Below are 64,949 nucleotides of genomic sequence, written 5' to 3'. Positions count from 1 at the left end.
AGGAGCAGGAACCAGCGGCAGCAGCCAATAAGGATGAATTTGGGAGCTGCGCATGGGGCTGAACTCTCCCCGGGGCCAAGGCTGGCGACGCCGGGCTGATCAGAGAGGGTGCTGAGGGTCCTGTCCCTGGGGGCTGGTGTCCTGCAGCTCAGCCCCGCCCTCTGGAGCTGAAATTGGTGCAGTGTGACGCAAAGCCCCCACGGCCTGGGGCACTGTTAGCACAGAGGTCCCTGTGCCGTGGCTCCCATGTCCTCCTGGTGTGGAGGAGCTCCCCAGGGCCTCCATGTGGTCCTCCTGGGCCGGTCGGGCCGTCTCTAGCCAGCTTTGGTGCTGGGGGTGCAGCACGGAGCTGAGGGAGGGAGCCCAGCCCAGGCACCTCTCCCAGCGTGGTGATCGGGGACTCCACAGAGAGGGACCTGGGGTGGTTACCCAGGCGGCCAGCATCGGGCAGGAGAGTCTCACTCTCCCATATGTTCCTTCAAAGCTGTCCCCTGGCCTCGGGGACCAGGCTGGGGCTGGTGATGGTGGCGTCACAGCTTCCACAGCCGACGCCTGTGCCTTGCTCCTGTCTCCCTCCTCCTCTCTCCTGTTCCTGACCCCACCTGGCCCCCGTCTCCACATCTGTCTTTCTCTGCCTCCATTGCCAATTCTCCCTCTCTCCCTGTCTGTTCTGCCTTTTTTTTTTTTTTAAGATTCTATGTGCAAGACAGAGAAAGAGGTTTTCCATCCACTGGTTCACTCCCCAACTTTTATCAATGGCCAGAGCTGAGCCGATCTGGAGCCAGGAGCTTCTTCCAGGTCGCCCATGTGGGTACAGGGACCCAAGGACTTGGGCCATCTTCCATTGCCGGGGTCTGGGCTCTGCCGCTGTTCTCCACCCTTGCCGTACCTTCTCTGTGGGTCTGGCAATCACGCCCATTTTACAGACGAGTAAACTGAGGCTGAGAGAGGCTAAGGAGCTCCCCCTTGCCACAGGCCACACCCCTGTCTTCCGAGACAGAAGCGCTGTACTCACGGGGAAGCTGAAGTTCAGAAGGGGGTTGGGGGCGGGTCCTCCTGAGGTCTCACAGCCTGAGGTGCCCCTGCTCTCCCGCCTGCTCCTGGGAGCCAAGCGGGCAGGATGGCAGGCAGAGGCTGCAGTGCATCCGGGAGAGGATCTGTGGCTTAGCTGCTTCCTGGAGCAGTTAGACGCCCCTCCCACCTCAGCCCCAATCAATCTCCCTCCCCCTCTCCCAGTCACACGATTAACTCCTTGTGTGCCCCGTACCCTGCAGGTTCAGTGAGAGAGGCCTGGGATGGGCTGCCACCATCCCTGCCCCTCTCAGGTCACCGCAGGGGGCGTGGGAGGGTCCATGTCCGTGCTTGGCCCCTTGAGCCCTGGAGCTGGCCGCCAGCTTTGCATCTCAGCCCTGGCCCCTCGCAGGCCAGTGGTGTCCCCAGCGCCAGCATCATCTACAGGAGGACCCGCAGGGCTGTGAGATGGAGCTGAGGTCCTGCTGATCCCACCCCCAGCCTGGAGTGGTGCTGCAACAGCAGCTTGGGGCTCAGGGCAGGGCGGGGACCCCTAGTCCCCAGCCAGGCTCCCACCACCCCGCCCCGTCCAAAGCACAGCGTAGCTCCTCCATGTGCAGCCGCCATTGTGGTCCCACCAAATGCGACAGGTGCAGGATGGGGGGAGGGGGTTGGCGAGGCAGGTGCTGGGGTCTGAATGTTTGCATCACCCCACACCCCAAATTCCCATTGTGAAAACTCGGCCCAGGGGTGATGGGGTTTGAAGGTGGGGCTTCCATGGGCGGGGGTGGGGGATCAAGTTCTCTGCATCTGTGTCCCATGGCCACGCAGGAGAAGCCGCCGTCCAGGAGCCAGGAGGCACTCTCCCTACCGCCCCAAGACTCGGCACCTGTTGGCACCTCGGCCTCGGAGCCCCAGCCCCCAGACCCAGCAAGGGCACGCTTCTGTTGGCCCAGCCCGATGGACTCCGCCGAAGTCCTTGGGACAGCCGCGGACGCTCTCATCCACAGGTGGAATCCCTTAAGGAATACTCATTTATGATGTGCAAGGCACAGCGACAGAGATCTTCCATCCACTGGGTCACTCCCCGATGCTGCTGCAGGCGGGGAAGCCAGCAGCTGGGACCTCCGTCCGGGTCTCCCCTCCCGGGGTCTCCCCTCCCGGGCGCACCATCAGGAAGCTGGATGGGAAGTGGAAGCCGAGGGGCTCGGGGGGGTCCCCAGCCACCGCGCCACAACCCCCTGCTCTGGAGGGGGCTCCCTTCTGCTCCTGGGGCCTTGGAGCTGGTGAGGTGAGGCAGGCACTCCTCGGCTGTTGAAGGCAATCCTCACTCCAAGCCGGCTGATTAAGACAACAGAGCGAGGCGGGGCGGGGGCTGTGCTAATTTGTTTGAAGCAATCACATAAACTGGACTGATCACTGGCAGGCTCCCTCCGCGGGCACCGCCTCCCTCCCTGGGGACTCCAGCTTGGCCCGTGCGCGCGCACACACACACACACACACAGCCTCCCCGAGGCCCTGCACGCCCTACAGAGAGGGACAAGGAGAGGCCAGGAGGCTGCTCAGGCTCTCCAGGGATGGGACGCGACTGAGGACCATCCCAAAGCGGGCGACCACGCCTGGCCTCGTCCAGGGGAAGTGGCCGCGGGGGAGGGAAGTCTTTGGAGACCCGGGGAGTTTGGCTGGGAAAGGGGCGGGCCCCGAGGACCCAGCTCTGAAGGAGACAGACAGGGACCCTGCCCGCAGGGAGCTTAGAGCCCACAAGGGAGAAAGACGGCAAAGCAAGTGCAAAGACCACCGGAAAACCTACAACCCACAGCAGGCGCACGCACCACAAGGCAGGCAGAGGAGGCAGAGGAGCAAGGGCACGGCGGATCCTCTGAGGAGACAGGCTCCCGGGGGTGTGGGGGGTCCAAGCAGAGGGCAGAGGGGAGCAGAGACCCAGAGGAGCCGAGTCCAGGGGGCCAGGGAAGAACTTTCTGGAAGGAATCTGCAGGCCTCGGGGGACCCCACTGATGGATGCTAAGAGCTCATCAGCGCCGCTTCTGACATCAGCTACCGTTACTTTAACTCCTAGCTTGGGTGCAATGAGCTATTTGGGGGGCATGAGCTAATTTATGAAAGTGAGTAAGACGAGACACAAAAGTCCTGCCTCGGTCCCCTTCCCCCGGACACACACACGGTTCCTTCTGGAACAGTGGCTCCCAATGGTTGGCAAGGAAGCCCCTCCCCGGGGACATTTGTGGGGGGAAGGATGCCAGGGCCCCCACCATAGAGGGCCGTCTGCCTTATCTCCATGCTGTGTGCCGAGCTGCACTCCAGAGAAGGGACGCCAAGTTCACTGTCACCGCCAGCCAGCGTCTAGCAGGTGCTTTTTATTTTTATTTTTTAGATTTTATTTATTTGAGAGGTAGAGTTACAGACAGTGAGAGGGAGTCTTCCATCCGCTGGTTCACTCCCCAGATGGCCACAACGGCCGGAGCTGTGCCGACCCGAAGCCAGGAGCCAGGAGTTTCTTCCTGGTCTCCCACGCGGGTGCAGGGGCCCAAGGACCTGGGCCATCTTCCACTGCTATCAGGGAATTAACCCGCTGTGCCACAACTCCAGCCTCTAATCATATTTTTTAAATAAAAAAAATAAAAAATCGTCACCCGGATCCCAGGGTGTCGCACGCGCCAGGGGCGCTCTCCCTGCAGGACGCTCTTGGCTGTTCAAAGCCGCCACCCCCCCCCCCCCAGCTCTGACCCTGCTTTCCCTCCGCGGCGTGCGCCTGCTGGGCTCCGTCAGCAGGGGGCGCTGTGGCAGGAGGGCCAGGGCCTCCCTCTGCGGGCCAGGCAGAGACGGGGCTGAGTCAGGTGGGGCTTTCTACAAGGATCAGCGGCCCAAGCCATTCAAATCAGGTGGGAGCCCCAGGAGACCCAGACACCTGCCCGCCCAGGGGCAGGCGCCAGGTCGGGGATTCCCCTAAAGAACCCCTATGAAAGACAAATCAGTGTGTGGATTCCTCACCTGCTGCTCCCTGGCTGGGGGTCCCTCGTGCCGGGTCACCCCAGCTCGGAAGCAGGCATAGGGCCCAGGGCTCCCGGCATACCTTGACCGAGTAGTCAGCACACACCCGACCAAGGCAGCTACCAACACAGAGGGGCAGTTCAGGGTGGCAATGACGACCAGGGCCCCGAGGCAGGTGGGGGGCTCTGTAGACAGCAGCGGGTCAGCTGGGACCGGGCACTTCTTTTCTTTGTATTGAGGTTCAAAATAGATGCAGTCAAGGGCTCCTATGTTAACTGTGGCAGCTGGGTGGGAGTATGTATCCAAATAGAAGCAAAGAGGCAAACACACAGACACACACACATACACACACACACACACTGGTCCCTTGGTATTTACCGAATAGCCACAGAACCCACGCCCAGCCTCCCAGGCCCTGCCATCAACCTGATGCAATGTAACGGGTCGGAACACGTTGGGTTCGGTTGCACGGTTCTTTGCTTTCTGACCTGCGGTTGGCTGAAGCCGCCAACGTGGAAGCCGTGGTTGTGAAAGGCCAGCAGCGTGCATTTCTATAGGACACACTGGTGTCTGTGAGGAGCACACGACACACACGCAGCCCCAACGTGACTCCTGCCGCTCACCTGTTCTGCACCACACAAGCCCTGCCCCCGGAGACCACACGTGCGAACCGGCAAAGGCCACACACAGATCGCCTTGTGTTCCAGAAAGGACTCGTCCTGTTTTCTGTCTTTTGCAGAAGGTCCAGAGGTGTTAAGTCGCCCGCGTGAAGCCAGCGTCAACAGATGCCAGAGCTGGGGTCGAGTCCCCTTCAACCGGCCCCAGAGCGCCCCCTGCTGGCCGCAGCCCCCTGGCCTCTCAGTGTCTGCTGGGAATGACCTTGAAAGCCCCAGGGATGTTGCCTTTGGGGTTAAAAATACGTTTTAGTGGGCAGGGGAACTTGTAGATACAGATCGAACCTCCATGTTGAGTTCCTCTCCATCCGATCAGCCGCCATTCGGATCAGAAGCAAAGCAAGCCCACCACCCGAGGCTCCTCCCTGCTGGCCCTGGCCACTCCCTCCAACCGGAATGAGCTGCTTTTGCCTGCTACCGGACTTCCTGCAGGTGGAATCACACCGTGCCTGCTCTCCCATACCTGTTACCTCCCACTCTCTCTCTGATCGGTCCACAGCTCAGCACCTCTCACTAACACCCCTAGTGGTGGTGCAAGGCACAGTCACCCTCGCTGGTTTCCGGTTTGGAGCTGTCTTTGTAAAGCTCATTGGAAACTATGTAGCCACACAGTTTTCATTTCTCACTGATAAACACCTAGAGGGGACATTGCTGGCTCATGAGAGAAATGCGGCTTCCATAAAGGCTGACAAACCGTCACCCAAAGCCATAGTGCTGTTGGGGTGCTCACCGATGGCCCAGACGGTTCCAGGTGCTCCCCATCCTCGCCATCACTTGCTGCTGTCAACCCCTCTCATCTCAGCCACTCTGCTGGGGGAGTTGCCATAGCCCACTGTGGTTTTATTTCAGTTCCCTGAGGAAGCACCATGTTGGGTACCTTTTTCATGTGGTTATTGGAATCCCTCTTTTTGTTGGAATATTGCTTGTTCCAAGACTTTCACCCATTTAAAAAAAAAAAAAAAACACAGGGGCCGGCACCGTGGCTCACTAGGCTAATCCTCCGCCTTGAGGCACCGGCACCCCGGGTTCTAGTCCCAGTCGGGGCACTGGATTCTGTCCTGGTTGCCCCTCTTCCAGGCCAGCTCTCTGCTGTGGCCCAGGAGTGCAGTGGAGGATGGCCCAAGTGCTTGGGCCCTGCACCCCATGGGAGACCAGGATAAGCACCTGGCTCCTGCCTTTGGATCGGTGCGGTGCGCCGGCAGCAGCGCACTGGCCGCGGTGGCCATTAGAGGGTGAACCGATGGCAAAGGAAGACCTTTCTCTCTGTCTCTCTCTCTCACTGTCCACTCTGCCTGTCAAAAAATTTTTAAAAATTAAAAAAAAAGAAATAATTAAAAAAAACAGTTGTTTCATTTTTGTTGATTTGCAGGCACTCTTTATATATTCAGGACATAAGTTTGTTGTTAGATAAACATAAGTGACTGATAACTTCTGCCATGTCTATGGTTTTGGGCAATGCTGAAAATTCTTTTTGCCAGGGCCAGCACTGTGGCATAGTGCACTAAGCCTCTGCCTGCAGTGCCAGCATCCCATATGAGTGCCAGTTCAAGTCCCAGCTGCTCCACTTCCGATTCAGCTCTGTGCTATGGTCTGGGAAATCAATGGAAGATGGCCAGGTGGGGCCGGCGCTGTGGAACAGCGGGTTAACGCCCTGGCCTGAAGTGCTGGCATCCCATATGGGCACCAGTTCTAGTCCCGGCTGCTCCCTTCTGATCCAGCTCTCTGCTGTGGCCTGGGATAGCAGTGGAAGATGGGCCAGGTCTTTGGGCTCCTGCACCCATGGACTTCTGGCTCCTGGCTTCGGATCAGTGCAGCTCCGGCCATTGCAGCCATCTGGGGAGTGAGCCAGCGGATGGAAGACCTCTCTCTCTGTCTCTACCTCTCTCTGTAACTCTTTCAAATAAATAAAATAAATATTTAAAGGAAAAAAAAAAAGATGAAGATGGCCCAAGTCCTTGGGCCCCTGCACCCACGTGGGAGACCTGGAAGAGGCTCCTGGGTCCTGGCTTCCGATCGGCGCAGCTCCAGCCATTGCAGCCATCTGGGAAGTGAACCAGCGGATGGAAGGCCTCTGTCTTTGTCTCCCCCTCCCTTTCTGTAACTCTACCTCTCAAACAAATAAATAAAATCTTTTTTAAAAAATTCCCTTTGCCTCTGCTTCGGCATCTGTGAATGACGGGATGAAGATAAGACGCCGAGGAGAGAGTACGCAAAGTGGTGAGCACTCATTGCCATGGGGCCTGGGTCCCGGAAGAGGGGCCCCCGTCCTCATCCCGTGTCTGAGGGGCCCTGAATTCAGAGGGGAGTGATACTCAGCTTTGGCCAGGGTCAAGCCTCCAGGGTCTAGCCCCAGCCCCCTCCCTCAGACACAGGGGTCCAGCCCCAGCCTCCTCCCTCAGACCCAGGGGTCCAGCCACAGCCCTCCTCCCTCAGACCCAGGGGTCCAGCCCCAGCCCCTGCTCCCTCAGACCCAGGGGTCCAGCCCCAGCCCCCTCCCTCAGACCCAGGGGTCCAGCCCAGCCCCCTCCCTCAGACACAGGGGTCCAGCCCCAGCCTCCTCCCTCAGACCCAGGGGTCCAGCCACAGCCCTCCTCCCTCAGACCCAGGGGTCCAGCCCCAGCCCCTGCTCCCTCAGACCCAGGGGTCCAGCCCCAGCCCCTCCTCCCTCAGACCCAGGGGTCCAGCCCAGCCCCTCCTCCCTCAGACCCAGGGGTCCAGCCCCAGCCCTCCTCCCCCCAGACCCAGGGGTCCAGCCACAGCCCTCCTCCCTCAGACCCAGGAGTCCAGCCCCAGCCCCTGCTCCCTCAGACCCAGGGGTCCAGCCCCAGCCCCTGCTCCCTCAGACCCAGGGGTCCAGCCCCAGCCCCCTCCTCCCTCAGACCCAGGGGTCCAGCCCCAGCCCCTCCTCCCTCAGACCCAGGGGTCCAGCCCAGCCCCTCCTCCCTCAGACCCAGGGGTCCAGCCCCAGCCCTCCTCCCCCAGACCCAGGGGTCCAGCCCCAGCCCCTCCTCCCTTGGACCCACAAGACCCTTGACCGACTGGCTGGTGCAGAGTGCTATGCTGCTAAGCTGCTTCTCCAGGGCTAAGAGGCACTGAGTCGTGGGTTTGCCATTTGCCTTGGTGTAAAGACTCCTGCGGGGGCCGATCTCAGGTGAATAACGGTTCAACACCCGGACAATTTAGCGATCAGCCTTCCTGAGCCAGCACGAGCCGACTCCAGTGAGTGGTCAGCGCGTGTGCGAATCTGGGCGGGCCTCTTGCCGGCCCTGGGTGTTGCCTCTGCCTGGCCAGTGCACTAGGAAGTCGCCCCCTAAGGAGAATGTGTCAGCCGCTGGACAGAAGCAACCTGGCAAAGCGTGCCTTCTGGAGGTGGGAGGAGAGGAAGACGTGAATGAGTTAAACCATGAACCATGGGAGCTAGGAAGGCAGAGGGCTAGGACAGAGAGTCGGGCTGCTTGCTTTGTTTTTTCAAAGGTTTATTTATGTGTTTGAAAGAGAGAGCTCGATCTTCCATCTGCTGGGTCACTCCCCAAATGGCCGCAATGGCCAGGGCTGGGCCAGGCTGAAGCCAGGAGCCAGGAGCTTCATCTGGGTCTCCCACGCAGGTGCAGGGGCCCAAGCACTTGGGCCATCTTCTACTGCTTTCCCAGGCCACAGCAGAGAGCTGGATCGGAAGAGGAGCAGCCAGGACATGAACTGGCGCCCATTTGGGATCCCTGGCGTCGCAGGCAGCTTGATCTGCTATGCCAGCCGCAAAGCCCGCCGCCCCCGGAGTAGCTTCTAAGGTGAGACCTGGATAAAAGGGATAAAAAAAAAAGCCGGGGCGGCAGAGGGGTCAGCCAGCACAAAAGTCCCGAGTTTGCTCAAGAAGTAAAGAAGGCCGGGGCACGGGGACCCCACGGCGGGCGGGCGCGGGAGCCAGGCGCTGGCCAGCTGGTTCCCGCATTAAGTGATGGCAGATCTGAGGCGGAGGAGGAGACGGGGCGGGGAGGGGAGCCGCGTGGGGCCAGGGGCAGCCTCTCTGCCTGCCGGGGGCGGGGGAGCACCTGAACGTGGATGAACCGCCCCCACTGAGCGGCTTCAAAAGCTCCTGCCTGGAAGATCCTGAAACAGGCAGCCCAGCTGTGGTCCACCTGCGGCCCTCGGCGGGGCGGGCAGGAGGACGCTGTCCAGGGAGGGAGGCACAGTGGGGGTGGGGGAGGAGGGGGCAGGCTGGGGTGCTGGGCAGAGCCCCTGGGGGTCCTTGTCCTGGAGTCCGGGAAAGGGGCCAGTGCACAGCACGGGGAGGCACCCAGGCCCTGGGAAGCCAAGGGGCATGCCCAAGGTCACACCTCCAAGCCCCAGGAGGAGCCTGAAGATCAGACTCTCTACCCCGCGCCCACCCCAAAATCAGGCCCTCCAGCCCCCCCCCCCACACACACACACACTCCCCTACCATCCCCGGGGCGAGAGCTGGGCTGCAGAACAAGGAAACTTCACCCCCAGGTGTTGTAACCATGACAGTCGATGGAGGAGGACAAATGTGGCGGAGGAGGGGCTGGGGCTGGACCCTGGGTCTGAGGGAGGAGGGGCTGGGGCTGGACCCCTGGGTCTGAGGGAGGAGGGGCTGGGCTGGACCCCTGGGTCTGAGGGAAGAGGCTGGGGTCTTGGACCCCTGGGTCTGAGGGAGGAGGGGCTGGGAGCTGGACCCCCTGGGTCTGAGGGAGGAGGGGCTGGGGCTGGACCCCTGGGTCTGAGAGAGGAGGGCTGGGGCTGGACCCCTGGGTCTGAGGGAGGAGGGGCTGAGACTGGATTCCTGAATCTGAGGGAGGAGGGGCTGGGGCTGGACCCCTGGGTCTGAGGGAGGAGGGGCTGGGAGCCTGATCCTCTGGGTCTGAGGAAGGAGGCTGGGGACTTGGACTCCTGGGTCTGAGGCAGGAGGGGCTGGGGGTCTGGACCCCTGGGTCTGAGGGAGGAGGGGCTGGGCTGGACCCCTGGGTCTGAGGGAGGAGGAGCTGGGGCTGGACCCCTGGGTCTGAGGGAGGAGGGGCTGGGGCTGGACCCCTGGGTCGGAGGGAGCAGGGGCTGGGGCTGGACCCCTGGGTCTGAGGGAAGAGGCTGGGGTCTTGGACCCCTGGGTCTGAGGAGGAGGGGCTGGGAGCTGGACCCCTGGGTCTGAGGGAGGAGGGGCTGAGACTGGATTCCTGAATCTGAGGGAGGAGGGCTGGGGCTGGACCCCTGGGTCTGAGGGAGGAGGGGCTGGGGCTGGACCCCTGGGTCTGAGGGAGGAGGGGCTGGGAGCCTGGTCCTCTGGGTCTGAGGCAGGAGGGGCTGGGGGCCTGGACCCCCAGGTCTGAGGGAGGAGGGCCATGGCTGGACCCCTAGGTCCGAGGGAGGAGGGGCCAGACTGGACCCCTGGGTCTGAGGGAGGAGGACTGGGGTCTTGGACCCCTGGGTCTGAGGGAGGAGGGGCTGGGGCTGGACCCCTGGGTCTGAGGGAGGAGGGGCTGAGACTGGATTCCTGAATCTGAGGGAGGAGGGGCTGGGGCTGGACCCCTGGGTCTGAGGGAGGAGGGGCTGGGAGCCTGATCCTCTGGGTCTGAGGGAGGAGGCTGGGGACTTGGACTCCTGGGTCTGAGGCAGGAGGGGCTGGGGCTGGACCCCTGGGTCTGAGGGAGGAGGCTGGGGGCTTGGACTCCTGGGTCTGAGGGAGGAGGGGTTGAGACTGATTCCTGAATCTGAGGGAGGAGGGGTTGGGGCTGGACCCCTGAGTCTGAGGGAGGAGGGGCTGGGAGCTGGACCCCTGGGTCTGAGGGAGGAGGGGCTGGGAGCCTGGTCCTCTGGGTCTGAGGGAGGAGGGGCTGGGGGCCTGGACCCCCAGGTCTGAGGGAGGAGGGCCATGGCTGGACCCCTGGGTCCGAGGGAGGAGGGGCCAGACTGGACCCCTGGGTCTGAGGGAGGAGGCTGGGGGCTGGACTCCTGGGTCTGAGGGAGGAGAGGCTGGGGGCCTGGACCCCCAGGTCTGAGGGAGGAGGGGCCAGACTGGACCCCTGGGTCCGAGGGAGGCGGAGAGGGGCGCTGACGCCTGCGTCTTGGGCCGGCCCAGAGTGGGAGCCGAAGGAGGAGGAGCTGGCGTTTCAGAAGCGTCCCGACCCCGGGTGTTAGCCGGGGTGGGGAGACACGGGCCGTCCGCGGCGGGCGGGGCGGGGGCCGGGCCGCAGTAACAAAGGCCTCTCCCTCCAACAAGCAACCCCCCCGGCCCCGCCTCCCCGGCCCCCCGCCTCCCCTGATTGGCCGGTCTCCCTGCCCGTCAGCGCCGCCCCCCTCCCCGGGTCTGCAGCATCTCCGGCCGCCTCGTCGCGCCCCCCCAGCCCCCTCCCCCCGCCCCCGCCGCCCCCCGGGCCGGTGCAGCCGCAGGCGGGGTCCCCCTCCCCCTCCCCCTCTCCCCCCAGGCCTTGCGCGCCCCGGACCGGCCCCCCCCTCCCCTCCCCCTCCGCGCCGCCGCCGCCGCGATGCCCCCCCCTGCGCCCGCGGCCCGGCTCCGGCTTCTCGCCGCCGCCGCCCTGGCCGGCCTGGCCGTCATCAGCCGAGGTACCGCAGCGCCGGGGGCGGGAGGGCTCGGCCGGGAAGCCGGGGTCCCGGGCTGGGTGGGGGTGGGGGTGCGGGGCTGGGTCCCGGGGCCGGGGAGGGGAGGCCCCCGGACGCCCAAGTCTGGGCCCGGGGACGGGGTGGGGGGGCTGCATGCCCCGACCGGGGCTGGGGTCCTCGGCCGTTGGGATGCGCGCCTGGGGGCAGGGGTCGGCGTCCTGGGGCCGCAGCCCGGGCCTAGGGGCGGAGGTCTGCCTGGGTGTGCGGGCGGGCAGAGGGTCGCGGGCGCCCGGGGCAGACAGAGGGCGGGAGTCTGCGGCTCGGGATCCCGCAGGGGCTCAGAGGCCAGGGTGAGGGTCCCAGAGCTGGATTGCCAAACTGAGTTGGGATGGGGGGTGGGAGGGTCGGGGTTGACGCCGGGTCAGGGGGCTTGGCCTCTGCGGAGGTGGGGGGAGGGTCCCCCAGGAAGTCCTTGCCTGGGGGCTGGGGTGTGCAGAGCTGGGGAGGAGGGTGTCCACAGGCCCAGAAAGCAGGGGAGGGGGCTGTCGGCCCCCAGCTGGGTGACCTGGGTTGAGAGCGAGTGTTGGCACTGGGGGGGGGGGGGGGCCCTGTGGCCGTGTTGGGGAATGGAGCCGGGGATTCCCAAAGTTGGGGTGCTGTGCTGGGGACCCGGATTCTGAAGGTCTCATGGGAAATCGGGGCTCCGGGGGCAGAGGGGGTGAGGGATGGACACAGAGGACCTTGGAGGGGGGCAGGGAAGGGTTAAGGCAGGATTACAGGGTTAAAGTCAGTCCCACGGGTGAGGGCGGGTGGTCTCCAGTGGAGCAGGCAGGGCTGCACAGTGTGTGTCTGGCTGGGGTCTCCTCACCCCTCCCTAGGCCGGGAGGGGTGGTCAAGGAGGTGCCCCGCACCCCCCGCCCAGCACAGGGAGGCGAGAGGAAGACCATGGCGGGCAGCGGGCAGGTGCTGAGGGGGCAGGGAACCAGGACTCAGTGCTGCTTCTGCTCGGCTCCCGCAGGCCCTGCCTCCATCCAAGAGTCGGGGACATTCGGCCGGGGACCCTGGGCCGGACACCCCAGTAGTTTTGGGGAGGCAGCCACTGTGGGCCTGGCGCCCACCCAGACGGAGCTGCGATAGCCACACTAGCACGGTCACAGAGCCTGAGCCCACGCTGGCCCTGCAGACACCCACGGCCACGCATGCAGATCTGCCCGATCGGGCGGGGAGTGGCGTGGACCAGAGCGTCAGCTCCCCCGTCCTCCTCCACCCAGCCTGCCCCATTTGTCTGGGCCAGCGCTGGACATGCTGGCCGCCGTGTCTCGCTGTCTCTGGTCTCAGGAGGTCTCCATCTCGGCCATTCCAGGGGCTCCCCGCTCTGTCTCCGCCTCCCCACCCCTGCTGCTGTCGGCACCCGGTCACCTCCATCTCCCTGCCTCGCCCACCTGTCAGTCTCTTCCCACCTGGGCTCCTTCCTCCTTGGTACCTCAGCCACTGCCACCTCTTACTTCTCGCCTGTCCTTGTCTCTCGCCTTCCCCCCTCCACTTCCTTCTCCCTGCCCTTCCTCCTCAAAGCTAACTCCCCACTTGGCTTCTTGAAGACCCCCGATGTCACAACAGGACCCACATCCTGGGGTCGGAGCCGCAGCGGAGCCAGCAGGTGCTCTGTGACCTTGCCCTGGTCCTTCCCCACCTCTGGTCTTGGGGTCCCCATCTGAGAGCTGAGGGTGGGCTGAGGCAGCACAGGGTACCAGCACCACAGCCCCAGCCACGTGCGCCCGGGACAGTTCAGGCTGTCTGCGCAAGCGCCCATGGCAACACAGCCTCACCTCTCATCTCCCCTCCTGCTCAAGACGCTCCCCAAGTTCCCAGAGGCCTTCTCGGAGAGACGGGGAAGTCTCCCAGGGATCAGAGCGAATCCCAGCAGGCCCCCACCTGCCCTCAGCTGCCCCGGGCTCTTGAGAGAAGGGGTCAAGAAGCAGGTGCACCTGCCGATCTCTCTCTCCCGCAGGGAGGCAGGCGCCCCACGCGCAAAGGTCAGGGCTGCTCCGTTTGTTGATGCTTTTCCAAAACAGAAACAAAATAAGTGAGTTCCTCTGCAACTGGCATTCCCCCCGCCCCCCGCTTAACAAAACCCCTGCGGCATCGTAAATATTAATCTACCTTTAATTTTTTTATGACAACGCACACGTCCACACTCATTCACAAAAGCGGCCACGTCGTCCTACTATAAAACAACTCAACAAAACCAAGCAGCAGCCTCCTGTGTGCGGATGAGGCGGGGGCTCTGCCTCGGGCAGCTGGGGTTGGGGGGGGCGGCAAGCCCAGGAGCCCCGGATTGGAGCCCTGGCATGGCCGGACCCGCTGTCCCCCAGACGGCTGCTGATCCGGGCTGTGGGCTGTGCCTCACAGGCGCGCTCTCCCGGATCTGTCGGCATAGTGGGAAGGAGAGAGACATGAAAAGCAAAGGTAGAAAACCACAAGAGAGCAGGCGGCTCTGCAGTAGCAGGAACATAAAGCGAGGGTGTGGGAGGGATCTCGCAGGGGAGAGAAAAAGCCAGCCTTTCGGAGGTCTCTGGGGGCACAGCAGAGACAAGGGCCCTGGGGTCGGGACGGCGGAAGGAGACAGCCCACGGGCAGCTCTCAGGTCTGGGGCTCCTGGCTCGGAAGCTGGGTTCTGGGGTCAGGGACACAAAGGCCCCCAGACTCCCAGGCAGCAAAGAGGAGGAGGAGGGGGCCGGGGGCTCCTTTGTGCTCTATGCACCAGGCCCAGCCCCTTGTCGCAGCCGGAGTCTTCCAGATCCGGCCACGCTTCTGCCCCAGGTGCCCCCGCCCGTGGCTCTGAGGGCTGCTGGGGGCCCCCAGCCCTGCCCGGGTCCCTGGTGGGGAGTGGGAGTCATCGCCAGGCAGGTCCTCGGCAGGTTGGCGATGTCCTCTCCTAAGCGAGTTCACCTGCGCACACCCTCGCTGCTGCCAGGGGTGAGGCCCTCCAGGGCCCGGGGGTCCCACACGCGTGCTCAGCCAGCCAGCCCTGGGCAGCTACCCGTGCCGACTCACGGGCGCTGATCTGAACCCTGACTGGGGCCACCCCTCCCCGCCGCCGTGAGCCCCCAGTAGCCCAAGAGGGCGGCGTGAGTCCCACGAGAGGACGGATCTGGGGCAACCCAGCGGCAGGGCTAGGATTCAAAGCCTGTTCTCCTGGCTGCGGGGCTAGGCTGGGTTGGCGTGATCAGCCCAGACACAGCCCCACCCGACCCCTGACCCCCGACCCCCGGCGACCGGAGCCGAGCCAGGGCCGGCGGGGAGTCTCTTTATAAAGCAGGTGCAGTCAGGGGCACCCGCATTCGCAGGCCGTGCTCTGAGCTAACACTGTGCTTGCAGATTTGCCCATAATGCTTTGCAAAAGCCCTCGGAGGGAGGGGCTCCTTTTTTTTTCCTATAGGGAAACTGGGGCTCATTCTGACCATCCGTTCCTCTCCACAAACACCTCTGGGCTCTAAGCTGGATGCGACCTAGGTTGAGATCCTCACGAGAGAGAGGCACTGTGGGCGCCGTGTTGGCCAAATCAGAGGGTGCCCAGACTGACAGGGTAGACAGTCAGGGAGGTCCTCCGGGAGGAAGGGGCTTTTGCGTTGGGGTCTTGAGGAATGAGTAGGAGTCCACGAGCTGAAACGTGTCCCAAGGCATCCATTTATCGTCGATCACTCCATGAATATTTTCCTAGATTCCTGTGTTGGGGACACAGACCTGAATGGAGCAAGCCCTGGAGGCGTGTCTGACCCAGGTCCTGCTCCAGACCAAGCCAGGAACACAGTCCTTGGTGACTGGGGCTGTGGCAGGCAGGGGCTGGGCGCTAAGGTCATCCCAGAACAAATGAGTGGCTGGTCTGGCCGACACCCCGCACCCTCACTGACAGGACAGGGAGGGAGGTCACACAGATGGACGGGTCTCCTGGTCCTGCCAGGCTCTGGGATTCAGCGAGACAGACACACATGCCCGGGACATCCCAGTGGAAGCCTGGACTCCTCCTAGGTCCCTGGGGGGAGGAGGAGTCGTTGGGGGAGGGCCAGCGAGATGGGCAGATGCAGAGCTGGGCCACACAGGCCCCAGAGGAGACAGAGGGGCAGGCGACCCCGACAGGTGCCGGGACCCAGACCTGGGGGCCGAGGGAGCCGGGGAGGGGAAGGGCCCCCGTGGCGAGGGGCGTGTCTGTCTGCTGGGATGTGCGGTGGCTCAGTCCACACCCCAGCACCCTGCTTTGTGGGTGGCACAGGGTCTGGGCGGGTCCTGGCTTCGCTGCCCTGTGGGGCTGTCCCTCTGCCTCCTGCAGGCGGTGGCATCCGGCAGTGTCTGGGGTGGCACCGGGGACACTGCCCAGCACCGCACGGGGCACTAGACGGTGTTGCCACAAATGTCGAGGTTGGGGACCCCGGCCTAGGACGCGATTCTGCAAGAGAGGAGTCGTGGGCGGGGGGCGGCGTCTGCCCACAGTGGCCAGCCTAGCAAGGGACCTCGGTGTGCACGGGGGACGGGCCTGTGACAGCGTGTTCTGTGACTCAGCCTCCGTGTGCGTGTGCGTGTGTAGCCACGTGTGATCTGATCACAGGTGACGGCATGACTGTGGCAGCCCTGGCGTGTGGGCGGATGCGCGGACCTAGCTGACCCTTTGTTGCTTTGTGTGGCTCTGGCCCAGGGCTTTCCAAGGTGGGGGTGTGGCGAGCAGCCCCTTGGCGGGGGATAACGTGGTGTGGCAGTCAAGCTGGGGTGTGTGAGTGTGTGTGTGTGTGTGTGTGTGAGAGAGAGAGACCACCCCGTGTAGGACTCTGCAGCTCCGTGGGGTGGGGGCTGTCAGCGTGTGCAGAACCATGTGGGATGACCCGCGGGCACCTGCAGCCTGGCCTCGGGCTGTCCTCTGGGACTGGACGTGACAACGCGTCCTGGGAAAGCTGTCATTTCTTGTGCACCGGCGGCTGGGTGTGTGTGGTGGAGCTGGGTGTGTTGTCTGACCCTCTGCACGGGGCTGTCACGGGCTGTGTGTGTGTGTGCATCCCTTGTTGCTCCCATGGCTGCACATAGTAGCATCCACGGAACACAGCTGCCTCGGTGGGCGAGCCCCTCCCTCCGTCCCGGGATCTTCAAAGCCCAGCCGTGGCTCAGGCCCTGGTGAGCCCTGGGCCCTGGCCTGCCTGCTGCAGCTGGCCCTGCCCAGGCCCCATCCTGAGGAGCTGCTGATGGAGAGGACCCCCGGGAGTCATTGGGGCAGCGCGGGCAATTAATTCATTAGATTAATTAGCTCCTCGTTCTGGGCTGGGGGCAGGGCAGCCCCCCGCAGGGCCCGCCAGCGCCAGGCGTCCAAGGTCATCCGGCCGCCTCCCTCCCTCTCCGCCGCCCCCGTGTGCCCAGCCTCCACTCCCTGGCCCAGGTCCAGCCGCTGGCCACGGTCCATGGAGAGATGGATGGCGGGGTGATAGGCCTGCAGGCGCACTGGACTGGAGTGTGCGGGCGGGCGTGGGCGTGCACTGGCAAGTGTGCACCCGTGTGGCTGTGATAGATGTGTGTCTGTCTCCCTCTGTGGGATACCTGCCCGCAGCGGCTCTGGGGCGTGAGTGTCAGTGTGTCTCTGTACTGACGTGTGTGTGTGTGTACCGGCACACAGGTGCATGTGTGTCTTATGCCTGCCCAGTGTGCATCTGTGTGGATGATGTGTTAGCTACGTGTGGATCTGCACGTGCACAGGGGCGTGCCCACGCACCGTGTCTGTGCACACGTGTGTTTGTGTGTCGACCCATGTGCATGTTGTCAGCACATATGTGTGTCTGTGTGTGTGTTTGCACATCTGTGCGTGTCTGTTGTGCATTGTGTCTGCAGCTGTGTAACTGAATCTGTGTCAGGGTTCCCTTGGCGCTCTGGGCACACATGTCTGTTGTATGTGCACGTGTGTCTGTGTGTCTTCCATGCGTGCAGCTGCATGTGCATCTGTGTGTGTGTGCATTGGGCCATTTCAGGCTTCTGCATCTACGCGAGCCACTCATCCAGGCTGCCCGGGAGCCGCGCAGGTCCGTGGGGAGGAAACACTGTGTGTGTCCACTCTGAGCATGCACGCCACTTGCGTGTCCCTGGAAATACCAAAAGCGGCGTGTGGCAGTGGGCATAGGAGTGTGTGGCTGTGTGCCCACGTGTGTAGCATGTGCCCACGTGTGCACGCCCTGCCCAAGCTGCCAGGCTGAGCCGCCCTCCCATCCATCCACAGGCCTGCTGTCCCAGAGCCTGGAGTTTAACTCTCCCGCTGATAACTACACGGTGTGCGAAGGCGACAACGCCACCCTCAGGTAGCTCCCAGCACGGGGACTGCGAGACCTCAGAGACCAGACCTCAGCTTCCTGACTCCGGGGACAGCCAGGCATGGGGAGGGTGACGCCGGCCCTGGCAGCAGCCAGTCCGTTAGGGTGTGACTATGAGCTGGCTCCAGCCGGGACCTTGGTGTCCCCATCGGTCAGAGGGGTGGAGAGGTGGTGGCTGCGGCACGGATTTCAGGCACACACGTAGAGACCACGGCCCAGCCTGAGGCTTCGTGACAGCCAGGGCTCCCTGCCTCTCCTTTCTCTGGGTCTCTGTCCCCCTACCCCTGTCTCTCTCCCACCCAGGTCTCTCTCTCTGGGTCTCTGCCTCCATGTGTCTCTCTCTGGGTCTCTGTCCCTGTGTCTCTCTCTGGGTCTCTGTCCCCCTACCCCTGTCTCTCCCCCGCCCAGGTCTCTCTCTCTGGGTCTCTGTCCCCCTACCCCTCTCTCTCCCACCCAGGTCTCTCTCTCTGGGTCTCTGCCTCCATGTGTCTCTCTCTGGGTCTCTGTCCCTGTGTCTCTCTCTGGGTCTCTGTCCCCCTACCCCTGTCTCTCCCCCGCCCAGGTCTCTCTCTCTGGGTCTCTGTCCCCCTACCCCTCTCTCTCCCACCCATGTCTCTCTCTCTGGGTCTCTGCCTCCATGTGTCTCTCTCTGGGTCTCTGTCCCTGTGTCTCTCTCTGGGTCTCTGTCCCCCTACCCCTGTCTCTCCCCCCCAGGTCTCTCTCTCTCTCTGAGTCTCTGTCCCCCTACCCCTGTCTCTCCCCCACCCAGGTCTCTCTCTCTGGGTCTCTGTCCCCCTACCCCTCTCTCTCCCCCGCCCAGGTCTCTCTCTCTCTGGGTCTCTGTCCCTGTGTCTCTCTCTGGGTCTCTGTCCCTGTGTCTCTCTCTGGGTCTCTGTCCCCCTACCCCTCTCTCTCCCCCGCCCAGGTCTCTCTCTCTGGATCTCTGTCCCCCTACTCCTGTCTCTCCCCCGCCCAGGTCTCTCTCTCTGGGTCTCTGTCCCTGTGTCTCTCTCTGGGTCTCTGTCCCCCTACCCCTGTCTCTCCCCCGCCCAGGTCTCTCTCTCTGGGTCTCTGTCCCCCTACCCCTGTCTCTCCCCCGCCCAGGTCTCTCTCTCTGGGTCTCTGTCCCTGTGTCTCTCTCTGGGTCTCTGTCCCCCTACTCCTGTCTCTCCCCCGCCCAGGTCTCTCTCTCTCTCTGGGTCTCTGTCCCCCTACCCCTCTCTCTCCCCCGCCCAGGTCTCTCTCTCTGGGTCTCTGTCCCCCTATTCCTGTCTCTCCCCCGCCCAGGTCTCTCTCTCTGGGTCTCTGTCCCCCTACCCCTGTCTCTCCCCCGCGTGTCTCTCTCTGGGTCTTTGTCCCCACCCCGTCCCTGTCCCTTCCTCCCAGACTGTCTGTCCACCTCATTCAGAACCCACCAGCTGGGCCTCTGTCCTGTGCACGGCCTCCCCTCTCTCCCTCTCCGGGGCTCAACTGCTCCCCCGTGCGGTTGGCACAGGTACTGCCTGCCTCCTGGGGCTGCAGCAGGGACCTGCAGGTGAACTGGGGGGGCCTCGTTGACGGGGATGAGGGTGGGGGACGCAGGGCCCTGGGGAAGTTGGTGGAGACCCCCTCCCCCGCCCCCACCAGCTGCTTCATCGACGAGCATGTGACCCGCGTGGCCTGGCTGAACCGCTCCAACATCCTGTATGCTGGCAACGACCGCTGGACCAGTGACCCCCGCGTGCGGCTGCTCATCAACACGCCCGAGGAGTTCTCCATCCTCATCACCCAGGTGGGGCTGGGCGACGAGGGCCTCTACACCTGCTCCTTCCAGACCCGCCACCAGCCGTACACCACTCAGGTCTACCTCATCGTGCACGGTGAGCACGCTGGGGTCCTGGGCGGGGAGGGCATGCGATGACAGAGAGCAGTGGGGGGGGGGGGGCAGCTCCCGCCGGCTCAGCCGCCCAGGTGTGTACCTGCTGACCCCTGCTCTCCCATCCAAGACATATCCACGGGGACAATGGACACAGAGCAGGGGCCGTCATATGAACAGACACCTGGGGACGGGAGAGCCATGGGGTAGGGTTGCTGCACTGAGTGAGCGCCTGCTGTGTGCAGGATTGCTCTAGGACAGGGACGCACAGCCCCCGGGCCACTGATTGTCCAAAGCAAGGCTCAGAGATGGCCTCCCAGACATGACCTTTGGCTGGACACGGGGCCAGCAGTAGACAAGACACAGCACGTGCAGGGGCCGTGGGCCAGGGGTGCAGGGAGCAGAATCCAGAGCGGCCGAGGAGGACCCACAGAGGGGGCTGGAGGCTGGAGAGGGCAGGGCGGAGCTCAGGGGCCGGCGCTGTCCAGCATCAGGAGTCTGATGGGGGGGGGGGGCGGGGATGAAGCCCAAGGACAGAGAGCCCTGTGGGATCGTGACAAGCTCCTAGGAAAGACAGCCCAGAGTGAGTGGCCAGAGTGGGCGGGACTCCTGGGGGCACACCCAGCCCCTCATTGCCCGCCCCCTGCCCACAGTCCCTGCCCGCATTGTGAACATCTCCTCTCCGGTGACGGTGAACGAGGGTGGCAACGTGAACCTGCTTTGCCTGGCCGTGGGGCGGCCAGAGCCCACGGTCACTTGGAGGCAGCTCCGAGGTGAGGACCCCTGCCCCAGCCCGAAAGCCTCTCCCCCTACCCGGGCAGCCTGGGCCCCGCCGCTCCCCACACCCGCAGCAGGACTCTCTTCAGATGAGTTCGCTTCCCCTCTGCACCCTGATCCGCTGGACCCCAGACCCTTCATGCCTCCGCCACTGGCTCGGCCTGACCGCGGTCCCAGGCCTGGGGCACTGCCTCCAGCCACCGGCCACGCCCCAGCTGGCCCCACTACCGCCCTCTTAACACCCTCCCTGCATCCAGCAGAGCCCTACAGCTCATGCCCTAAACCGGGCTCCAGCCAGGGCCCTGGCCACGCGCCCACCTGCTGGCCGTCTCCCTGCTTCTCCTGATGGGTGCCGTGGCCCCGCGGCACTCAGAGGCCGGCTCCTGAACAGCAGTGTCGGCGTCCCTGGGCCCTCGCTAGCCTTGCACGTCCTCGGGCAGCTGCAGGGCTAATCTCCCAGAACTCCCTCCGCCCCCTCCCCCACAGAGACCCTCGCTCAGGGGCTCCTCTCCAAGCATAGCGCCCAGATGCCTGACCTGGGTCTCCATCACCAGCTTCTAGTCTTAGCAGCACCACCCTGGTGCCCGTCACTGGGTCCTATTACCCGGAGCCCCCAGGAAGCACGCAATGAATAGATCTCAGATCTTTGGATCTGGGAGCCTGGCCGTGAGCCCCTAGATGGCTGGATTTCCCGAGCCCCTGCCTCCCTCCCCGCGCCGGGTTCCCATCGCTCACCCCGAGTCCTCACTCGGCCCGGCCCCGGGCACTCAGGCCCTGCTGTGCCCGCCCCGCTGATGTGTGTCCGTGTTGTGCCCGTGTTGTCCCGTGTTAAGTGTCTGCGTCCGCCTCCCCTGCCCGCTTCCCCCGCAGATGGCTTCACCTCCGAGGGCGAGATCCTGGAGATCTCCGACATCCAGAGGGGCCAGGCCGGGGAGTACGAGTGCGTGACGCACAACGGGGTTAACTCGGCGCCCGACAGCCGCCGCGTGCTGGTGACCGTGAACTGTGAGCCCCGGGCGCGCCCGGAGGAGGGCCCCGCGGGGAGGACGGGGCTGGGGGTGGAGACGCGGCCTGCGGACCGCGCTGAGCCTCGCCCTCCGCCAGATCCTCCGACCATCACCGACGTGACGAGCGCGCGCACCGCCCTGGGCCGGGCCGCCCTCCTGCGCTGCGAGGCGATGGCGGTGCCGCCTGCGGATTTCCAGTGGTACAAGGACGACAGACTGTGAGGACCCCGCCGGGGCTGCGGGGCGGCGCGGGGGCGGGGCCGGCTCCAGGTCCTGGGGGCTGTGGCGCCCCGGGGAGGCGCACGCGGGCCCCGGGGTGATGGGAACGGGGAGGCGGAGGCCCGGGGCTGGGAGCCCCTCGTGCTGGAGGGGCTGGAACCCGAGGCGGGGGTGGCGGGGGCGGAAGGCTGAGGACTGGGTCTCCCGCGAGGCGCGGGGCTTGTGCGCTCTGCGCCGGGGGTCTCTGGTGCCACCGCCCCCGGCCTCTGACCCGGGTCCCCGGCAGGCTGAGCGGCGGCACGGCCGAGGGCCTGAAGGTGCAGACGGAGCGCACCCGCTCGATGCTTCTCTTCGCCAACGTGAGCGCCCGGCATTACGGCAACTACACGTGTCGCGCGGCCAACCGGCTCGGAGCGTCCAGCGCCTCCATGCGGCTCCTGCGTGCGTCTGCGCGCGGCGGCGGGGCGGAGTGGGCGGGGCGCTGGCTGGGCGGGGCCTTCTGGGGGCGGGGCCTGCCTGGGCTGCCCAGGCTGACCCTAGCTTAGGACAGAGATGGACACTGAAGCCCACCCAAGTCAACCCGTATTCACCGAGCGCCCACTCAAGGCTGGGAGTTGGGGGACGCAGGGGTGCTCAAGAGAGACAAGGTTTGGGGACTTCCTGAGTGAGTGGTCTTAGCAGTGAGCAAGGAGACAGGCTGACCACTTCTAACACCAGAACCTGAATTCCAAAATGCTGCACAGTGCGCCCCCTCCCCCAAATCCCAAACGTTTTCCGCGCCAACACTTGGCCACGACTGAGAATTTCCACACCTGATTTCCTGTGATGGGTCACAGCCAGAATGCACATGATTATCACAACTCGCGTACAAAATTACCTCCTGGCGCTGTGTACATGTTCGGCCTGGGCTCCTCCTCCCCAAGTTCTCTTATGTCTACGCGGGTACTCCAACATCCGTAAGAGAGCGAGCTGGAAACCTTGGAGCCTTCTGGCCTCCAGCATTCCAGAGAGGAGTCCCCCACCTGTCCGTACAAACAAGATTCTGGATCTCGCTAAGGATAAGGAGGGACCACACGGAGGCTGGAAGCTGTTAACGAAGCTGGGGCGGAGGGGGCTGGGAGTAGGGCCGGTGAGCCAAGCTCTGGGGCTGGCCGTGGGAGGAGACCTGTCGCGGGGTCCTGAGAGTCTGGCTTGAGCAGCCAGAGGCATGGGGACGGGGCGCTGAAGTCCACCCAGCCACCTGCTGCGGGCCGTGCCCAAGCCTTGAAGATTTTGTTGTTGAACACCACACAGGAGGGCGGGAGGTAGGAGGCCCTCGAAACCCTCTACAGCGGGATAATTTTTTAAAAACTAATTTACAAAAGAGAGAAACAGAGAGACAGAGGGTTTCCATCCGCTGGTTCACTCTCCAAATGGCTGCAACGGCCAGGGCTGGGCCAGGCTGGAGCCAGGAGCCTGGAGCTCCATCCGGGTCTCCCGCATGGGTGCAGGGCCCCAAGCACCTGGGCCATCCTCCACTGCTTTCCCAGGTGCATTAGCAGGGAGCTGGTTCGGGAATGGAGCAGCCGGGGCTTGAACTGGCGCCCATATGTGGGAGGCAACAGCTTTGCGCCAGGATGCCGGCCGCAGTAGCAGGCTGATTTTAAGTTGATGATTTGGTGTGGTTTTTATAAACATCCAAGTAGCCCTAGGCAAGAAAGCAGGGTCCCCACCCCTTCCAGAGGGCTGGACGGCAGGAGGCCCATGACTTCTGAGGGGCGGGGGGCGGGGGGACCCGCAGCCGGGCTGTGGACACATCGCGTGCAGGCTGAGTGGTGAAAGTGCTGGACGGACGGAGCCTGAGAGACACAGACAGACACAGGCGCCAGGCCAAGACAGCGGAGCAGACGCAGGCGGGGGTGCCCCCCCCCGGCCGGGAGACGCCCCCTCAGGGGCCCCCTCCCTGACCCGCTCTCTCCCCGCAGGCCCAGGATCGCTGGAGAACTCGGCGCCCAGGCCCCCGGGGCCCCTGACCCTGCTCTCGGCCCTGGGCTGGCTGTGGTGGAGGATGTAGGCGAGCACCCGTGCAGGGGGCCTCAGGCCAAGCAAGGGGGAGCAGGCGCCGTGGGTCTCCAGGGGGCGGAAGAGCTCTCGGCCACCGAGGAGGAGGAGGAGGAGGAGGAGGAAGAGGAAGAGGAGGAGGAAGATCTTTAGAGAACCCATCACTGTGAGGGATAACGCAAAATTATGCATCTTTCTACAGCCATTCTCGCCACCCGTTCACGTCTCCGATTGTGACCCACCCCCGGCCACCCCACACCCCTCTCTTAGCTCAGGCTGTCTACTGGCTCGTGTGTGCGGGTGTGTGTGTGCGAGTGCGGGTGTGTGTGTGAGAGAGCGAGCGAGCGAGTGGGGGGTGGGCTCTGCAGTGCTCCCTCCCCGGCCACCCCCGTGCCCCTGGCCCCAACCTGTCCCCTGTCCCCTCTGGCTGGAGGTAGGTATGGGGCCTTGCAGGGGGCACTGGGCTCCCCGCTGTCCCCACCTATGCACGCTCGCCCACCTCCACCCCTCCCTGTGAAAGGGCAGCCGCTGGGCAGGCTGGGAGTGGGCAGGGCGGGCGCTCCCCTGTCCAGCTGTCCCGCAGCCTCTGTGAGCACGCAGGCCATCTCCATCGGGGCTCTGGGCCCCTGCCGCTGTCAACCCGCCAGCTGCCTGCAGCCAGAGGCCCCATCGCTAGCTCCGGGGCCTGAGACCTCCCCCGTCCCCCGTCCCTTCCCACCCTGGACTTTCTGGCCCGTCCCTGGGCCGATCGGTGCTTCCATCCAAGGGTCAGGCTGGTGGCCGCCGCTGCCAGCCTGTCTCAGTGCTTCGCCCCTACCCCACCGCCACGCCCTCTGCCACCTGCAGCTGGCGCACACCTGTGGGCTTACTGGCCGACCACGTCCTGGCTCTCGGGCAGCGGCTCCTCCCCAAGGCTGACCAGACCGTCCTCACGCACACTCAGACACACACTCATACACACACACACCAGCGACTGACCAGCAATAGTCCCCGGGGCTCCAGCTGTCCTGCAGCCGGAGACCACCTGGAGCTCCCCCTAGCGGTGGGCTCAGCACACCACACACAGCAGGGGGAAAGAGGCGTCACCCAGCCACCCTGAGCCACGTTCCCAGCTCCGCCTCCCGGGAGACCCACTGTCAGCACCCACCCCAAACCACAGCACCCAGAGCTTGGTGGAGAAGAGGGCAGAGCAAGGGGCAGTGACTGTACCTCAGACGGGGGCGTGGGCCCCATCCCGCATTGTCTTCCATTCCCGGGGCCCCGGGCAGGGGGAGGGGGAGGGGGAGGGAGCCCAGGGAGGGAGGGGGCCCTGGGGGCCGTGTGTTCCGACTCATGGGGAGTGTTGAGACCACCACACCAATAAACGCCTTTTTCCAAAGTCTCCGCCTGCAGATGCGCACGTCATTGGCGGTCTGGTGGGTGGGGGAGGAGGGGAGGGGGTCGCTGGCGCCCCTCCGGCCCCCTGCTTCCTCTTTGGTGCGGTTGGAAGTGACCCGTCACCGAGGGGGCCCCTGACTGGACGAGGTTCAGAGCCGGACACGAGGCCCCGGGGGGTTATGGAGACTGTGGGTGGCCGGGTGGGTGGGCTTCTGCGGGACACTGGGCTCAGCGGCTCCCTCACGTCGCGAGATCTGGGGGCCTGTGGGGACGGCAGGTGAGGCCAGTTTGGCCAAAGGGGCCGTCGACCTGAACAACACGTGAGGCTCTCCAAAGCTCCATCAGGGCCTCGTCGTGGGGCTGCGCGTGCCACAGCGAGCCAGGCAGCCCTGCAAGGAGGCTGAGGCAGGCGAGTTGCTTTAAAGGCGGAGAGAGGATGACGGGAGGTTATCCCGGCCCGGAGCACCCGTGGCGCGGGCGGCGTCGCCCAAGGTTGAACAGGCAGGGGCTGGGCAGCTGTGTTCTCTGTGCACGGCCACCGTGCGAGGCAGAGCCGTTCCTGAATGAGCCGGCGGGCGGGCGACTCTCTCCTCCAGGACCCCCACCCAGCTCTAATCAACTCCTGCTTTATTTTGGTTAAGGCTTGACAAAGTGACTGTGTGTTTCTTCTGAGGACTTTCACAAGACGAGCTTGCCCGACAGCCAGAGAGGGAGAGACACAGAGGGGTGGGTGGGTGTGTGTTGGAAAGCAGCCCTGTTCCCTTCCTTGTGTCTCTGGATACCGTGGTGTGACGACGGAAAGAGTGGGGCTCCCGCAGCCATCTTGTAACAGGAGGCAACATGCATAAAGAAAACATCCCAACCCAGTGAGGGTGGCAGATCCAGCTCCAGGGCCCGGGTCCTGGCTGAGGCCACCGCTGGGCCAGCTGACGTGAGCACCCTGTCTCTTCTGTTTTTGTGTTTCACTTGCAAGTGAAAGAATTCTCATGGGTCCACTCCTTACATTCCCGACAGGAAACCCACCCAGAGGGCTGGACACTGGGTGCAGCAGCTAAGACACCACTTGGGTTCCAGAGCGCCTGGGTTCAAGTCCCGGCTCTGCTCCACACCCCGCCTCCTGCTGAGGTGCACCCGGGAGGCGCTGGCGCTGCCTCGAGTCCTTGGGCCCCGGCCGTGGGCCTGACCCGTCCCTGGCTGCTCCCTCTGTCACGTTCCCTCTCTCTCCCTCTCCGCCTGCCTTTCTAATGTAATGAAAATAAATATTTTAAAAATGCTTAAAAAAAAAAAAGAAACCCAACCAGAAGCAAGGGTGCCAGGGGGCAGCAGGAGCCCGGGCCTTGCCTGGCTAACAGGCGCGGGCTCTCGGCTCATGGTGAGACAGTGCCAGGCCTTGGCCGCCCTGAAGCTCGGGCTGGGGCCGCGGCCCAAGGCAACACAAGCCATGGGGGGCTCTCGGGAGGCAAGGCGGAGGCCAGGCACGCTGGGGCCTGGCACGCCCAAGGGGGAGACAGGGTCTTCCATGACGGCAATGCTACCCCTGGGCTTGAGAAGTGAACGCAAGGCAGAGAACGTTCTAGAAGGCTCCCAGTCCAGCGGAGGCTCTGGCCGGCACCCTGGGAGGTCTGGGTCCACCTGGGCGGCCGAAGCAGACGGAGGTGATGTGCGGATGAAGGTGCGGGGCGGGCTGGGACTTGTCCGAGGCCGCGCCAGGCCCCCTCTCAGGCACCTGCCTGGCTGCCCGCCGCAGGGCCCGGCCCCGCCCACGTCAGCTGGGCCGTCTCCCGTGGGCATGGGGGGAGGGGCCGGAGTCTCACTCCTGGGTCCCAGCTCGGGTCCTGCATGCTTGGGGAGAAACAGGAAGTCGCCCGCACTTCAGCTCAGAGCTCGCCTCACACCTGCGTGGCCGTCCGCACCGAACGCACCGTCCTCGGGCCCCCGGGGGGCGAGACCACTGGCCCGGGGCCCGGGGCCTGGAACAGAGGCGGGGTCAGCCTGGGGCTCAAGGCCGCACAAATACCATTTCCCAGCTCCCGCTGGAATCTTCCAGAAACCAGCTGGGCTCCCGGCATCCTCCGGGGTTAGGCCGCACCCCCTCGGAGAGCCAAAGGGAAGACCTGCCCGACCTTCATGGAGAAGGAGAAGGTCTCAGCCCACCGCCTCCTGGGGGGCAGGGGGCAGCCCACCGCCTCCTGGGGGGGCAGGGGCAGCCCACCGCCCTCCTGGGGGGATCTGAGGTCAGCCCACCACCTTCCTGGGGGAGCAGAGGTCAGCCCACCTCCCTCCTTGGCGGGGGCACAGGTCAGCCCACCGCCCTCCTTGGCGGGGGCAGAGGTCAGCCCACCTCCCTCCTGGGGGGCAGAGGTCAGCCCACCGCCCTCCTTGGCGGGGGCAGAGGTCAGCCCACCTCCCTCCTGGGGGGGCAGAGGTCAGCCCACCGCCCTCCTTGGCGGGGGCAGAGGTCAGCCCACCTCCCTCCTGGGGGGGCAGAGGTCAGCCCACCGCCCTCCTTGGCGGGGGCAGAGGTCAGCCCACCTCCCTCCTGGGGGGGCAGAGGTCAGCCCACCGCCCTCCAGGGGGACCCGAGGTCACTCCTCTCGCCATCCACGTAGACAGGGAGCCGGGCTCGCTCCCGTGGGTTTTGTAGGTGGAAGTTTCGCCGGTTTCTCCGACAGACAAGCGAAGTCTACACGCCTTACGCCCCGGACCCCAAGTCTCGACGTCCGCGCCGGCCCCGGCCCCGGGAGGACGCGGCTTTCCCCACCCACCTGGTGGGCCTTGGCTGGGACAGGGGCCGCGGGCGGGGCTCTGCAGCCCAGAGGCCGCGGGGGCTGCGCGGGGGCCACACTCGGCAGCGTCTTCTCGGGCGGGGAGGCCACGGGGCCCAGGGCGGGAGGCCGCTTCGCAGGCGTCTTGTCTGAGAAACCGGAACGAGAGCAATAGAGGCTTGCGATTGGCTGCTGCTGCGAGGGGCCCACCCAACCAATGGCAAGGAAAGCTGGCCCTAGGGGCGGACTGTGGCTCTGATTGGCTGCTGTGGCGGCGGGAAGGCGGGACGGATGACCTAGGACTGCGCTGATTGGCTCAGCCAGGTATCCCATGGGCCTCTTTTTTAGGCGCCTCCCAGGGGCCCCGCTCACCCCGGAAGCGGCGCAGGCAGCAGACGCACAGGACGAGGATCCCAGCCAGCAGGGCCAGGCCCAGCAGGGTGCCCAGGACGACGCCAGCAATGGCCCCGGGGCCCAGGGTCGGGCCTGTGGAGACCAAGAGAAGGGAGCCAGGTGTCCGGAGCCTCCAGCCCAGCGTTTGCCGGGGGACCCCGGGGTCCCCGCCGCCCCCCGCAGCGCAGCCCCGCACTCCCAATTCCCTTGGCAACTGCTGAGCCCGGGGCGGGTCTGCCACTCAGAGACACGAGCAGCAGTAATGACACGCTGTCCAAGGTGGGGGGGTCCCCAGCAGCCACGTGGGAGGGGCGGGAGAGAGCGAATGGCGCTCCGAGCGCAGGGCACAGAGCGTGCAAAGGCCCGGAGGCAGCGGAGTCCAGTGCAGGGGAGCGCAGGGCAGCCTGAGGCTGGGGGCGGGTGCCCAGGGCTGGGGAGCTGGCAGGGCCGCAGCGGGGGCTCTGTTAGCGTCACTGTGGCTTCTGCGCGGAGCATAGAGAGACCAGGCAAGGGAGAAGGCGTGTCCGACCCACACATGGCAGTGCAGCCGGAAGTGGAGGGGTTAGAAAAGCATTTTTGGAGGGGCCGGCGCTGTGGCGCAGCAGGTTAAAGCCCCAGCCCATACGGGCGCCGGTTCGAGTCCTGGCTGCTCCACTTCCGATCCAGGTCTCTGCTGTGGCCTGGGAAAGCAGTAGAAGATGGCCCAGGTCCTTGGGTCCCTGCACCCGCGTGGGAGACCTGGAAGAAGCTCCTGGCTCCTGGTTTCGGATTGGCCCAGCTCTGGCCATTGTGGCCATCTGGGGAGCGAACCAGCAGATGGAAGACCTCTCTCTCTCTCTCTCTCTCTCCCTAATTCTGACTTTCAAATAAATAAATCTTAAAAAAAAAAAAAAAAACCCTGACCCCCCCCCCCCAAGGCTGGGGACTCTGGGTGCTGTGGCATCTACGCGCGCGAGCGGAGAGTGTCGAGCCGGGGATACCCGCAGGTCTGAGGCCCGAACCCCAAGCCTCGCCAGCGTGTCCGAGCTGAGAGTGACCGACGGAACTGCGTTCACTCCTGACCTCGCGTGCCTGAGACCGCGGCCCTGTCCTGGAACGGGGTCTTGGAAGGTGTAACCAAGGCAAGATAAGACGGCTAGGGTGGCCCCAGCCCAAGATCGCCTAACCTCCTCCCCCTGTAAGGAGGACAGAGCCGCGGGGGAGGGGAGGCGCGGGAAGCTGCACCGGCTGCGGGGCCCAGGCTGCACAGCCGCACCGGAGCCGGGGAGCCCTCGCCCCTGGGGAGCCCCCGCCCGGCCACACCTGCGCTTCAACCTCGGTTACAGTCCCCGCGGGCCGCCAGCAGACGCTCGCAGCCCCGACTCACCGGCCCGGTAGATCCGGCTCTGTGTCGGAGTCCCTGGCTGCGCCCCCAGCGTAGGCAAGACGCGCAAGGCCCAGGTCCCCGGGTTCCGAGGAGGCAGGGGCACAACGGCCGACCGCTCGCGAGGCCCCAGGATGAGCAGGGACACCCAGTCTTTGGAGGCCGCGGCTTCGGGCCGGGCTTGGACCTCAAAGCCGCTGATGAGGGCCCCGCGCTCCACGTCCCAGGTCAGCACGGCCGCCCCCTGGGCCCGCTGCAGCCGCCACGAGGACACGGCCGGGCCTGGCGGGGGTGGGGGGTGGGGGGGGAGGACAGCAGCTGGGTTCTCGGTCCCGGGGGAGGGGCAGGGTCTGAGGGAGGAGGGGCTGGACCCCTGGGTCTGAGGGAGGAAGGCTGGGGCTGGACCCCTGGTTCTGAGGGAGGAGGCTAGGAGCAGGGACCCCTGGGTCCAAGGGAGGAGGGCTGGGGCTGGACCCTGGGTCTGAGGGAGGAGGGGCTGGGGCTGGACCCCTGGGTCTGAGGGAGGAGGGGCTGGGGCTGGACCCCTGGGTCTGAGGGAGGAGAGCTGTGGCTGGACCCCCCGTGGTCTGAGGGAGGAGGGCTGTGGCTGGACCCTGTGTCTGAGGGAGGAGGCTAGGAGCAGGGACCCCCGGGTCTGAGGGAGGAGGGCTGTGGCTGGACCCTGTGTCTGAGGGAGGAGGCTAGGAGCAGGGACCCCCGGGTCTGAGGGAGGAGGGCTGTGGCTGGACCCCTGGGTCTGAGGGAGGAGGGCTGGGGCTGGACCCCTGGGTCTGAGGGAGGAGGGCTGGGGCTGGACCCCTGGGTCTGAGGGAGGAGGGCTGGGGCTGGACCCCTGGACCTGAGGGAGGAGGGGCTGGGCCTCGACCCCCGGGTCTGAGGGAGGAGGCTGAGGCCTGTGAGCTGGTCTGAGGGCGGGGGCTCACCCGAGAGTGTGATCTGGTCGCCGCCTGCCCCCAGGGCCCCGCTGCACAGCACGGAGTAGTTCCCCAGGTCGCGGGCCTGGCTGAAGTTGCCAATGAGGAGCCGCCGCCCGTCCTGGCTGAGCCGCAGGCGCCCTCCGCCCCCGGGAGCCAGCGGCCGCCCCTCCCGGGCCCAGGCCGCCCGCGCGGGCGGGGGGCAGCCGGCGGCCTCCAGCGCCACCTCGGCCTCCCCGGACGGCGTCCGCTCCACCAGCGCCCGGAGCAGCACCGCCCGCGGAGCCTCTGCGGGCCGGGCGGGGTAGAAGCGGGTCAGAAGGGGACACCTCGCCCTGGACTCAGAGTCCCCCTCGGCTCCCCCCAGCACCTGCGAAGGCGACCCCTCCCCAGCGAAGGCGAGCCCCGCCCCTCTCACCCGGGGTGACCGTGCAGGTGCGCGTGGCCACCAGGTGTTGGGCCAGGCAGGCGACGCGGACGCCGGCGAGCCGGGGGTGGGCGGGAACATCCACCTGTAGCGCGGAGGGCGCCGGCCCCGCGTGGACGCCTGCGGGGAGGCCCTGGAGCCGCAGGGAGGCGGCGGGGACCCCGCCGGGCCACGAGCAGCGGAAGCGGAGGCTGCGGTCCCCGGGCCCGCCTTCCACCGAGCACTGCGGGGACCCGGGGGGCAGATCTGCGGAGGGAAGGGGCCGGCGAGGGCGGGGTCTCGCACCTGCTGTTCCCGGCCCCGCCGCTCGCTCGCCCAGCCTCGCCCCCGCCCCGCTGACCGCCACTCGCTCCTAGGAAAATGCTTCCTTGCGAACAGTACGCCCCGCCGGCCAGCTCCGCGGGAGCACGCCCCTCCCCCCGGCACCGCTCCCTCCCGTGGCTCCGCCCCTTCACCCTGGCCACGCCCACTCAGTCCCGCCGCGCTGACCCTCCCCACTCAAGGCTTCCCAAGTGTCCCGCCCTTCTCTCCGCCCACTCCCGCTGGCCCCGCCCACCCAGGCGTCCCCACGCCCTGGAGCTGGCCTTGCCCCACCCAAGGCGGATCCGCCGCGCTGGCCACGCCCTTCTCCCCGCCCACTCCAGCTGACCGCGCCCCACCCACAGTACGCCCCGCCCCCAACCCTTGTCCCCGCCCACCCCACTGACCCCCCGCCCTATCTACAGGCGTCCCCGCCCTGCCGCGCTGTCCCCGCCCTTCTCCCCGCCTACTCCCGCTGACCACGCCCTCTCCCCGCCCGCCCCGCTGTTCCCGCCCTATCCACAGGTGTCCCCGCCTTGCCCCGCTGGCCACGCCCTCTCCCCGCCCGCCCCGCTCGGCACACGCACCCGCCACGGTGAGGTTGAGCAGCGAGCGGCGGCGGCGGCCGGTGCGCGGGTTCGCGGCGAGGCAGGCGTAGGCGCCGGCGTGGCCCGGGCCAACCGCGGGCAGCAGGAGGCGCGGCCCCGCGGGCACCGCGGCCTCGGCGGGGTCCGCCAGGCTCCAGGCGATGTCGGCGGGCGGCCGCGAGGGGGCGCTGCAGCGCAGGGTCACGTTGCTGCCGGCCGAGACGTAGAGGGCCGGGGCGGCGTCGCGGTCCGAGGAGACGCTGATGGCCGGCTGGTCGGGGCCGTCTGCGGGGAGGGGCGGGTCGGGACGGCGAGGGCTGGGCTGCGGGCCGCGCGCGCCCCTGCCCCGGGGACTCAGCCCCCCGACTCACAGAAGACGCTGACGTTGGCCGCGGCCTCCGCGTGGCCGAAGGGGCTGCTGACGCTGCAGGTGTAGCGGGCGTGGTCGGCGCGCCCCGGGCGCACGATGACCAGCTGGTCGCCGTCGGCGCGGATGCGGGCTGGCTCAGCTCCCTCGGGGTCCGCCGCCCCCAGGGCGCGTCCGTCGCGGCTCCAGCGCAGCTCCCCGCGACCCCGCCGCCACCCCACGCAGCGCAGCCGGAGCTCCGCCGCCCCCTCCTCCGTCTCCGGGGCCTGGGGCTGCACGGACAGCTGGGGTATGGGCTCTGGAGAGGGGGCCAGACTCAGGGGCCGATCGGGAGCCGAGTCCCCGGGCCCTATCTCCCGCAGACCCACGTGTCCAGGCCCCATCGTCCCGCTCTCTTGGCCCCTGGCCCGCCTGCTCCCTCCCTCTGCCCCAAGGAGGGACACCCACGTCGTGCACACAGGGGTCAGCACAGAGCAGGCCCTGCAGCCTGCGCTCCGGACGCCGGCGGGGCTGGTGCCGGGAAAGCGCTTACCATAGACGCCCACCGTGAACTCCCGAATCTGCCGGGGGCCCCCTGCCCGGATGACCTCGGCCGTGTAGACCCCTGCGTCTTCCAGCTGGGCAGCAGCGAGCTCCAGGCCCCCTGCGTCCTGATCGAAACGCAGCCGGGCGCGGTGGGCAGGGTCCAGGCTGGTGGGAGGAGCCCCCGGCCCCAGGCCACCAGCGGCCAGGATCTTGGAGCCGCGGCGCCAGACCACCAGAGGGGCGGGGGGCCCAGGGCTGGGGGCTAGAGCCAGAGGGAGCCGGATGGTGGTCCCCACCAGCACCGCGAGGGGCCCCTCGGCCACGTGGGGGAAGCTGGCCGCTGGCTGGGTTTCCACGGAGACCTTGGGCTCTGGTCTGGGGGCAGAGGGTTCAAGATGCAGGGTCCCAGGGGGGGATTGAGAACCTGGGGTCTGGGCAGGTCCTGGGGTATCTGGGACATGAGCAGAGGTTTTTGAAGCTGGGGTCTCCACCGAGAAGGGAGCCCCCAAGTGGCTGCCGGGGTCTGGAGTGTGGGCCCAGATGGAACCCGGGCTGGGATTGTGGCCCTCAGCAGAATCGTTGAACCAGAAGGAGCCAGAAGCCGCGCTGGAGTTCAGGGCCTCTGGGAACCAGTCGGGGCCAGGGGTTCGGGCAGAGGCTCCTGGATCTGGAGCCCTGCCCGGAAATTTCCAGCTGGGGGCCTTGGTGGAGGTGCTGCCCTGCCGAGGTCCAGCAGGGGCTGTGGGGACGAGGACCCCCACTCCGCAGGCTGCAGAGGAGACACGGACGGCGTTGGGGGAGGCTGCTGGAGAGAGGGGCAGGTGGGGAGGGGGCTGTGCAGGGACTTACCCAGGAGCAGGAGGAGCCGCGGAGCCCGCGAGGTGTCCATGGTGCTGGCCGCACCCCCGGGAGGACACTGGAAGGAGACCCAGGGCCTGCGCTGTCCCTCCCGGGTCGGACGGGTCAGACAGGACGGGTGGCTTAGCTTCCTGGGCGGGGAAGGGAGCCAGGCCCGGCGGGAGGTGCCCATGGCCCCCACTCCTGTCTGGCGGCTGCACTGCCCACCCCACCCCACCCCACTTATCTCCATTACCATCTCCATCTGTGGGAGGCCCAGCCGGAAAGCTGTCCGCTCCCCATGCCTGGCGGGGGGGGGGAGATGGGGAGATCTGAATCAAAGCCAGGAAGACTTCCTGGAGGAGAGTGAGGTGACCTTTCAGATTTCCCACTTCGACAGCCTGGATTTCAGCCCAGGCTCCTCCTCCCTGGCTCCTGGCCTGCAGGCCACACCTGAGTCTCCTGGTTCTCCTCCTGGGCTCTGAGCCCTCCCAAGGCCACCTCCCTCCCATGTGCCAGGGGCCCCACGCAGCCTGGGCCCCGCTGAGCTCTGCACCCTCCCAACACCCACTCCGGGTTTTCCACCTGCAGGGTGGCTCCATCGCCTGTGCAGAAGCTGGGAGTCCCCATCCCCTCCCCACTGCCCAGCTCTGGATCCCACTCCTCCTGCCCCAGTCTCCCCGCCCCCTCCCTTCCCCTCGGTGGCCCGTCCCCTTGCCCAGCCCTCTCCCTCCTCCCAGGTCCCTGAGGGTCTTTCTACGCTCAGTGCCCTCTGGAGACGTCCACACTGTGCCCGCTCCATCCCTGTCCAGCGCTAACCCTTGGCCCCTCCTGCTGTCCTTTGCCCCTACCTGGGATGCTCCCATGGCCCCCTGCCCACCTCCAACCCGGCTCAACCACAACTGGCCCTTCAGGTCTCCCCTTATCAAGAGCAGCGTAATAACAGCTACTCGGCTCTGCCGGCGCCCGCGCCGAGGGCCTCCCGTGCGTGAGCCTCCCCAGTGTCCTGCTCCTGCGGGCTGGGCCTCGTAGCCCTGGTGTCACGGACCAGGAGACGGGCTCAGGGCAGTCAGGAGGCCGGCGCGGGGGTGGGGAGGCTGGACTTGTGGCCAGGGGCAGTCCCAGCGCTCACTCCTCTGGGCTCAGGGCGTCTCTGCTCGGCCGCGTCTTGTGATCCTGCCCCAGCAGTTCCCACCACGCTGATGACACAAGGGACGGATCAGGTGCGTCCTGTCAGGTGTGCATCTGCCGGCGCCGTGGGAGGGCGCGGAGCTCAGCCCAGGCCACCCCGCCAGCAGAGGCGAGCGTGGAGCCCAAGCTTGGGACGGCTGCACTGTTCTCGGTCTGCCTGGCCGGAACTGCGGCTTCCGGCTTCCTTCCTGCCCGTGCGCCCCACGCCTCGGCACGTGGGGTCCCTGGCACATATGGCGCAGTCCAAAGTCCTTCTCACCTTCCTTTCTCTCTCTCTTTTATTTTTATGTATTTGAAAGGCAGAGGTACAGAAAGGGAGGGAGAGAGAGCGAGCTTCCATCCACCTCCCCAAGTGGCTGCAATGGCCAGCGCTGGGCCAGGTCAAAGCCAGGAGCCAGGAGCCTCATCTGGGTCTCCCAGGTGGGTGCAGGGGCCCAAGCACTTGGGCCATCCTCTGCTGCTTTCCCAGGTGCATTAGCAGGGAGCTGGATTGGAAGTGGAGCAGCTGGTACTTGAACTGGCGCCTGTGTCAGGATGCCGGCATCACCTGCTATGCCACTGTGCTGGCCCCTACCTTTCCACACAGCCTGGATGTCCTCTCCCTGGGGAAGCCTCCCTGACCCCACACGCCAGGCCGGCTGCCCCACCTGGGCTCCCAAGGGCCCTGAGTGCCCGCCGCTCCCACCCCCTGCCTCCCAGGTGCCCCGATCCATCCCCTTCAGCACGGAAGCTTCCAGAGGGCCAGGGACCATGTATGACTCAGCCCGCCCCTCGGCACCGCCCGCACCGCCCTGGCACACAGGGGATTTAATAAATATTTGTTGGATGAATCAAAACAAGCCAGGTCTCCGGGGCACGAGGCAGGAGGGCCACGCATCGAGAGTCAGGGTTTTATTGCTGAGTTTCGGGGAGCGGCTCAGATGCGCCCAATCTCCCTCAGCTTGGCCACCAGGTCCTCGGTGGTCTCCACCTTGACGCCGGCTGTGCGCTGGGGAGGGTCCTCCACGCTGACCACGGACAGCCTGGAGCTCAGGTCCACACCCAGGTCCCCGACCTTGAGCACCTCGATCTTCTTCTTCTTGGCTTTCTGCACGGGGAGCCACGGGTCTCAGGGCTGCTGTGGCCCCTGCCTGCCCTCTGCGGCCACCTCCCCCGGCACGCGAGCCCCTCTGCTCTCCCGGGGCCAGGCCCGCTGTGCACGGGTCCTGGTGGCTGGGACGGCCCGGGAGGCCTCCCCCTCTCAGGCTGCACAGCACTGGCAAACCCGTCCTCTTGGTAGGAGTCGCTCAATGGATTTGCGGCTGGGATGATCCACTGAGCCCTCCTCATTGGCTGGGATGACCCACTGACCCCTCCCCATTGCTGGGATGACCCACTGAGCCCTCCCCATTGGCTGGGATGATCCACTGAGCCCTCCCCATTGCTGGGATGATCCACTTAGCCCTCCCCCTGGGCTGGGATGATCCACTGAGCCCTCCCCATGGGCTGCGATGACCCACTGAGCCCTCCCCATGGGCTGGGATGACCCACTGAGCCCTCCCCATGGGCTGGGATGACCCACTGAGCCCTCCCCATGGGCTGGGATGATCCACTTAGCCCTCCCCCTGGGCTGGGATGATCCACTGGCCCCTCCCCATTGCTGGGATGACCCACTGAGCCCTCCCCATTGCTCGGATGACCCACTGAGCCCTCCCTATTTGCTGGGATGACCCACTGAACTCTGTGGGTCAAGCTGACCCAATGAGCCCATCCGCCTAACCACAGTTAGTGAACTCTGCCTAAAGGACTTCATGAACCCGCCTTAAAGAGCCAGGTCCAATGAATCCTCTTCATTTGGCCAAGATTACCAATGGGGTTTTTCCATTGGCTGGATTGACTGCCCAGGGAAGCTTTCTATTGGCTGTTTGGGCTGTCAGCGGCACCTCCCTCCAGCATCCCGCCAGCATGCCCTGCCCCCAGAGCTCACCATGATGTTGGGCAGCGTGGCGTAGCGGGGTTCGTTGAGCCGCAGGTCAGCGGTCACCACGGCGGGCAGCTTCAGGCGCAGGGTCTCCAGGCCCCCATCGACCTCCCGCTCCACCCGTAGCTTGTCACCCTCCAGCGTCACCTGGGAGGCGAACGTGCCCTGAGGAGAGTGGGCGAGGGCCTCAGGTCAGGCGCAGGCTGGCCTCTGCGCATCTGGAAGTGTGGGTGAGTGAAGAGGCGGCAGAGGCCGGCCTGCGAGGGTCAGGATGGGGTGGGGGGTGCACAGAGTCATGGGGAGAGAATGGCAGAAACACATCTGGGGCCGGCGGGTTAAGGCGCCCCACGGTGGAGCACGGTTTGGGCCGCACTGGAGCCAGCCCCCTGCTCCGCTCCTGGGGAAGCAGCAGAAGATGGCCCGAGTGCTCGGCCCCTGCGCCCACGTGGGAGACCGGGATGGGGTCCCAGACCCGGCTGTTGTGGCCATTTGGGGGGTGAACCAGCAGATAGATCTCTTTCTCTCTCTCTCTAACTCTGCCTTTCAAATAAAACATTTAAAAATATCTTGGAGGGTGAACCAACGGCAAAAGGAAGACCTTTCTCTCTGTCTCTCTCTCTCACTGTCCACTCTGCCTGTCAAAAACAAACAAAACAACTAAACAAACAACTATAGAAAGGGTGTGTATCCCCCTTGGTGTGGAGGCAGATGTCCTGGGGGCCTGTCGGTGAGGAGTGCCCGCTCCCCACCTTAGCGACCGCGAGCACCCAGGGGCCCACCACTAAACAACCAAGTGTTAAACTAGCAAACCCTGTGGGAGCTCTATCATTCCCACTTTACAGATGTGGAAAACTGAGGCTGGGAAGCTGAGTAACACGGCCACCGTCAGCCAGTGCTGGGGGATCAGGGAGCTGCTGACCCAGCCCCCCAAGAGCTCCCGAGAGCCCCTCCATCCGGCCAACAAGAGCCTGGTGTGCTGGCCTCAGCCTGACCCAGCAATTCCTCCCCCAGGCGCCTGCCGTGGCTCACCCTCTGTCTAGCGCACGCTCTCTCCCCTCTCACTGAGTCACTGACGGACCTTCCAGGTCTTGCTGTGACTATCACAGAGCCACAGCCACACCCGAGCGCCCCCGGGCTGGCTCTCGGACACACTGTGGCCGTGACTCTGGCCATGGTCTCCGGCAGAGGAGAAGGCGGTGACCCAGTAACCACACACCGGGGAGGAAGGGCCAGGAAGACCGTGACCCGACGGCAGGAGAGAGACGGGGCGGGTGCTTTGCAGAATCATCTAGAACCATGGCCCTTGTCCACGTGCGACTGCTGAAATGAGGGTTGCACGGGGGAGGAATAATTGGAACTGATATTGGATGGGGCAGCTCTGTGGCGTCACGGGTAAAACGGCCGCCCACAGTGCCGGCATCACACATGGGCGCTGGTCCGAGTCCCGGCTGCTCCACTTCCGATCCAGCTCTTTGCTGTGGCCTGGGAAAGCAGTGGGAGATGGCCCAAGTCCTTGGTCTGGACTGGGATATGCAGTATCAGGTACTACCAGGGAATTTTGAAGACAATTCAAAAAAATTGTAAGACATTGATTACATGTTTGATAAGGCTTTAGATACAATGGGGCTACATAAAGCATTACCCCACAAGTCCGGCCTGTTCCTTTTCCTGGACTGGAGGAGCTGGGGTTGGGGTGGGCACGAGCACTTCACATGGGGCCGGGAGGTCCCTCCAAGCAGGGGCTGACAGAGGCCGGCGGGCAAGAGAAAGCAGGAGGCCCCCCAAGGAGCGGGGAGAGCCGGCTGGTCCCGAGCAGGTGCGCCCCGCTGCACCTCACCTGTGGCCAGTCCAGAAACCCGGCCGTCATCTGCCCCGTCTGGTTACAGTCATCGTCGATCGCCTGCGAGGAGAGAAGAGGCCAGCCACGCATGAGGCTCAGTGCGGCTTCCCAGGCACCAGCCGGGGCTCTGGCTAGAGCAGGGCCCAGTGCGCTTCTGCCACCGTGGCTCCCAGGGTGGGCTCTGTGGGTCGCACAGCCATCGGGCTCTGCCCTGCGCTGGGGGCACGAGTGGCCACGGGCGAGCTGGACCTGGAGGGATCTCCTCACCTGGGCCCAGAGGTGAGCGGCCACTTGTCCGGGGCCCTGTGCCCCACCTTCGCCCCTGTATAAATGTTCAGACGCCTCCCGCGAGCCAGGTCCTGGGCCCGTGAGAACATCCTAGTCCCTGGCTCTGGGGATGGGAACTTGCTTCAAGCTGGCCCAGACGGTCAGCCCTGGGAAAGCGGCGTCGCTCACTCCGTGAGACGTGAGCCCGCAGGTGCAAACCCCAAGCCGAGCCAGGTGAGCAGCCCACCAGGCCACCTGGGCGCCCTGTCTCTCCCTACTGGGCCCCAGGACCCTGCTGCCCCTGTGCCCGGTCCACCTGTCCAGCCTCCACTCCCCCTTCCTCTCACCCCTGTCTGCTTAGGCTCTAATGACGTCCCTCCTCACCCCTCCCCCCGCTGAGGAGCCGCCAGGAGGATGGGCGCCCCCTGCTGGGAGCACCGGTGTGCTGCGGGGCGTCCTGGCCCCAACTTCTCCCCAGACCCTCGGCCTCCCGGCCCCAGTCCAGTCCTCACAGCCTCCGGGCTCTCTCTGTCAGAGCTGACCCCGGCACTCGGCCTCGGCAGCCGGGGACCAGGTCACAGCCTCCGCGCCCGTCTCGCCCAAGGACCTCCAGGGACCTCGGTGACCCAGCGTGACCGTCCCCTCCCCCTCAGACTCAGGGCTGACTGCGAAGGGCCAGCTGCTCAGCTCCCCAGGGCCACCTGCGGTGTCTCTCATAGCCCCGCCCTCCGAGCAGGGTGAGGTGGGCGGGCGGGCGGGGGGGCGGCACACCCACCTGCTTGCCCAGCAGCACCAGGTCCACCTTCTCCTTTTCAGCCAGCTTGGCCAGGACTCGGGCCACCTGCAGGGGACCCAGGCGGTCCGCCTCTGCGGGGGGCACCTCCACGTGGATGCCACGGTCAGCGCCCATGGCCAGAGCCGTGCGGATGGTCTCCTGCGGAGGGCCAACGGGCTCCACTTGGGTTCTACTCCCAGGAGGAGCCCGAAATCCAGCCCCGGCCCCTCTTCCCCAGCCCTGTCTCCGCCCCTGCCAGCCCCGGTCCCTCCTCCCCAGCCTCAGGGCCCCGCCCCCGCACACCTGGCACCGCACTGGCCCCGGCCCCGCTCCGGAGCTAGGGTGATGCCCTCCTTCCCCAGCCCTGGCCCCGCCCCATCCTTCCCCAGCCCCTTCTCCCGCAGCTCCAGAGCCCCGCCCTCACCGGCCCCAGCCCCACCTTCCTCAGCCCTGGCCCGCCCCCGTGCACCTGGCCTCAGCCCCAGGGCCCCCGGCCCCGCCCCCCACTGGCCCCACCACTCCTCCCACAGCTCCAGGGTCCCACCCCCATGGCCCCTCCTCCCCAGCCTCAGGGCCCCGCCCCAGCTCAGGGTGATGACCTCCTTCCCCAACCCTGGCCCCGCCCCCGGCCCTGCCCCACGCACCTGGCACTGCGCCGGGCCGCAGCTCACAGCGATGACCTCCTTCACCAGCTTCTTCTCCTTGAGCCGCACGGCCTCCTCCACGGCGATCTCGCAGAAGGGGTTCATGGAGTGCTTCACGCCATCCGTGACCACGCCGGTCTTATCGGGCTTCACCCGGATCTGCCCAGCCGGGGGAAGGGCGCAGGGTCAGGCCACAGGGCAGGCCCCGCCCCCCGGACCCTGGTGCCCACCCCGTCACTGAGGGCCAGGGCCTCGCCCCGGATCGCACAGCTGCAGGGACAGAGCCGGGCTGCAACTCGGAGGCGGAGGCGGGGCCGGGCCGCCCTCTGGACTCCGCCGCGCTGCCGGACACAGGGTCAAGGTCACAGCCCCCGCCGCTCCTCCGGCTGAGGCTTCTCACGCTTGCTTGCTAGCTGTGACGCGTGCATTTTACAGTACCCCAAGTGAGGCCCCGGCCCAGTGAGCCCGGTGAGCGGCACGCGGTCACGTGAGCCCCGCCTGGATCCCGGAGCTGCCGGCCCAAGGCGACACAGAGGTCACCGCCTGACCCTGCCGCGAGCCTGGCCGAAGGCACCTCGGCCGCCTGGGTGTCTCGGGTCACCTTAGCCTCGCTGCACCAGCCCAGGCCTTGTTGTCAGCTCCGGGGCAGGACCTGCACGGCCTCCTGAGGACACATGGAGACGCTGCTGGGCACCAAGTGCTGAAGGGGCGCCATGCGGGAGCCCCCTCACATGCCTGGGCATGGCTGCCTCTGGGGCTCTGCAGGGGCCCCCTGGCCCACGGTACCGGTACCGGAGAAGGCCGGGTGCCTTCAGGTGGGGCCACCATGACAGGTGCAGTAATGGCCCCCACAGACGGCCTGGCCACGGGACCTTCCCCGTTTGACATGAGCTTGCCCTGGGCCCCAAATACAACCCCAAAGGACGCTGCAGGGGCCCCGGGAGGTGAGTTTGCCCTGGAGGAAGAAGGGGGAGGGGAAGGGAGTGAGTGGGGGGAGGGGGGAGGGAGGCAGAGCCATTCCCTTACAGGGGTTGCTCCTTAGACCCTGCCCCTGTGCGCCCACTCACTCACCAGCACAGAAACAGAATGGGAAACCCTCTCTTTAGGGGCCAGGAGGAGATGGAGCGGGGGCCCGGCCCCAACTCCAAGGGCACAGAGGTGAGAACTTAGCACCCAGCACCTGCTGTCCGAGGAAGGCCTTTGAGGCCTGAAAGCACTGTTCGTTTAGATTACGTAAGGCAGGAAACCCTGGCTGGCCTGAGAATCGGTAAGAAGGGTTTTTGGGTTTTTTGGTCTCGTGTATTTCGGAAGTACCCAAAGCAGCCAGGACCCGCTTGGGCAGTGCTGTGGCGTGTTAACTCGCTTCACCCGGCGGCCTGTAGTCTGGCCACTGCCCGTCCCACCCTCACTTCAGATGGAGTGACCGAAGGGCAGGGAGGCCACGCGCCTTGGCCAAGGGCCCCTGGCGACGACGCCTGCGGTCTGTCCCCAAGCGTGCCCCGGCAGGGAGGACAGGGCCTCGGGACCGGCTGCCCTGTGTCCAGGAGGCTCCTTGTAGATTCCTGGCAACTCTTCTCGAACCCTGGACACAGCCCCAAGGGACTGGATTGGATGCAGGCTGTCCTCGTGCGAGGCCGGCCACGTGCTGGGGCACAGAGCCAGCACAGCAGCCGAAGGCCACGTCGGGGGCAGGAGGGGCAGCCAGCAAACCTTCCCATGAGGCATCTGGAGAACACAGGCCAGAGGGGGTGCCGCAGGAGCCCCCAGGGAGGCGGAGGCCGTGGGGACGGGGAAACAGAGGCACCTGCCTTCCCGCGCACACCACCTGCCCTCAGCGACTCCAGTGTCCCCCGCGACCTCCAGCAGCGCCAGCCACCACCTAGCACGCGCCTCGCACTGCCCCGTTTCCAGTGGTGCACCTGCCAGCAGCGAACACATCCGACGAACTCTTTCCACTGCCCATCCGATTTCAGAGGAAGGGGACGGGCACTAAAGCAGTAGGGGGTAAATTCCACTGTACGGCAGAGGGGGGACCCCGGGGACGGTGGCTTTAAGCAGGCGACCACAGAGGTTTCGGGGTGAGCAGTGCGACAGCTGCCAGGCTGGGGGTGGAAGGTGGGTGTGGCCACGAGGGCATCAGGGTCGACAGGACCCCAGCCCGGTGTGGCAGGGGGGCTGGGCGGTGGAGGCAAGCCAGGGTTCTGCAGGGGCCCTTAGGCACACCTCGGTAACCTGAGGAGGTACGTGGAGGGCTTCCTGGAGGAGGAGATGCTGGAGAATCGGATGCTGGGACCGGAAGCTGAGGGGGAGGGTGGAGCAGGAGGGGCCAGAGCCGGGGGAAGGAGGAGCAGGTGGAGTGGGGGTCCCAGAGGGGACATGGCCGCCTGAGCCGGGCCGCAGGGATCCCTAAGGCCAGGCTGAGGGGAGAGACTGCGGGTGAGGGAGGAGGTCCAGGGGAGAGGACCCCGGAGGTGTGCGGATGGCATCCAGGCCTGGTGTTCCGGTAGCTGCAGGGTCTGGATCCCCTGTTCCAAAAGGGGCGTCGACGGACACGCCCAGACGGGATGGAAGGGGGGCAGTGTGCAGGCGCAGGTGCAGGGGTGGGCGCAGGCGCAGACGGGGCCGAACACGCTGGAGGCACCCGTGCGCCTGGCTGTGTCGGACTGAGTGCAGACAGATCTGCGCCCAGGCCCGAGGCAGAGGGGGGACTGCAGGAGTCCAAGGGCGGGGGGCTCCAAGCAGGAGCGCGGGGTCGCGCGACCCCTGGAGAAGCGCCACTCCGCCCTGGCCCACGCCGCGGGTGGGAGCGGCAGGCGGTCCGGAGCTGGGCTGGGTTTCTGTCCTGGCTGTGGGTGCTCTGGCGAGGACAGGGCCACCGTGGGCCTGAGCACCCGGGCTGCGGGCGCAGTGGACCCCACATGGGCAGCTCAGGCCAAGCACTGAGAGAAACGGAGGGGCTGCTTCCCGCCTCCAAGCCGGGCTCTGGCGACCTGAAGCCCCTGCCCCAACCCCCAAGCTTGACCTTTCACCCACGTCGGCCCCTCCCCAGCCAGAGCCTGGGCGCTCACCCCCGGGGGCCGCGGACGGGGAACGCCGGCTTCTGGGGGTCCCCCCAGGCTGCACGCTCCGCGGGCTGCGTCAGAAAGCTCGCCTCGGGAGCCACGCGCCGAGTCCGAGCGAGGAACCGGGAGGTGGTGGACGGGACCCCCGGCCCTGGCCCTCCCCGGCCGGGTGGGCGCGCCGTGCCTCAGTTTCCCCGCGTTAAGCAAGGCTCGTGGCTGCTCCGGCCGCTAGGACAGTCATCGGGAGTGTGTGCACGGGGTCGCGACCTCACAGTCCTCGGCGTCTGCCCGTGACTTTGACGTTTGGGTCAGGGGTTACGAGCAGACCCCCGCCCTCGGCGCGCTCGTGATCCCGGAAGCCCACGGCCGCGGGGCACCAGGAAGCAGGAAGGGGGGGAGGCCCCGGTCACCTTCACGGCGAAGTCGATAACTCTCTTGACAGCCACGAGCGCGCGCAGCTCCGCCATCTTCCCGCAGCAGCCAGCTGCCGGGGCCGGCGGCACCCCGGACCTCCCCGCCCGAACGCCCCGCCCCCCCGCCCCTCTCTGCGCCTGCGCGCCGCGCCGCCCGCCTCTCCGCGGCTGCGCAGTCCGCGCCCCGCCCGGAAAGGTGACCAATCAGGAGGCCGGAGGCAAGGAGGGGTGTGGCCAGCGGACGCGGACCCCTGGAGAGCCGATCTGGAGCGGGAGGGGGACGGGGCGTGGCCAGAAGGGGGCGTGGCGGGGAATTAGGGGAAAGGTCGCGCGGGGGCCGGCCGCCTGCCCGCGCCCTTTGTTCCCGTGGCCCCCGGGGGCGACCCCAAGTCAGCCGCGTGCACGGCCCCCGCCCCCCGTGGCCCTGTGCCCCCGAGAGGCGCGCGGAGCCGCGTGGCCGAAATCCGTTCCTTTATTCCGCGTCGGGACGGGCTGCGCTCACAGGCACACCGGGAAGCCGCTGATGGCGTCCGTGCTCTGCACGATCATGTCCGCCAGCAGGAAGCAGAAGCCTGGCGGGAGGGGAAGGGGTCCCGGCGCGGGGGCTGGGGGCGCGCGGCTCGGCCAGCTCTGCGGGGCGGGGTGGGGGCGGGGCCGGGGAGGCGGGGCGGGGCCGGGAAGGCGGGGCGGGGAGGGGAAGGGGTCCCGGCGCGGGGGCTGGGGGCGCGCGGCTCATCCAGCTCTGCGGGGGCGGGGCGGGGAGGGCGGGGCGGGGAGGGGAAGGGGGTCCCGGTGCGGGGGCTGGGGGCGCGCGGCTCGGCCAGCTCTGCGGGGCGGGGTGGGGGCGGGGCCGGGGAGGCGGGGCGGGGAAGGCGGGGCGGGAAGGGAAGGGGTCCCGGGAGGGGAGGGGAAGGGGTCCCGGCGCGGGGGCTGGGGGCGCGCGGCTCGGCCAGCTCTGCGGGGGCGGGGCGGGGGCGGGGCCGGGGAGGCGGGGCGGGGAAGGCGGGGCGGGAAGGGAAGGGGTCCCGGGAGGGGAGGGGAAGGGGTCCCGGCGCGGGGGCTGGGGGCGCGCGGCTCGGCCAGCTCTGCGGGGCGGGGTGGGGGCGGGGCCTGGGAGGCGGGGCGGGGCCGGGAAGGCGGGGCGGGGAGGGGAAGGGGGTCCCGGTGCGGGGGCTGGGGGCGTGCGGCTCGGCCAGCTCTGCGGGGGCGGGGCGGGGGCGGGGCCGGGAGGGCGGGGCGGGGAGGGGAAGGGGGTCCCGGTGCGGGGGCTGGGGGCGCGGGGCTCGGCCAGTTCTGTGGGGCGGGGGCGGGGCCGGGAAGGCGGGGCGGGGGCGGGGCTCCGGGAGGGGCGGGGCGTCCCAGGGCAGTGCCCCCTCTCCCCGCGGCCCAGGTTACCCGCGAGAATAGAGAAGGGTAAAGCCAGCCACCCCAAGAAATAGGACCAGGAGAAGAAGACGTCGTTCTTCCAGGCAGTCTTCACTGTGTAGCCCGTCAAGGCGATCAGCAGCAGCAACCCTGGGCCGGCCCGCCAGCGCCTCGGGTGAGCGTGGCCAGGCGCAGGTGGGGCCGTCGCGGGCCCGCCCACGCCTCGCCGTCCGCCCCTCCGCCAGCCAGGCCCCCGGGCCCTGCCCACGCCTCGTCGTCCGCCCCTCCGCCAGCCAGGCCCCCGGGCCCTGCCCACGCCTCGCCGTCCGCCCCGGGCCTCGCCCCTCCTCCAGCCACGCCCCGGGCTCCGCCCACACCTCGTCGTCCGCCCCGGGCCCCGACGCTCCTCCAGCCACGCCCCCGGGCCCCGCCCACGCCTCGCCGTCCGCCCCGGGCCCCGCCGCTCCTCCAGCCACGCCCCCTGGCCCCGCCCACACCTCTCCGTCCGCCCCGGCCCCGCCCCTCCGCCAGCCACGCCCTTGGGCCCCGCCCACGCCTCGCCGTCCGCCCCAGGCTCCGCGGCTCCTCCAGCCACGCCCCTCCGCGCGGCCTCCCGCCCCAGTCTGTCAGGTCACGCCCCTCCTCCCGCCCCGGCCTGTCAGGCCACGCCCACCCCTGCCAGCTCCGCCCCCGGGCCCCGCCGCCGTCTCACCGGCGAGGAAGAGGAAGGCGCTCGTGACCTGGCCCCGCAGCGACTCCCCCTGATGGCACAGAATCTTCATCCCCATCACCGTGGCCACGATGCCGAAGCCGGTCGCCAGCACCATGCACGCCCCGGTCACGGCCAGCATGGCTGCGGGCGAGCGGGCCGCGTCAGCCTGCAGCACTGGGCGCCCCCACCCGGGGCCGGGCGCGGACCGAGAGGCCTGGAGGTGGCGCGCGCGGAGGGCGGACGCCGCCCGGCCCCGGCCGCTCACTCTGGCAGGGGATGTTGGAGCAGGTGCCGTGGCTGCACTCCTGCCACAGGCCGCTGTGACCCCCATGGTGGCGCGTCCAGTAGTTGCTGGCGGTGGACAGCACCGTGAGGATGTTGGCCAGGAAGCTGAGGCACGCGCCGCCCATCTGCAGGCTGTGTTTCACTCCCATGCCAAGGAGGCTGCTGCAGGGGCCACACGGGCAGGACTGGCCACCACCTCCCGGGCACGCCCACGACGCCCTGCCCCCGCCCCGTGCCTCCCCGCTGTCCCGCCTGGGGGCCCTGAGACCTGTGGCCAGGAAGCCCCATCTGCCCAGTGCCGCCGGCCGCCCCTACATACACACACGCCCCTGAGTGACTCACAACACCCAGCTCTCCAGGCCGCCTTAGATACAGAGCCCAGGGGGGCCGGCTGGGGGCCGGGGTCTCTGTGAGGCACAGGAGTTCCAGGGCCCCGCCCCGGGGGCCGTTTAAAGGGATACCCCCACCCCAAGCTCAGAGTCACACAGCCGGCCTGGGATGGGAGGGAGCGTGAGAGCCATCTTCTAGAAACTTCTCTCCCCTTGTCCTCTGTGCTGTGCCCTCTCAGAGCCCCAGGCAGGCGTCTCCCTCCCCCCCCCCCGATGCGTATGGGGGTCTCCCCCCAGGCTCCATCCTGCACCCTCTTCCAGGTGAGCACCCCACTCCCGCAGCTTCAGAGAGAGGCCCAGACCCCATCTCCAGCCGCAGGCCTCTCCCCAGGCCCTACACAGGAGTCCCCAGGACTTGGCGCTCAGTGTGGCTTCCACAGACCAGGCATGGGGGTCCGGACCCCTGGGTGCCATCTGGGCCCCCTTCCCGCCTCTGCACGCAGCCCTTGGATCCCCAAGTCGCGCTCCTGCGCTCTCAATCCGGCTCCTTCATCCCCGGCGCTGACCAGGCCAGGCCCTGTCTTCCCGCGAAGCACCCCCTCCCGTGGTGTTAGAGACCCTGGCTCCCACCTGCCTCTCACCTGCATTTCCCACTCCCCACCCCTACCTTCTCCACCCACTGAAAACTCCTGGCCTCTCCAGGGGAGGGGGCTGTCTTCAGTACCTGCAGTGACCTCTATCTTAAAGTCTCCATTGAATTCACCCCCAGAATAGCCAGAAACCAGCAAATCTTTGTTGGATCAATGCAGAGACAAGGGAGGGGGCTGGGGAAAGGGCTGGGGGGAAGCCAGGTGTTAATCCGGGCGAGGCTTTCAGAGAACCGGGCTCCGAATTGATCCTGCGTCGTTCGCTGCTGCTGCTCACACGGCTTCATAGCCAGACCGGCGCACTCCGCAGAGAGAGCTCAGGCTCAGGGCACCTAGAGCGCCAGAGAGCCTTTAAACACTTGTGTCCCCCCCACCCCAAGCTGGGTCCTCCCCACCCCGGAGTCCCTGGGGCAGAAGGCTGGGTGGTTACCTGCCCACAGCAAGAGGATGGCTGATACCCAGCCCAGGTAGAAGGACCAGGAGAAGAAGGTCTGGGTCTCGGGGTGTGGAGGCTGGCCCCACCGCTCGCTGGTGTACACGGCCATGGCCACGACCATGGAGAGCGCTGTGGGCGAGAGACAGCTCTGCCTGGGCACTGGGACTCAGGGGGTCCCGGCGCCCAGGTCTGGCCCAAGTCCTTACCTGCAGCAAAGGCTGAGATGGTGGGGATGAGGTGGCCACGGCCCAGGGCGGACAGCGAGGGGACATAGGACAGGGCCAGGAAGCCCACCGCCACCAGGACCCACACGGTAGCCAGGACACTGAAGGTCTGCGTCACATGGATGTAGCCTGCTCAGAGACAAGACTTAGTGCCCGCGCCCCCCGGCAACCCACCCCATAACAGCCCCGGCCCCCTTACCTGCCACTGGGTCCTGCGGGTCTTTGGGCCACAGCCCTGAGTGAGCCGAGGAGGTTGGCCCTACGGCCACGAACCAGTAATCGGTGCTCAGAGCGATCACTGTGCATGCCAGCCCCAGGCAGCCAGCCAGCAGGGCGAGGCTCCGGTAGGGTTCCATGGGGTGCGCGTTGGGTGTTGGAGAGAGGAGGGGGCTGTGCACGCAGACCCCGGGGGTCCTCAGAGCTCAAGAAAGCGCGGGCAGCTGGCAAGCGGTCGGGAGTGTGGAGGCTGGTTTGGTTTCACAGTTTCTAGCAGCCTCTTCACACACCCTCCCTTCCTGGGTTGCACAGACAACGGTCCATTCCCCTCCTAGCCCGGGTGGGGGGAGGGCTCTGGGGGTGTCGGATCGGTGGTTTGGGTGGTGGCTTAGAGCTCGCCTCTCTGTCGCAGGTTCTGGTCGTCCCACCCCAGAAACCCTCAATACCAGACAGGGCTTCCTGGAAGGGGTGAGAGAGAGAGAGAGAAGCTAGGGGCCTGCGAAGTAGGAAATGGCCAATCAGGCTGGGGCAGGAGCTAACTGGGAGGGGAGATGTGGCCAGAGGGGACAGTTGGGGATGTGTCACGCTTTCCTGTGGTTCTGCAACTTGTCCTCCAGGGACAGGAGGGGCCCTTCTCTAGGGTCTCCACCAGAGGAAGCCAGGGCGGGGGGATTTGTAACTCCAGGCCCCAAGGGAGGAAGGGGCAGGTGGGAGAGCTAAGGCTCCTGGGTTTCCCATTTGGGAGCTTATGCCCAGGACAGGCAAACCCCGCTAAGCTGCAATGCTGGAAGGTTTATGGGGAGGAAGTCCTGCCCACATCCTCACTGATAACGGAATCCAGAGGCGGCTCTGCTTGGACGGGGTCCCCCAGCATGGTAGGCCTCTTCATCAGGGCTAGGGTGGTGGGAGCCTGGGCCAGGGAGGGTCCCAGGGATGCTGGGGCGGGACCCTCAGCCCTCCAAGCACTCATCGTCATCGGCACCAGCATCAGGACCTGGATGACCCCTCGCCTGTGAGCAGGTGTAAGGTGCAGGTGCCACGGCCCAGGTAGAAGGCCCAGGACAACTCTAGGGCAGCAGAGAACATTCCAGAAAAGGGGCTCAGTCGTGACCATTTACTGGGCTGGTGGCTCCAGGACAGCTGGTGAACACAGAGCCGGAGTGGACCAGGAGGCCGGAGCTTCTCCCTTGTTGGAGACCTGGTTTGCTAGCCCCCAGACACTCAGCCACGAAGGCAGCGGCCACTCCTAAGGACACATCCACAGGGACAGGCTCCCGGAGGCAGACGAAGCTGCCATGAGCAGCTTGGCCAGCAGCGTGGAAAGAGCAGAGTTCAATCCCATTCCCAAATGCAACATCATCCCCATCTACATAGCATCCCTGCCTACACCGGCTACAGGTTCAACACCACCCCCAACACTGTCCTCACCCCACCTCCAAACCCTAACTTAACTCCATGCCCATCCCCAAAACTAACCCTCTCCATCCTTATCCCAGCTCGCTCTCCAAGCCTAGCCCTGTCCTCGTCCCGTAAGTTCTATCCTCTCCTCTCCAGCCTCGGCCCCACCCCCCGCTCTCTCCCTCATTCTCCCCCCCCCAACCCCCATAACTCCTACCTAACCAGCCCATTCCCACCACCTGCAAGTCCAGGTCTATTATGCTCAAGTGCACCCCACCAGCTCCACCCCCAAGTCCCCAGGTGGCCTGTACCTGGATGCAGCAAGTCTCTGCCCCTGTAGGAATTGCAGCCCAACAGAGGCCCTGGTTCTCCGAGCCCCTGGAGTGCACATCTCAAACTGGAGAGGCAGACAGAGCCCACTGAGAAGGGCGCGACAGCCAGGCAGCTGAATCAGGCCTCGGAGATGGAGTTGCCTGTGTGCCTCCATCTGCCTCTCAGGGAGATGCGTGCTGGGCTTGCCAGCCGGGCCTTGTTCCGAAGTGTTCTCCTGAGAGCGTGTGCTTCCTAGGGAACCACACCATCCGAATCCTTGGTTTCCTCCCATCTCCACTGGCCTCGTCCAAGCAGTGCCGGTTTTTCTGAATCACCTCGGACCTCTCCCAGCTTTCTCTAGTCCCTGCCATCCTTCCCCAGTCTCGGGGTCGCCTCAGCAGCCCCGAAATCCACAGAACCCCTGTGGCGTCATCGCCCGGAGGTCATCACTCTGTGTGGGGCTCTGCCCGGCCCTGACCACCCAGAAACAGGGTCTTGCTCCTGCTGGTGCTGAACCTGTCTTCAGAGCCGACACCTCCAGCCCACAGTCCCAGGGCTCCATCCCTAGTCTACCCCAACCAGAGTCTCTTAGAATCTTTAAGCTGGGGTGCTCCTTCTTCTACCACTTCCCACGCTTCCTTTCAGACCTCAAGGGTCTTAGACCGGATTGGGATCTCATTGAATTCAAGGACGCAGTGTTGCACAAGGCAGGTTGCAGCCTCGTCCTCAATGAACCTGCATTCTCTTAAAAGCTTGGATCTTCCAAAAGCAAAATGTGCCAGGTGTTGTGCACAGCAGGTTAAGTAACTGCCTGCTGTGCTGTCATCGCATGAGCACCGGTTCAAGTCCCGGCTGCTCCAGCTCCCCGCCAATGCACCTGGGAAAGCAGCAGAGGATGGTCCAAGTGCTTAGGTCCCTGTCACCTATGTGGGAGACTCAGATGGAGTTCCAGGCTCCCAGCTTTGGCCTAGCCTAGCAATGGCTACTGTAGTCATTTGAGGAGTGAACCAGCAGATGGAAGATCTCTCTTTGTCTCTCCCTATCTATAACTCTGCCTTTCAAATAAGTACACAAATGTTCTGAAAAAGCCATGAATCTCATTACAGTTATTACAGAAGGAGCCAGCCTTTCTTTTGGGGCCCACTCAGTATTTAATGTGGTTTGGTATAAAGATAGCAAACCTCAATCACCATCATTACAGCAAACCCCAATAAGCCCATACATATCACCACTGATCGTCCTCATAACCATTGATGCTACAGCAGATACTCCTTAGAGTGAGCACCAGGTGCCAAGTGCTGTCTTATTGGAAACTGGAGGTGCACAGGTGACCAAGAGCATCTAAGCCCTGGGAACATCTTACCTGCTATGAGTGTCCTTGTTTTGCCTGGGGGCCGTGGGGCCACACCAGGTATGCAAGGGTGCTTTTCCCCCCGCTCTGTCAACTTGACCGCTGGAGGGGCTGGAGCCCGAGTGACAGAGTAGGCAGGGGCCCACACCTGTGAGACTGATCACTCCACATATCAGGTGAGTGTCTCCAGCTGGCTGGCCTCCCACACGCTGTGGCTGTGTGCACAGCTCCACCGAGCGGATCCAGCTGCAAGCTCCCGCCTGGTCTCCCCTGACTCCAGGAGTTTTGTCCGGGTCTCCCACGTGGGTGCAGGGGCCCAAGCATTTGGGCTATTTTCCTCTGCTTTCCCAGGTGCATTAGCAGGGGGTTGGATTGGAAGTGGAGCATCCGACACTCGAACCAGTGAGCATATGGGATGCTGGCATCGCAGGCAGAGGCTTAACCTGCTGTGCCCCAGTGCCACCACTTGCTGGATTGTAGCTTGTCCTTTCATGCAGAAGAGAGAAAGGGGCCAAACTTCCACAACAGTTAACTCACTCGCACTGGAATGGTGCTGATCACCCAAGAGGATGCTGTGCCGGTGCCCCAAACGCCTCCCTACTCCAGCAATCCCATTTTATTTTATTTTATTTTATTTTATTTTATTTTATTTATTTATTTTTTCCATTCATTGGCTCACTCCTCAGATGGCCACAATGGCTGGAGCTGCGTTGATCCAAAGCCAGGAGCCAGGAGCTTCTTCTGGGTCTCCCATGCAGGTGCAGGGGCCCAAGGACTTGGGCCATCTTCCACTGCTTTCCCAGGCCACAGCAGAGAGCTGGAAGGGAAGAGGAGTGCCCATGTGGGATGCTGGTGCCGCAGGTAGAGGCTTAGCCTACTATGCCAGAGCGCCAGCCCCTTGAATCACATTTCAATGAAACTGTACCTGCAGGGTATGGGCAGAACGTGAGGGCAGAGGTGGGGCAGACAGGAGGCTCCAACTCAGGTGAGAGGTGATGGTTGCTTGGACCAGGGAGGTGACTGGGGATGAGCCAGAGGGAGATGAATCTGGATACAGCTTGAAGGTACAGCCAAGACTATTGCCGATGGATCAAATGTTGGCTGTGACGGAGAGGAGTTGAGAATCCCAAGGTTCTTGGCTTCGGAAGCTGTATAAAGATGGAATTGCCACTTCTTAAGATGGAGGCCACCGTGGGAAGAGCACTGGGTAGGGGGCAGCGCTGAGCAAGTGACCAGGGAGTTGTTTTTAGACCTGTGACATTTGAGGTGTCTCTTCGAGTGGAAATGTTGAGTGAGTAGAGTTACACATATGAGTCTTGAGTTACACCATCAGTGCAATTCCTATAAATCTTACTGGAATAAAGCCCAGTAAATGCTTCTATTCACAAATACTTCTACTCTCTCAGAAAGAGAGAGAGAGAAGGAGAGAGAGAGACCTTCCGTCTGCTGGTTCACTCCCCAAATGGCTTCAATGACCGGAGCTGCACCCATCCAAAGCCAGGAGCCAGGAGCTTCCTCCGGGTCTCCCCTGTGGGTGCAGGGGCCCAAGGACCTGGGCCATCTTCTACTGCTTTCCCAGGCTACAGCAGAGAGCTGGACTGGAAGTGGAGCAGCCGGGACTAGAAACGGCACCCATATGGGATGCTGGCACTGCAGGTGGCGGCTTTACCTGCTACAGCACAGCGCTGGCCCCAGTAAACACTCTTGGCTATAACTGACCTTGACAATTGCCTTACCGTCATAGGCCGGGCCTCAGTACCTCTCACGTTAGTAGGCACCAGTTTCTGCAGAAACTAAGGGATCCGGGAATAAAGAGGCAGGCAAGGAAGGTGTGGGTGGTGTGTGAAGAGAGGCAGGTGGGGGCTGGAGTTCTGGTTTTCTGGGTGGGGGGCAGCTGGCTGGAGGGGGGAGCAAGCAGGCTCGTGGCCTCACAGCAGTTTTTCCTTTGTCTTTTCTCCTACACATGCATCTCCTAGAAGCTGCACCGTGGTTAAGTCCTGGAGATTTCTCTGTGTCCCGTCCCCCCCCAGCCCCTACGGTACCCCCACCCCACCCACGGCTGCTTCTCCCCACTCCGACCACTCGGGCTGCACACTTTGGTAGTTTCATGTCAGGTTTATTAGACCCCAAAATGTCACTCTACAGGATATCCCACATCTCTAACAACCTGCCTGGCAGGTGGGGGCCTTGCATCTCCTCCACTCCCTCCCACCAGGCCCCACTCTTCCTCTTTCCCCCTTGGGACACAGGAGTCAGGGGCCCCCACCCTGGTCCAGGAGTGAGCCCCGTCATGCTCCCAGAAACCAGGATTTCTGGCCTCTAGACCCTCCCCCTCCTCTTCGGCGACTGCATTTTTTTCCTTCCAGATGGAGTTGGGGGCTCTGATCGGGCTCAGCGGGGCGTGGACAGGCGCCGGCACTCATGCATCCGGTAGGCGCACATGTAGAAGATCCCTGCATGAAAGCAGATCCCAATCGACACGGGCTCCCACCCCCAGGAGACCCCAACACCGCGCACGCTTCCTCCCCGGGCTGTCCACAGCACCCCCCCACCCACTTCCCAGGCATGGAACCCGCCTTCAGACTCAGTGCTGTGGAGTCTGTGTGGGCCCCCCCCCCCCCCACCGCCGTCATCTCACCCGCCAGCCTTCCTACCCCTCAGCCCCACTACCTGCGAAGAAGGTCATGAGCAGAGCCACCCAGCCCAGGATGTAGGACCAGGAGAAACGCCAGTCCCCGAAGCGGCGGCCGAGGAAGCTGACGGTGACTCCGGTGTAAATGGCCAGCCCCAACAGGACGAAAAGGGCTGGGGAGAGAGGGCGGGGAGGTGTGGATGGGACCAGGGCTGGGGTTGGTGGGAAGGTATGGATGGGACCAGGGCTGGGGTTGGTGGGAAGGTGTGGATGGGACCAGGGCTGGGGGTTGGGTGGGAAGGTGTGGATGTGACCAGGGCTGGGGTTGGGTGGGAAGGTGTGGATGTGACCAGGGCTGGGGTTGGGTGGGAAGGTGTGGATGGGACCATGGCTGGGGGTTGGGTGGGAAGGTGTGGATGGGACCAGGGCTGGGGAGAGAGGGCGGGGAGGTGTGGATGGGACCAGGGCTGGGGTTGGTGGGAAGGTATGGATGGGACCAGGGCTGGGGTTGGGTGGGAAGGTGTGGATGGGACCATGGCTGGGGGTTGGGTGGGAAGGTGTGGATGTGACCAGGGCTGGGGTTGGGTGGGAAGATGTGGATGGGACCAGGGCTGGGGTTGGGTGGGAAGGTATGGATGGGACCAGGGCTGGGGTTGGGTGGGAAGGTGTGGATGTGACCAGGGCTGGGGGTTGGGTGGGAAGGTGTGGATGTGACCAGGGCTGGGGTTGGGTGGGAAGATGTGGATGGGACCATGGCTGGGGGTTGGGTGGGAAGGTGTGGATGGGACCATGGCTGGGGGTTGGGTGGGAAGGTGTGGATGTGACCAGGGCTGGGGTTGGGTGGGAAGGTGTGGATGTGACCAGGGCTGGGGTTGGGTGGGAAGGTGTGGATGTGACCAGGGCTGGGGTTGGGCTTGGAGATGGGGTGGGGAGTGAGGTTGGGGACTGGAGTAGAGGTGGGATGGGCAGGGGACTGCGTCAGGGTACGGGTGGGGCAGAGTTGAAAGCGGGAGTAGGGGTGGGGTTGGCATGGGGGTGGGGCAGGGTTGCGCTACCAAGAAGTGTTTGCCTGATGGTTGTCCCTGGTTGCTAGGGAAGAAGCCCCTGAATCCTTGGAATTTCTCGAGCAACAGGAGTGTTCCTGCTGTTCACCTGCGTTTCTGATAACGGACAAGATGACTCGTGGGCACCAGAGAGACCAGCCTTGGCTTTGAGGCACCTGACACCAGCTCCACCGCTGGACAGCAGAGGGGAGCTGGACAGTAAGTTTTGTCAAAGACCATGTCCACACCATGCAATTCCAATGCACTCTTGGGCACCAAAGCTTGGTGGGAACCGAAGCTGGCCTGGGAACCCATCCAATTCCCTGGGTGGGTGGCCTCTGAGCCCAAGGGGCTTTGCTCTGTGTGTGTGGACTTGAATGTGTCCCGTGGCTGTAAGATCACTTTGCTGAGTTCTGTGAGCTTCCAGCCAGGTTTTGATCCTGACTGGGTCTTGGGAAGCCCTGAACGTGTAGCCAGTCAGTCAACAGTGCGGGTGACAGATGGGTGGGCTTGCTGGGGGCCGTGCCCACAAGGCTGTGGTGTAGCTGGCGTCAGAACACGGTGGAGTTAGGCACAGCCATGGAGTTGGGTTTGGGGTTAGGATAGGGTGGGGCAGAGAATGAGGAGGTGGAGGGGGTGGGAGTGGTGCTGGGGTGATGGGTGGGGATTGAAGATGGGCAGGGAGGTGGGAGTGAGGAGAGGGACGAGGTGGGGGGACCACTCACTGGAGGCAAAAAACATGATGCCGGCAGAGAAAGGCCGGGAGAGGCGCGTGAAGGTGGACTGCTGAGCGAAGGCCAGGATACCCATGACAATGCCGGAGGTGGCGCACAGAGCAGACAGGATCATGAAGGCCCGGGTGGCGTTCCAGTACGCTGTGGGAGCACCTGCGTCACGCCCAGGCCTCCTCCCCGCCGCTGGGTGAGGCCGCTACCTCGGGGACCAGGCTGCCTTTCCCTGCTCCATAGCCCTGACCCAGCTCCTCCTTCACCTCTACAAACACAAACTCCTCCCCTTCCAGGCACCTGGCTTTTGCCTGTAGCTCCAGTTCTGCCTGCCCTGGGCTGTCTCTCCTCCCAGCCTGAGGACAGGCACGGGGGCCCTTCTGTCTCAGAACCACCTTCAGCACAGCCCCCGGGGAAAATGCTTGTCGCCAGAGTCCCTATCTCCTGCTGGCCAGTCGCCACTCTCTCTCACATTTCACTTTCATTTTCCTCTTGTCCACTGGCCCGGGGCTGACGTCACCCTGTTTATTGGTGTTCAGCTCGTGTGTGCAGTCTGTCTCTCCCCAACTAAGTTCTCAGCTCTGTAAGAACGAGGGCTTGGTATCTCATTCACCGCTGACTCCCCTGCACACTTAGCGCCTGGGACATAATAGGTGCTCACTTAGTGCACTGGCCAACTGAATGCCCAGCACTCAACCAGTCCTTTCCAGGACCAGCCATCCAGGAGATGCCCCGGAAACACTGCTCATCTCTTCTTTCACTTAGCAACTTCCAGCTGTGCCAGGCTCTCTTCCCAAGCACCATTTTACTTATTCCTTGCAGGGCCCTGTGCTGGAAGCACCGTTTTTAGCCTCTTTTATCAGCGGAGATACACCAAGGCTCAGAGAGGTGAAGCAAACTTGCCCAGGTCCCATAGTCGGAAGCAGGGCTTAGAATTGAAACCCAGGCTCCAAGCCCACGCTCTGGGCCACGGGGCTCTTGTGTCTCTCGGAACACCTGGGACAAACATCATCTCATCCCGAGCCGGGAGCTGCTACCCAGAGGAAAACCCAGGGCTGCTTGCAAAACGCAGTCTCGTGCCTCATGTTGGGCAGCGGGAGCAACTAACTCCCAGCCCTGTCTCCAGCGGTGCTGCTGGGGCTTGAATGGTGAGCTCAGCGTCTTGTCTTTCTAGGTTTTCATTTCTAACCCGTGCTGCCAGCTTATCTGGAAACGGGGTTGCTGCAGATGAAATCGGTGATCTTTTTTATGTTACAAGACAGAATTCCAACACACACGCACATGCACATGGAAAGCATCGTGTAAGCATGAAGGCAGGGACCGCCCAGGGTGCGGCTCCCACAAGCAAAGAACACGGAAGAGGGCCAGCGGCTGCTAGGGGAGACACAGAATGGGCTCATCTCGCCATCCTCCAGAGGAACAGGTGCGGCCTCGCCTCGGTGATGGAATTCTAGCCTCCCACCCATTTCTCCTGCTCAAGCCCCCCAGCCTGGGGCTCTGTCAGGCAGCCCCAGCACCCGAAGGCTGATGGCTCTGAGAATTTGAAAGCCTGGAGGGCTTCCGGGTGCCTGCTGGCCTCTGTCTTCTGTGTGCCCCAGTGGAGAGCACACTTTGCACCCTGCTTACTGCTACAAACCCAGAGCACGGGTTCTGCCAGGCACAGCAGCCCGGCGGAGGCTGGGGTGGCCTGGCCATGATGCACCGGGTGCCGGTGGTCCGTGTACCGCCCATCGGAAAACCTTTCCTCTTCACATCGCTGTGCCGGTTCTGCCTCCTAACGGGCCCGTGAGGGGGGCCCCTGGTTTCAAACAGGCCGCTGCTGCTCAGAGCCCGCTGCCTGGGGGGGGGGGGTCCCGGGAGGGGGCGTGTGACATGGGGGTTTTCTTTGTCAAAAGGGGCTGCAGGTCCAGGTGTGGATGTAGAACGCTACAGATGTTTTAAATGCCAGCCACGGAGTCAGAAACTTAAAACTGAGGCAGAGCCAACGAAAGGCACAGCTGGATCGAGCCCCTGGATCCAGCAAGGTGAGGGCTCCTGCTCCACTTAGCCGCCAGCCAGGGCCAGCCTCTCCACTGGCCCCTGCCGCAGCTTACCTCCTGGGGCACACAGGTGTCCTGCTGTCGCCCTGGGGCTGGCTCACGAGACAGGACAGGTGACAGCTCTCCCATCCCCCCTGGGAGAATGACTGCTGGAGGTCAAGTCTTATCAGCTACACAATCGAATGGCTCTCTTAGTTCAGGGACAGGGAAAGGAGTTAATCCAGGGAAAGTGTTTAGAATAGTGCATAGCCGGTCGTTACCGTAACAGTCGTGGTAACATACAACATACTCGTAACTTACTAATACCTCCACAACAGTGCTTCAAAAAGTTCGTGGAGAAGTGGAATGAAAGATCTGTTCATTTTGATGCCAAAATATTGTTGAGGTCCTTGCATAGTTTTTTCACAATATGCATTTTCCACGAACTTTTTGAACAGCCTACCGGGAATACAGTACATGAGGCATATTTTCTTTCTTTCTTTCTTTCTTTCTTTCTTTCTTTCTTTTTTTTGACAGGTAAAGTTATAGACAGTTAAAGAGAGAGACAAAGAGAAAAAGGTCTTCCTTCCCCAAATGGCTGCTATGGCTGGCGCTGCACCGATCCGAAGCCAGGAGCCAGGTGCTTCCTCCTGGTCTCCCATGGGGTGCAGGGCCCAAGCACTTGGGCCATCCTCCACTGCCTTCCCGGGCCACAGCAAAGAGCTGGACTAGAAGAGGAGCAACCGGGATAGAACTGGCGACCCAACTGGGACTAGAACCCGGTGTGCCGGCGTCGCAGGCGGAGGATTAGCCTAGTGAGCCACAGCGACGTGAGGCATATTTTCTATGAGTGATTTATTACATAATGTATATTGTATACATGTATGAGAGAAGTGGCCAGGAGATGCTCTGGCTGCCCCACATTTCGCAAAGACCCTATGTCTCACATACATGTATACAATGTATATCATGTATGATTATTATACAATATATGATACAATGTAACATTAATGTACTAGTCAATGCCTCCCGCCCAGGCCTGTCACATCCCCCAGCCCCCTCAAGAGAATGGCTATTTGAGATCAAGTCTTACTCATATAAACCAGTATGTCTATAAATATAAACTTACTACATGGCTGGCCTGGCACCCTGCAGGTGGTACAAGCCACTTTGCCTAGTCTTTGCCACGTCGAGGGTCCTCCCGGCTTCTGAACACCCTGAAATCCCACCTCTGTCTCCTCCCTGCCGAGTGGCCTTGGGGTGATCCCTTTCCCTCTCTGTGCCACAGGCCTCTCCCTCCGGAACTCAGGGGGGCCTCGGGCTCGGCTCCCAGACCTCCCCCCAGCCCCGAGGCTCACCGATGCTCTCCGTCTGCAGGAAGCACTTGCTACCCAGGCAGTACCGCCACAGGCCCTGGTGGGCGAAAGACCCCGACAGCCGGTACTGCATCCAGTGGTCTGTCGCCGTGGCCACCACCAGGAGGATGGTCCCCACCCAGGCACAGAAGAGGCCTCCGCCCATGAAGCTGTACATGGTGACCTGCAGGGAAGGGGAGTGAGGGGGTGGGGAGCCGGACTCCTGGCTCCTGGGAGAAGTGGTGCTGGGGGGGAGGGGGGAGGGAGTAGGCTCCCAGGACCCCGGCAGAAAACAGCATTGGATCCTGGGGTGGAGAAGGCTGGGGGCCTGGACTCCTGGGTCCCTGGGAGGGGAGGGAGCCGGGAGCCTGTAGCCCTGGGTCTTGGTGCCTACCTGAGCGGCAGAACCTGCCCCAAGCCCTCCTTCTGCCTCGGCCCCTCTGTGCGGACTGAGCTGAGCCAGGGTGCGGGCCTCTCTGGCCCCGCGGATCCCCCAAATCCCTTAAGCCTCCCCCACAATGGCCCCGCGGCCTAGCAGCTTCCAGCAGAAGTGCAGCGGTGGCAGAGGCCCCGAATGGAATGCGCTGAAGCAGGGGTCCCCGCTCTGTGACCCTTCTTCCCTCGCCACAGGCCGTGCTCACAGCACCCCCGGGCCAGCCCAGCTGCTAAGGGAGCACACACAGGAGACGACAGCGGCTCTCCCTTTATTGTCAGTCAAGGAGCACAAACAGAGCAGGGGGCGGGGGGCTACAGGTGTGTGGAGGCGGGAGCTATGCTGGACCAATGGGCTCCTTGTGGGGAGGGGCCAAGGGGAGGAGGGGGAGTTTGGAGACTGGGCCTGGCTTGGGGCTGGAGCTCGGGATGAGGTTAGAGGTGACTCCTGGGTGGGCTGAGGTTGGTCAGGTATGAGGCTAGAGAAGCTGGGCGGCAGGTGGGCGCAAGGGTTGAGGGGATGGGATTGGGGAGAGAAAGGGAAGCAAAGAGTTGGGAATATGGTAAGGAGAGCACAGATGGGACTGGGGTTGGAGACGCCGAGGGACCGGCTTCCAGCTTAGGAGCGGGGCGAGGAATGAGGGTAGGGTGCTGGCCGCAGGTGCCGCTGGTGTCAGAGCGGACGGGGTGGGTGTAGGCACGGTGGGCAGGTGCAGGGTTTCTGCCCGGCTTGGGATTCCAAGTTCCACCAGGGAACTTTTCAGGCTCAGCCCTGAGGCTGTGGCTTAAGGGGTGGGGACGATGAGAACTTAGGGTTTAATCTCACAAGGCTAAGGGTCCCCTGGGCTCCAGGAGAAACCCCCGGGGGGTGGAGTGGGGGGACAAGAGGCCCGGGGGTCCAGACCCCGCAGGGTCCTAGTACTCTGTCTCCCAGTCCTCGGCAGTGGGTGGCGTCTCCAGGGGTGGCTCTTCCATCTTCCCATCCTGGGTGGGCGGCGGCGGCGATGGCTGTGTCATGGATCGGGTCTTGGGGCCAGCCCCAGGCCCGCCCTGCCAGCCCCTCTCTGGCTGCTCAGCCCTCCCGAAGCCCCACCGCTGATGGGCCTGGCCTCGGCCCGGCCTGCGCCAGGCTTCCCACTCGCCGCCGCGTCCCCTGGGCGGCCTCTTGGCAGTGCAGGGCTGGGGACAGCACGGGTGGGCGGCGCAGGCACAGGAAGGCAAAGACTGCTGCAGGCTGTAGGCCCCCAGGAGGGCGCTGTGCAGGAGGTAGGACAGGGCGTCCAGGCGGATGGGGACCGTCACCGAGGCCAGGCTCTCGGGGAGCCCCAGGTGGGCTGGGTCTGGGGTGCCGAGGAGGGAAGCTGGCAGGGCCGGGCCAGGTGCAGAGGGCCATGACTCAGTCCCAGGCGAAGGCAGGGGCAGGTTGTTCCTAGGGTGAGAAGGCAGGTGTCATGGTCTCCCCATATCCACCGTCCTGCTGCCTGGCTGTCTGCACCTGTCCCCCCGCCTCTGTCCACCTCTGACTTCTCACTGTCCCCTCTTGACCGCGACAGCGACTCTGCCAGGAACCCCAGCATCACTGGGCGCTCAGCTCGCACCCCAATCTCGTTCCCCGTGGGGACCCCGCATTCTTCACACTCAAGACGGCTTTGGTCGGTACCAGTGGTAGGGCCGTGCCTGGCGTGTGCTCCATCCACACGGACAGTGGCTGTCCATCCGTACGGCTGTCCCCGGCTTCCATTCTTGGAGACCTCTACCTGACAAACGTGTTTCCAGCTCTCTCCCTATATTTCTAGGCCTCTCGCTCAGCTCTGTCACCAAAACCCTGCAAGGTTGGCTTCTATGTGATCTTACCCGGCCCACCCCCCCATCCCCCTCATTTTTTCGGATGCCCTCCAGGGCTGCGGGGCGACCTCTCTCGCTGGCGTCCCTTCCCCCTCTCGGGGCCTGGCCAACTCACCTCTCGGACTCAGGCCCGTCCTTTGGCTGTTCCATCTTCACTGGGGGAGGGGGGGGTGTTTCAGCGTCTTCTAGCAGCTTCCATGGCCCAAGGCCTTAGGGGAGGCGCTGGGCCAGAGACGGGGCGTGGCTCCCGGAGCGCGCAGGGTGCAGGCCCCAGGCCGGGTCTAGTTACTGAGCAGCCGCTTCCCAGCACGCAGACCCCTCCGCCCTGGGACTCCGGGGTCCAAGTCCCCAGCCCCTTCTCGACTCTAAGCCCCAGCCTCCTCTGTCAGACCCTGGAATCCAGGCCCCCGGCCCGCTCTTTCATACCTGGGAACTCCAGGCTCCCAACTCGGACCCGGGAATCCTGGGCCCCCGATTCCTCCCACGCCCCATCCCCGCCGGGGTCCTCGGAGTTAATACTGTAGTAGCCGAGGGATAGTCCGGGCGGGGGCACGTGGGCCTTGGGCCGCTCCTGAGGCAGAGCCGATAACGGCTGGGTTGGGAGTCCAGGCCGTGTAGTGTTGTGCAATACTTTTGCAGTTACAGAAAAGGCACTGGTAACACAGAAGTCCATAAACTGCACCCCCACCGTGTTCTTATTGTCCATCGGCAGCTAAGAAGCTGACCTATGAGGCCCGCACTGACTTGAATTGGCCGGCTTCTGGGCTCCCCCGCGGCGCGCAGCCATCCTGTCTCCACGGCCTTCTCCCACCTGCCACCCTTGCTGTCTCTCCTGGTCACCGTCTTGACAGTTGTGAGAGGTGAGGAGCGCCAAGGTCAGTGGCTCTCTAACCTAGAGCTCTGGTGTAGTGACTGATACTAACCCAGATTTCACGGGTCACCCAGCTGTACCTCAGAGAGGTGTCCACCGTCACAGAGCTCGTAAGTGGCCCAGCTGGGATTCGAACCCAGGCAACCGAGCTCTATAGTCTGTGTTTGTAGTGGAGACCCACAACAGCCAGGGCTGGGCCAGGCTAAAGCCAGGAGCCAGGAGCCTCATCCGGGTCTCCCACGTGAGTGCTCGGGCCCAAGGACTTGGGCCATCCTTTGCTGCTTTCCCAGGCGTATTAGCAGGGAGATGGATGGGAAGTGGAGCAGCCAAGACCCGAACCGGTGCCCGTATGGGATGTCGGCATCACAGGTGGTGGCTTAGCCCACTATGGCACAGCACCAGCCCCCTGTGTCTTAGTGTTTATTCCAGGTTCTTCCCCCACGGAGATAATACAAAGCGGAGGCACAAGTGAGAGCAGGATTTATGAGAGCAGACACACGTTCACGCGTGAGCGTGGGCCACCGCACCCAGAGCGAGCTGTCACATGAGGGCCACAGAGTTGTCTAGGAGGAGAGAGAGTGGGAGGAGGCCAGGGGAGGATCCACTGCCTGGTCCAGACGCTGCCCTCATTGAGTACAGAACGGGGTGGAGTTAAGCTTTCTCGGGGTCTCATGGCGCCTCCATATGGGATATAACTTCCACGTGGCCATCATGGCCTCTCCTTCCTGGCCCTGGATGAGACAGGGGCATCACTGGAAAGTGGGTGTGCTGGATTGACGGGGAAGGAGTTGGCAGAAATCCCAGCCTGCCTGTTCCTACCTATCTCCCTGCCCAGTCCCCCCATATCACATGATATCAGATTTCCAAAAGTTTTTGGAAAAATGGACTTCAGAGTTTATTTTGATGCAAAAACATGTTGAAATCCATGCATCGTTTATTTTGGTGCAAAGAAAACTTTTTTTTTCATAGTTTTTTTCATAGTTGAGGGCATTCGTGTGGAACCTCAGAAGCTAACATCAAGACTTTGGATAGCTCTGTTTCCTAATTCCGGTATTGCGATGACGTTTGTAAGCAGAGCTGTGACGTCATAAGACGTAAGAGCACTGGGCGGTCGGAGGCTCCACTGGGGGGGCAGGAAGTCCCGGGGCCAGGGCCGCTCTGGGCTGCAGGATGCGAGCGACGCCGGGCGGCCAAGCTCAGGGCTTTAGCCGGGGCGTTTCTTTCCGTCCCAGCCGCTCTGACGAGAACCCCGACCTCAGATTTCCAGGCGAGGCCCCGCCATCTTGTTGCCTCTCATCCCTCCGCTCTGGGCGAGCTGTTACGCTTTCCGTCACGAGGTGACGTCATCCCAGCGGGACGGGTCGCTAGTGACTTATTTCATGGTTTCTACGACTGCGAGCAGAGGGGAGGCGGGATCTTCGGTCGCTAAGGAAATGTCTGTCAGTTTCCGATATTGACTGGCAAGTTCTGAAAAGGGACCAATCGACTCCCGCGTCGGGGGCGGGGGCGCGCTCCGTGACGCTGCGCGAGCCATCACTTTGCGCTCTGATTGGCGGGAGAGCTCGCCTTACCCGCCCCTTTCCCAGAGAGAAGGGGGTCAGATTGGCTGCCTTTCTGAGTCCCGCCCTCGCCCTCGCTCTCGCCCCCTGATTGGCTGGCGCCTTCCCGAGCCCTCGTGAGGCCTGTTTGCCCGGCTCTTTGTTCTCGCTTCAGTTGGCCGCGGCGGCAGCGACAGGGAAGACCCGTCCGCGGCCCGGAGGGCGAGCAGACCTTGTAAGGGAGAGGGGCGCCTGGGCTGACGGGAGAATCTCGCTCGGGCAGGCACCTGCTTCCGGGGAGCCCCGTGGAGCCGCCCAGCGCGCGGGTCAACCCCGGCCCCTTCACCTTGGGGCCTCGGGGCCGCCGTTCCACAGGGGCTCGCAGACCCTCACCTGTGCCCCGAGCCCTCGGCTCTCACTCGGCGAGGGGCGCCCCTCCCCGCCCTGACGCCCCCTCTGCGCCCCCATCCCGGGGCCGGGGGTCGTCTCCGCCTCCCTCGCGCGCTCGCAGGCCTGGGCGGGGGTCTCCGCTCGCCGCGCCCCTCCCAGCCCGGTCCCGTCCTCCAGGGGACTCGGAGGCTGCAGGGGTTTTCCACGCGGAGCGAGCCGGCTCGGGGCAGTGGTGGGAGCAGGCCCCAAAGCAGAGGTGGGGGCTGCCCCAGCCTGAAGCCGGGAGGGGGGGGGCCTGCATCCGGTCTCCCCTGTGGGCGCAGGGGCCCAAGGCCTCGGGCCGTCCGCTGCTGCACTGCCAGGGAGCTGGCTCGGAGTGCTGGTGTGCTGGCCCCTGGAGACGTTTGAGCAGCAGGTGCATAGCACAGCTAGATAGGTGCCCAGCCCTGTGCGAGGGCCGATGGCCCGGGCATAGAGACAGAGGGGTCAGATCGCGGTCCGGCTCCGCCCCCTGAGGCTGTATCATCCCGCGGGGCGGTCGGCTTCGCTCAGTGCCGGTCACGACAGGTCCAACGTCAGCATCTGATCACCTCCCGAAGTCCCCGCCTCCAAACACTGTGGCCTGCGGCCGGGGTCGCGGTGGGGGTCGCTGGGCTTGAGTGCTCTGGAGGGTGTTGCACCGCAGGGGGCGCCAAGAAGCTGTGTGGTGTCTGCCCGTAGTGGGGTTGGAGGCTGGGTAAGAACTGGGGGAGCGGCACAGCTCCCGCGTGTAGGCACGGAGGAGTGGAGAGAAGCTCGCTGGGCCCACCGAGTCCTTGTGCTCTGGCTGCACAAGGGGGCCTGTACTTGGGCCCCTGCCTGCCCAGGGCCAGCCATGAGGGCCAGAGAAGCAGCTCCAGCCAGCAGAGGTCACCGCGGTGGCCAGTTAGGTCAGGAGTCACTTGTTCCGTTTGGCTGTTCCTCCTTTGGGCCTCACTACTTTGAGAAACTAGGCCATGGAGTGGAAATGGTGAGACAAAAAAAAAAAAAAATTATCTGAGCCAACTAGTCTACTTCCCTTCCAGAGGTGAATTCTATCGGAAGGGGAGGGGGAGAGATGGCATTTAAATTGGGTTTGAGGTTCCGATTAAGACTGGGCTGAGTTTTCTTTTTTAAATATTTTATTTACTTCTTTGAGAGGCAGAGTTACAGAGAGGAGGAGAGAGAGAGATCTATCTCCCATCTGCTGGTTCACTCTCCACAACCCAAATGACGGCGCTGGCAGGGGCTGGGCCAGGCCAAAGCCGGGAGTCTGGAACTC

At 64.7% G+C, this 64,949-nt stretch overlaps 7 protein-coding genes across 7 annotated transcripts; 1 reads left to right on the top strand and 6 right to left on the bottom strand.

The window, feature by feature from the left end:
- Positions 1 to 11,185: 11,185 nt before the first annotated feature.
- On the top strand, positions 11,186 to 23,510 carry IGLON5 (IgLON family member 5). Its single transcript, XM_062176901.1, has 8 exons — positions 11,186 to 11,264; positions 17,509 to 17,587; positions 19,226 to 19,458; positions 20,108 to 20,227; positions 21,102 to 21,236; positions 21,336 to 21,456; positions 21,744 to 21,898; positions 23,422 to 23,510. Exons 1-8 carry the CDS (start codon positions 11,186 to 11,188, stop codon positions 23,508 to 23,510), a joined length of 1,011 nt encoding a protein of 336 aa, XP_062032885.1.
- Positions 23,511 to 25,023: 1,513 nt separating this feature from the next.
- On the bottom strand, positions 25,024 to 33,425 carry VSIG10L (V-set and immunoglobulin domain containing 10 like). The gene is made up of 12 exons (XM_062175898.1): positions 33,386 to 33,425; positions 32,544 to 33,305; positions 32,016 to 32,309; positions 31,645 to 31,929; positions 30,749 to 31,003; positions 30,340 to 30,618; positions 29,399 to 29,677; positions 28,012 to 28,125; positions 27,640 to 27,788; positions 27,150 to 27,285; positions 26,770 to 26,844; positions 25,024 to 25,136 (listed from the first exon to the last, which is right to left on the bottom strand). The coding sequence occupies exons 1-12, from the start codon at positions 33,423 to 33,425 to the stop codon at positions 25,024 to 25,026; spliced, it is 2,781 nt and encodes a 926-aa protein (XP_062031882.1).
- A 2,015-nt stretch (positions 33,426 to 35,440) lies between these two features.
- On the bottom strand, positions 35,441 to 43,633 carry ETFB (electron transfer flavoprotein subunit beta). The gene is made up of 6 exons (XM_062177098.1): positions 43,523 to 43,633; positions 40,051 to 40,209; positions 39,407 to 39,565; positions 38,362 to 38,424; positions 36,531 to 36,689; positions 35,441 to 35,651 (listed from the first exon to the last, which is right to left on the bottom strand). Exons 1-6 carry the CDS (start codon positions 43,577 to 43,579, stop codon positions 35,481 to 35,483), a joined length of 768 nt encoding a protein of 255 aa, XP_062033082.1. The 5' UTR covers positions 43,580 to 43,633; the 3' UTR covers positions 35,441 to 35,480.
- A 390-nt stretch (positions 43,634 to 44,023) lies between these two features.
- On the bottom strand, positions 44,024 to 46,036 carry CLDND2 (claudin domain containing 2). Its single transcript, XM_062177830.1, has 4 exons — positions 45,868 to 46,036; positions 45,603 to 45,743; positions 44,921 to 45,040; positions 44,024 to 44,097 (listed from the first exon to the last, which is right to left on the bottom strand). The coding sequence occupies exons 1-4, from the start codon at positions 46,034 to 46,036 to the stop codon at positions 44,024 to 44,026; spliced, it is 504 nt and encodes a 167-aa protein (XP_062033814.1).
- Positions 46,037 to 47,136: 1,100 nt separating this feature from the next.
- On the bottom strand, positions 47,137 to 47,879 carry NKG7 (natural killer cell granule protein 7). Its single transcript, XM_062175897.1, has 4 exons — positions 47,723 to 47,879; positions 47,506 to 47,652; positions 47,294 to 47,428; positions 47,137 to 47,195 (listed from the first exon to the last, which is right to left on the bottom strand). Exons 1-4 carry the CDS (start codon positions 47,877 to 47,879, stop codon positions 47,137 to 47,139), a joined length of 498 nt encoding a protein of 165 aa, XP_062031881.1.
- A 5,036-nt stretch (positions 47,880 to 52,915) lies between these two features.
- Positions 52,916 to 58,751, bottom strand: LIM2 (lens intrinsic membrane protein 2). The gene is made up of 4 exons (XM_062176938.1): positions 58,577 to 58,751; positions 55,201 to 55,350; positions 53,471 to 53,605; positions 52,916 to 53,253 (listed from the first exon to the last, which is right to left on the bottom strand). The coding sequence occupies exons 1-4, from the start codon at positions 58,749 to 58,751 to the stop codon at positions 53,192 to 53,194; spliced, it is 522 nt and encodes a 173-aa protein (XP_062032922.1). The 3' UTR covers positions 52,916 to 53,191.
- Positions 58,752 to 59,920: 1,169 nt separating this feature from the next.
- Positions 59,921 to 61,000, bottom strand: C19H19orf84 (chromosome 19 C19orf84 homolog). Its single transcript, XM_062176266.1, has 2 exons — positions 60,966 to 61,000; positions 59,921 to 60,434 (listed from the first exon to the last, which is right to left on the bottom strand). Exons 1-2 carry the CDS (start codon positions 60,998 to 61,000, stop codon positions 59,921 to 59,923), a joined length of 549 nt encoding a protein of 182 aa, XP_062032250.1.
- Positions 61,001 to 64,949: the final 3,949 nt, after the last annotated feature.

This window comes from Lepus europaeus, chromosome 19 (genome assembly GCF_033115175.1).
Source record: "Lepus europaeus isolate LE1 chromosome 19, mLepTim1.pri, whole genome shotgun sequence".
NCBI classification, from domain to species: domain Eukaryota; kingdom Metazoa; phylum Chordata; class Mammalia; order Lagomorpha; family Leporidae; genus Lepus; species Lepus europaeus.
The sequence above is the reverse complement of the archived record's forward strand: the minus strand, read 5'-3'. Positions and strand labels throughout refer to the sequence as shown.

Coding starts and splice junctions, on each gene's coding strand:
- VSIG10L (XM_062175898.1), bottom strand. CDS start 33,425: ATGGACACCTCGCGGGCTCCGCGGCTCCTCCTGCTCCTGG. Junction 31,004..31,644: donor GCTCAACCTCACCGTGGCGG/GTGCGTGTGCCG, acceptor TTCCCTCCGCAG/ATCTGCCCCCCGGGTCCCCG. Junction 25,137..26,769: donor CGGTGCGGACGGCCACGCAG/GTGTGAGGCGAG, acceptor CCGTCCCCACAG/GCCCCCAGATCTCGCGACGT.
- NKG7 (XM_062175897.1), bottom strand. CDS start 47,879: ATGGAACCCTACCGGAGCCTCGCCCTGCTGGCTGGCTGCCTGGGGCTG. Junction 47,653..47,722: donor CCCGCAGGACCCAGTGGCAG/GTAAGGGGGCCG, acceptor GTCTCTGAGCAG/GCTACATCCATGTGACGCAG. Junction 47,429..47,505: donor CATCTCAGCCTTTGCTGCAG/GTAAGGACTTGG, acceptor TCTCGCCCACAG/CGCTCTCCATGGTCGTGGCC.
- C19H19orf84 (XM_062176266.1), bottom strand. CDS start 61,000: ATGGAACAGCCAAAGGACGGGCCTGAGTCCGAGAG. Junction 60,435..60,965: donor GACGGGCCTGAGTCCGAGAG/GTGAGTTGGCCA, acceptor TTCTCACCCTAG/GAACAACCTGCCCCTGCCTT.
- ETFB (XM_062177098.1), bottom strand. CDS start 43,579: ATGGCGGAGCTGCGCGCGCTCGTGGCTGTCAAGAGAGTTATCGACTTC. Junction 38,425..39,406: donor TGGTGCTGCTGGGCAAGCAG/GTGGGTGTGCCG, acceptor CTCTCCTCGCAG/GCGATCGACGATGACTGTAA. Junction 36,690..38,361: donor GGTTTCTGGACTGGCCACAG/GTGAGGTGCAGC, acceptor CACTCTCCTCAG/GGCACGTTCGCCTCCCAGGT.
- LIM2 (XM_062176938.1), bottom strand. CDS start 58,751: ATGTACAGCTTCATGGGCGGAGGCCTCTTCTGTGCCTGGGTGGGGACC. Junction 55,351..58,576: donor CCTGCAGACGGAGAGCATCG/GTGAGCCTCGGG, acceptor GTGCTCCCACAG/CGTACTGGAACGCCACCCGG. Junction 53,254..53,470: donor GCTCATGACCTTCTTCGCAG/GTAGTGGGGCTG, acceptor GCTTTCATGCAG/GGATCTTCTACATGTGCGCC.
- IGLON5 (XM_062176901.1), top strand. CDS start 11,186: ATGCCCCCCCCTGCGCCCGCGGCCCGGCTCCGGCTTCTCGCCGCCGCC. Junction 17,588..19,225: donor GGCGACAACGCCACCCTCAG/GTAGCTCCCAGC, acceptor CGCCCCCACCAG/CTGCTTCATCGACGAGCATG. Junction 19,459..20,107: donor GGTCTACCTCATCGTGCACG/GTGAGCACGCTG, acceptor CCCTGCCCACAG/TCCCTGCCCGCATTGTGAAC.
- CLDND2 (XM_062177830.1), bottom strand. CDS start 46,036: ATGGGAGTGAAACACAGCCTGCAGATGGGCGGCGCGTGCCTCAGCTTC. Junction 45,744..45,867: donor CTCCAACATCCCCTGCCAGA/GTGAGCGGCCGG, acceptor GCTCGCCCGCAG/CCATGCTGGCCGTGACCGGG. Junction 45,041..45,602: donor CGCCTTCCTCTTCCTCGCCG/GTGAGACGGCGG, acceptor GGGCCGGCCCAG/GGTTGCTGCTGCTGATCGCC.